Source organism: Lactuca virosa, chromosome 7 (assembly GCF_052849685.1).
Source record: "Lactuca virosa cultivar CGN04683 chromosome 7, Lactuca_virosa_CGN04683_v6, whole genome shotgun sequence".
In the NCBI taxonomy this organism is placed as follows: Eukaryota; Viridiplantae; Streptophyta; class Magnoliopsida; order Asterales; family Asteraceae; genus Lactuca; species Lactuca virosa.
The window spans coordinates 291603462-291675550 of NC_136432.1; the positions used below are offsets into that span (position 1 = coordinate 291603462).

Consider the following 72089-nt stretch of genomic DNA (forward strand, 5'->3'; position numbering starts at 1 on the left):
CTACTACTAGGTCAAGTTCATGATGTGTGTATATGACTCATGAAAAGGTGTTCGAGTCAAAGAGCAACCCGAATATGGATAGTCACTACAGTTAAGTAGTTGTAGAATTCACATACCAATGTGAAATCCAAGTACATTATCCTTCGATTCTACTTGTATCCAAGTTTATAGTAGGTTATAACTTAGCTTCTAGTTACTAAGTCTAGTATGTGTCGTGCCTATACGTGCAACTAAGTTTAGTCAAATCTAGAATCGACTCGAATTTTGACGGTTGTCACAATTTTATACATTTAAAATACTAGGTGGTTTAATCAATTAATAAATTAGACTTTTAATTTAATTAAGTTTAAACCATATTATTATGGATTTATTAATTCTCTCTTTTAATTAATCACTTAATTAATTTAATAAAATCCATAAGGGTGTAATTTGAACTATTCAAAATATCAAGGTTCTAAATTTAAGATTTCAAATTTGAAGTTATTTAATTAAATTTGAAGTTACAAAAACCAAGAGGTGCACTTTTGAACCTTTTCAAATTACTAGGGTTTTAGAATTTAATATTTCACAATTAAAACTTTTAATCAAATTTTAAATTCCAAAACTTGAGGGCAAGTTTTGAAACTCTTCAAAACCTTTTGGATTCCAAAACTTGATGGCAAGTTTTGTAACTCTTCAAGACTCTTGGATTTTAGAGCTTAATGTCTCATAAATGAGACTTTTCAAGTTTCATAACTTGAGGGCAAGTTATGAAGCTCTTCAAAGCCATTTAGATCAAATTTTAAACTAATAAAATAATCATATAATTTTATCTTTTATAAATTTGACCTAATTCAACTCATATGGCAAGATAATTTCAAATTCTACAAATAATTAGATTTTTTCGCAAAATCAAATTATCTTAAAATTTGACAATCATCATTTTATTGGATGGGGATAATCATTACCATATCTAAAAAATCAAATTTTATGAGCCAAAACAGTTTGTGGTAATGATCCTAATCCAAAACAGGCCAAAAATCCGAAAATTTTGCCAACAGATGATCCAACTCGTCGAGTTGGATAATGGACTTGTCGAGTTCGTCATCATGCGACTCAACTCGTTGAGTCCACTCATGGGACTCGTCGAGTCCAGCAGACAGAATGCAGAATTGCAGTTTTTTCAATTTTGAACAATTAACTAATGCATCTATATAACAGAAAACACCCATGGCTCTGATACCACTGTTGGGTTTTGACTACTATAACACTCCTATGGTGCACATACAACCCTAAATCTTTTGATCTATGTTTTCTCTATTTATGCATGCATTTCATTTTATCCAAAGCATATAGCCTAACTAGCATACAACATTGATATTTGAAACATAAAAACTAGTTAGATGATTACCTCTTTGTTGTAGCTTGTAGAACTTGGGCTTTCAAGAGCTTAGCACCCCATGTGTGATGCCTCAAACAAGTGACAAACACCAAGAACAATTAGATGACAATGAGAGTGTGACATCCCCATTTTCTCGGCCAGAAAAGACCGATTTTGTTTATGCTTTTTAAAATAAAACCAGAGTAATCTTTCAAAAGGTGTTGCAGAATTTGTCCCCAAAACAAAATATGATAAAAATTTATCAAAGCATTTCTTACAGAAATGAATTTTCATTGTATTATAAAACATCGGGATGTTATGTTCCGATACAGACCAAAAGCATAAACAGTACCATATACGCCTTACAACATTTATTTATATCTATTGGCTTATAATCCAAAATCCCTCGTCATCGTCCAACTATGCTCTTGTTCTACTACCTGTAATATAGAAAACTGAGTGGGTCAGGCTTGGGAGCCTGGTGAGCATATAGGGTTTTCAACACACAATAAATAAATTTATTAATTTCATCAATCAGCCATAAATTTATTAATTTCATCAACCAACAATAACCCTGATTACCCGTTCCCGTTATCCTCACTTTACGTCCCTAAACACCTATCATAAGGGACCTAGCCGAAGGATTTTCATCGGGGTAACAACACTGCTTAAGGAATACTTATGCAGTTTCTTAAGGTTCCATCCTAAGAATCCTCTATCATTCACTCATTTATTCCAAATGATTGTCCTAAGGTATAGGCACAAAGTCCATTGTTGCCAATAGCAGAACGGCCAATGTTCTCTATTAGGCACAACTCCCAATATTATCCTTTAGGCGCAGCTGCCAGGATTGTGTTATTCTCAACCAGGCGCAATTGCCATGTAACACCCCGTTTATTTATTAAATAAATAAATAAATTTATGAAAGAGTAGTAGCCCTAAAATCCATAATATTCAGTGAGATGTTGGTTTTGGGAGTTAAATGTTATAATTTTAGAAGGCGGGAGTTAACGTGTAAAATTCGGACTTAATTTGTAAGTAATATTGAAGGCGGGGGCTGCTGGGTAACAATTAGGACTCAATATGAAAGAAATTATGGGAGCAAGGGATAAAATGTAAATTCTGGATTTATATTGTAAAGATTTATGGAATCAGGGGTGAAAAAGGTAAATCTCAGATTTATTTTGGAAAAGATAAGGGATGGAGGGACCAATCTTGTCAAATAGGAAAAAGGTTTGAATGGGGCGGTACATAAACACGACGCCTTCTATTCTCCTGTTACATTACCAAACCCTAACCCTAATGATATGTCCAGCCGCCACCTTCACCTCTCATTTCCTTCACCGTCACCTTATCGCCACCGTCACTTCAGGTCGACGACGAAGACGGGAGCCACCAAGTGAAGACCTCCGTTGTTGTTTCGACGTTGTGGGGGGGGGTCGAGGACCAGCCTTATGACGTCGCTCAGCCGGGTATATCACCGTTCGTGTTGCTGCCACCGACTGTAGGCGCGAAGATGGTCGTCGTTCGCTGCCGCCATCTGTTTTCTTCTCCCTTCCGTTCTGCCGCCGCCGCTGTTGGAGCCTTAAGACCACCAAGGCGTCGTCGTTGCCATCTTACGGCCGACCAAGACAAAAGCGTCGTCACTTGTTGTGTATCAGTCGCGAGCAGTGGCGGATGTAGCTAGTAAGAAGTGGGGTCCATGCACCCCACTTGGAAGTGGGTCCCACCTATTATATTACCAAAAAGACCTTTAAACAATTCGTTTTTTACTACGAAATCCCCTCCATGGCACCCACTCTTACAAGAAAAGTCCCTCTTTAACTTTTTTTTTTGCTGAAAAAAACTAAAAATATCCTAAAATTTCTTAATATGATATTTTTATATGTTTTTTATATATAATGGACCCCCGTTAACTTCGTTCCTGCATCCGCCACTGGTCGCGGGGAAACCGGAAGGCCGACGATTTTAAGGAGTTGTGGTGGTTCGGGGGTGGACCACTGCCTCCCTTCTCCATGTTTCGTTGCTGACACGCAACTCTTAGATGAAGAAGAAGCTCCTGCCGCCGCTAACGCAGATCCAAGCATCGTTGTTGGCGGCTGTTGCGCCACTGCCGTCGTCGCTCACCTCAGGTGGGTGGCTGGGTTCGTTTTGCTAGAAGAAAACATGAGTTTGTGTGCTCCCGGTCGCGTGTGTGTTGTGTGTGGTTTATCTTGGCCGGAAAATGGAAAAAATACCCACCATGGCCGCCAGCCATGGTGGCTGCCGCCGTGTACCACCACCGGCCACCACAAGGGTGGCTGTGTGTGTGCGTGTGTGTTATTATTATTAGTATGTGTGTGTGTGTGTTATCGAGTTGTACATTGTAATGGTGCCAAAAATAGTAATAAAAATCTCAAACCACCACCGTAGGGTGGTGGCTGCCGCCACCGGCCGCCGTGTCGGGTGGCGGTGTGCTTTGCCTCGTTGTGTTGATTCGTTTGGGGTGCTTGAAACCCTAATGGGCCCAAAGAAGCCCTAATAGGCCCATTGAGGCTTAATGGGCCCAATGAAACTTAATGGACCTAAAAGCCCAATCATGTGACTAATGGGCTTAATACCCCTAATGGATCTAAGGATTTAGCTATTGGGCCTATTGGGCTAAGATGGGTTGGAAACCCTAATTAGGGTTTGGAAAACCCTAATGTCATGAAACCCTAATTTGGGATTTATCGGGACCGCAACGGAATCGTTTAATGAACTTAAAATATTATTTAATAATCATTGCAAATTAACCTAAGGCCATGTGGGACTTAATGGATTAAGTCCTTAATGGGTTAAGTGAGAAACACTTAACCCCAATTGTCATTTTATATGAAACCCTAATTTCACTTGGGCCTTATTTTGGGCCTTCCTATTGGGCTTTGGTAATTGGATTATTAATGGGTCATCCCAAGAATGATCATATGGACTAGAATGTGTTGGTGGGCTTTAGGGTAAGGCCCATATGAGGGCTTGGGCCTAATTTGGAAAATTGGGCCATAGATAGGCCATAGTTTGGGCCTTTACGGTTATGTGTTATTGGGCCATCAAAATGTCGAATGTTGGACTGGACTAAATGGTTGGGTCTTTGAATAAGACCATGTAAAGATTTGGGCCCAATTTGGAAAATTGGGCCATATGTGAGCTTTGATTCCTGGTTTGACTTTTTGGGCCTATAGATTGGGCCTTGGGCTTGAATAAAGCCAAGCTTGCGGTAATGTAGTAATTACCTAAAGTATGTACTTATGGTTATGTAGTGGAACCCAATTATTAATTGGGTGTTATTTTTGATGTTGACAGATCGGTAGGGGTGCAAACGAGCCAAGCTACTCGCGAGCTACTCGGGATCGGATCGTTAAAAGCTCGACTCGAAATCGATTTTAAACGAGCCCGAGACGAGCTCGAGCTTAATATTAAGCTCGTTTCTTAAACGAGCTCGAGCTCGAGCCTATGTCATTAAGCTCGATTAGGCTCGCGAGCCTAAACGAGCCTTTATATAATATAATTTATTATTATTTATATATATTAAAATAAAAACATATTATGAGAATTATGGATTTAGGGTAATAGTAAACGAGCTCGAGCCGAGCTTAAGCTTATTTAGGCACGTCAGATAAAAAGCGAGTCGAGCCCGAGCCCGAGCCGAGCTTGTATAATTCTTTACGAGCTCGAGTCGAGCTCAGTACAAGAAAGCTCGAATCGAGCCGAGCTCGAGCTCGAGCCTCAAATAACTTAAACGAGCCCGAGCTGAGCCTGGCCAGGCTCGGGCTCGACTCGGCTCGTTTGCACCCCTACAGATCGGGAATCTGTCATCCAGCAACTGGGGTTCTGTCTGCGGGAATTCAGCAGTGTGAGGTGGGTTGCCTTCCAATAGGGGTGAGTCTAAGGCCACAATGTCGGCCCACCAACAAGAGTAATTTGTAGACTTTGTGATAATTATCTTGATATGCTTATGAGATATGCTTATGAGATATGCTTATGAGATATGCTTATGTGTTATGCTATGTATGTTAGTGGTAGTAGCAGGGAATAGCTTTTCCCTGACTCGGTCGTTAGGACCGAAGGGTAGGTCAGTATCCCAGATATGCCTGACTGTATGATTATATTTTGTTATTGCATGATAGAGGTAGGGGTGAAATAGTCTCCGTTGCTGGTTGAGATAGACCAGAGGGTAGTCGGCACCCCAGATCGGCCTGACATGGGTAGGTCAGCACCCCAGAATGGCTTGACATGGGTAGCTCAGCACCCCAGAATGGTTTGACATGGGTAGGTCGGGCACCCCATAATTTCCTGGAAGTACGTATGTTGTTTGGTATGTGGTATGATGGGGGAACTCACTAAGCTTCGTGCTTACGGTTTACAGTTTTGGTTTCAGGTACTTTGTTTCCAAAGGAAAGGAGTCGGCTCGATCGCAGCGCATCACACTATGGTTTCCGCACATGAGATCTTTGGGATTACACTCTGATATTGTTTTATATTAACATGTTTTGATTATTTACTCTTTGGTTTTGATATGAGATGTTAGCATGAATGTTTCTATACTAATTGGTTTTATAATAACGTAATCAAAAACGAAATTTTTGGTCTCGAATTTTGGGATGTTACAAGTTGGTATCAGAGCCTTGGTTTGAGGGATTCAGGCACACTCTCGGGTGTGTCTGGACTCAAACTAAGGAATTAGTATGAAAAGTCAAAAGAAAATCATTTTTATAAAAAGAATTTGAAAAAGAATTTGGAAGGAGAAAAAAACTTTGAAAAGAACAAGGTGTGTGATGCGTGCAATCAGCCGAGCTCAAGTAAGTTTTCCCCAAGATACCCATACATGTTATGATATGATATGATTATGAGAAGTGCATGCTAGATTAGGGCTAAGGATCTAGGAAGATGCCTTATATGCCTGCTGTATGTGCTTGTTGAGCTGCATGATAGTACTGATCAGTTAGTGATGGGATAGCCTGTTTAGGTTATGCCTAATTGTGTGAGCGTTAGTTACGCATGCCAGAATAGATCCCTGACAAGAGGATAGACTGATTTGATTGGAATATGTTGGTTAGATTTTCTATTGTCTGAATGCTGCTTGCTTTGTGCTTTGAGGGACTCTTAGTAATGTGAGCTAGCTACTAAGTGAATCTGCTAAGTCGCGAGTGGCTATATTCATGAGGTATCTAGTTGACATTAGTGGGAGGTCCTTCGGCAGCTGAGGACTGGGTGGGTACGGGAACCTAAGGAAGCCTAGGATATGTTTCAGTGGGTTGATAGTGAGGCTCAGTGAGACTTGGGTGTACCAGTTGAGGAAGTGACTTGGGGGATCCGGGAGGATTGCTGAGGAAAGTATGGATAGGTGTGGAAGGTAGTATTGGGCCCGTACTACTGAAAGCATAGGATCCATACTCGAATTGGTGAGAGTCTTGGAGAATCTGAGAATCTTCGGGGGGAAGTTTGTAACCCGGTTTGGGGGACATAGGATGTTCCAGATGTTGCAGCTCATCCATTGGCAAGTGAGCTAGTGAGCATGACAGGGTGTCAGACCCTGAAGGATATGATTTCCAAGAGGTTTCAGATGTGAGATCAATCCAGAGTCCCGGAAAGAGAGGGTTGTGCCAGGTGCGTATAGTAGAGGGTCCCGGGAAGTGTCCCATGACTTCTGATCATCGGGTGAAAGGCCAGTAGGGCCGGAGTCAGTGCAGCACGTACAGGAAGGTGCACGAGGGGGGTTTGTCACTCCAGGGGCTTAGGCTGCTACAAGGTAGCGAGGTTAGTCATGCCAGCAGAAGGTGGTAAGGACTCTTGGGTATATTCGAATCCTTGGAATGTCAGTTCAGTATGGTGTTAAGCACCCAAGAGTGAGGTTCAGATTCGGATTTCGGCTCAGGAGCAGAGCCTGAACCAGTCGATGCGTGATCGCAGAAGTTCATCTCATCGGAGATTGCTTGTGGAGTTTTGGGAATGGACCTTGGTGGTCTTTCGTTTAGTCAAGGGAGGACTTTAGAAGCTCTCGGTAGTTGTCTCGGGGCCTTTTGGGCCAGATTTGTTGCGGGGAAGTTAGGGGTTCATTTGAAACCCAAGGTCTGTGAACCCTTAGAATCCTTTGGGAAGGAAGATTCTATGGTTGGTTCCTGTCATCAAGACCAGGATTTCGTCAGATGTTCGCGAGTATGTCATCTTATGCCACTTCAAGGTGGTTATTGGGAATCTGTATCGCTTCAGAATTGTGAGAGAGTTGGATAAGTCAGATCTCGAGTAGGTTCCTTGCTATTGCTCGGGTTTATCAAGGATTGTTATATGCCATCCTGCATGCCGAAAGGTCCTTGATGAACCTACAGAGGAACATATCTTGCGGAGTGGGCTCCACGTGTACCATTGTCATTCCGGATCTTTTTCAGGATCTGTGCAGGAGTAGTGTTTGGAGGATATCAAGTCAGGGATTAGAGCGATAGTTCTTCAGTGAAGTTAGCGTCTAGTTGCTATATCATGGTTCAGTTATGGCTGACAATTGTCTATGGATGAACCTTGGAGTTCAAGGCACTACCGTTGCTAGGACAGGACTGGTAACATGAGGAGGGTAGTGCCAGTTGCGAGTGTTAGATGCATAAGTGGTTAGTAGTTGGATGTTCAAGAGAATTGTATTTTCGCATGGGTTGTGTTCGGTTAGAGTTCTGCGGTGCTGCGAGATTGGAAATGGGAACGAGGACTCGTCAGCCAGAGTGAAGATTAAGGCCTCTAGTTGTTAGAATGGGAAGTGGATCGAGGTGTCAAACTGGACCAGATTTCAAGAGTACTCATCAAGACTTCCGAGGATGGGCGATCTCAAGGTGTAACCGGTGATTAATCGCTAACTTTGGTAAGCACAGGTTGTCATCAGTGAGATACTAGGAAGCGAGAAGGATTGGGAGTCCTTCAATTCTCACGAGCCGTGAAGATTTAGCCGAAGCTAAGTGGGGGAGAATCGAGCAGGTGTCCAGGAGCAGAAATAGGTGTGAAGCTAGGATGAGTTTCGCATCCCCGTCAGGGGGAAAAGGCGGTCGAGTGGCCGTCTAGGTTGAGGATTGGGTGAGTTGGAAGTTTAGAAAACGTTCCAACGTTTGGTTCATGCTTTACTTGGCCTCAGATAGCAGGTTATGGGAATCAGGTTAGAGCTCTAGTTAGGACTCAGGTTTAGTTGAGTGTCAGGTCGAGTGCGTGTTCGACCCGGTATGGAGGGTTTTGTAAGTCTGCGGGTGTAGCCATAGCATTCAGCAGATAGGCAGATAGTTTTAGGGTGTTGTAAGTCTGCGGGTGTAGCCGTAGCATTCACCAGATGGGCAGATAGTTCTAGGGTGTTGTAAGTCTGCGGGTGTAGTCGTAGCATTCACCAGATGAGCAGATAGTTTTAGGGTGTTGTAAGTTTGCGGGTGTAACCGTAGCATTCACCAGATGGGTAGATAGTGCTAGAGTGTGGCGAGACTGCGAGTGTAGTCGTAGCATACACTAGGGAGGTAGATAACGTGCGCGCGTTGTTAGATCGCGAAAGGAACACTAGTACCCACCAGTTCGGGTGTAGTAGTGAGGATATGGAAATCCACGGATTAGATTTCGGAATTACCCAGAAGGATTAGATCAGGTTGAGCCAGTGATAAGACTGTAGGAGTGCCACTACAGTTATGGGATCAGGAAAGCAATGGACCGTATAAGATTGCTTGTGATATAAGGCTACCATCGGTTAGGTAGCAATCACTTTTAGCCTGGATTTGGTGACGTCAGGATTCGACGCATGGACCCGATCGGTTTGATCAGGAGGTTGTTAGAGTCTCAGTAACATGATAACTAGTTGCAACTAGTTCCACAGAAGGATTTTGTTCAGAAATCGTGTGAAACGACTAGATGGGAGCCCTTTTAGCTTAGCAGTCGGACAGAAACCCGATATTTCAGATTACTGACAAATGAATTGAGACCAGGAAGGTCTCGATAGATTTTGGGAAGCAGCTATGTAGCAGCATACTGCTTTAGGCAGTTCAGTGTTCAAACAGTTTCAGCGTTTGGGCAGTGTTAGCAATTGTGCTTCAGGTTGCGAGTATGGACGGAATAGCTAGATGACTTGGGGAGTGACAAGTCACTCACATCAGGAGTATCTGAGCCTTGGCCAAGTACTAGTGGTCTGCAAGGATAATTAGGTCTATGACCCTGTTTTATAGTGGGAACCTCGAGTTATCTGAAGTTGAGTAGTCAGTTGAGGGATAAGCAGGCTAGTCTCATCGATAATGATTCAGTATGAGTGGGCTATCAAGGATCCAGATAATCTCAAAACAACAGATTCAGACGGAGTAGATGTGATCTTGTTGCGAGGAATTCGTTCACCTGCGAACTTTAGGGTTTGCGAAGATTGGACACGGCTACCCTGGGAAGGCTAGAGTGTACCCAGGATGGTGACCATATTACTAGAGTGGTTTGGCGTGTATGTAATGGTAAGGAATGATTTCGAGGACGAAATCTAATTTAAGTGGGGGAGAGTTGTAACACCCCGTTTATTTATTAAATAAATAAATAAATTTATGAAAGAGTAGTAGCCCTAAAATCCATAATATTTAGTGAGATGTTGGTTTTGGGAGCTAAATGTTATAATTTTAGAAGGCGGGAGTTAACGTGTAAAATTCGGACTTAATTTGTAAGTAATATTGAAGGTCGGGGCTGCTGGGTAACAATTAGGACTCAATATGAAAGAAATTATGGGAGCAAGGGATAAAATGTAAATTCTGGATTTATATTGTAAAGATTTATGGAATCAGGGGTGAAAAAGGTAAATCTCAGATTTATTTTGGAAAAGATAAGGGATGGAGGGACCAATCTTGTCAAATCGGAAAAAGGTTTGAATGGGGCGGTACATAAACACGACGCCTTCTATTCTCCTGTTACATTACCAAACCCTAACCCTAATGATATGTCCAGCCACCACCTTCACCTCTCATTTCCTTCACCGTCACCCTATCGCCACCGTCACTTCCAGTCGACGACGAAGACGGGAGCCACCAAGTGAAGACCTCCGTTGTTGTTTCGACGTTGTGGGGGGGGGGGGGGGGGTCGAGGACCAGCCTTATGATGTCGCTCAGCCGGGTATATCACCATTCGTGTTGCTGCCACCGGCTGTAGGCGCGAAGATGGTCGTCGTTCGTTGCCGCCATCCGTTTTCTTCTCCCTTCCGTTCTGCCGCCGCCGCTGTTGGAGCCGTAAGACCACCAAGGCGTCGTCGTTGCCATCTCACGGCCGGCCAAGACAAAAGCGTCGACACTTGTTGTGTATCAGTCGCGGGGAAACCGGAAGGCCGACGATTTTAAGGAGCTGTGGTGGTTTGGGGGTGGACCGTTGCCTCCCTTCTCCATGTTTCGCTGCTGACGCCCCACTCTTAGATGACGAAGAAGCTCCTGCCGCCGCTAACACAGATCCAAGCGTCGTTGTTGGCGGATGTTGCGCCACTGTCGTCGCCGCTCACCTCAGGTGGGTGGTTGGGTTCGTTTTGCTAGAAGAAAACATGAGTGTGTGTGCTCCCGGTCGCGTGTGTGTTGTGTGTGGTTTATTTTTTCCGGAAAATGGAGAAACAAATACCCACCATGGCCGCCAACCATGGTGGCCGCCGTCGTGTACAACCACCGGCCACCACAAGGGTGGCTGTGTGTGTGCGTGTTTGTTATTATTATTAATGTGTGTGTATTAACGAGTTGTACATTGTAATGGTGCCAAAAATAATAATAAAAATCTAAAACCACCAACGTAGGGTGGTGGCTGCTGCCGTGTCGGGTGGCGGTGTGCTTTGTCTCATTGTTTTGATTCGTTTGGGGTGCTTGAAACCCTAATGGGCCCAAAGAAGCCCTAATGGGCCCAATGAGGCTTAATGGGCCCAATGAAGCTTAAAGCACCTAAAAGCCCAATCATGTGACTAAATGGCATAATGAACCCTAATGGATCTAAGGATTTAGCAATTGGGCCTATTGGGCTAAGATGTGTTTGAAACCCTAATTAGGGTTTGGAAAACCCTAATGTCATGAAACCCTAATTTGGGATTTATCGGGACCGCATCAGAATCGTTTAATGAACTTACAATATTATTTAATAATCATTGCAAATTCACCTACGACCATGTGGGACTTAATGGATTAAGTCCTTAATGTGTTAAGTGAGAAACACTTAACCCTAATTGTCATTTTATATGAAACCCTAATTTCACTTGGGCCTTCCTATTGGTCTTTGGTAATTGGATTATTAATGGGCCATCCCAAGAATGATCATATGGACTAGAATGTGTTGGTGGGCTTTAGGGTAAGGCCCATATGAGGGCTTGTGCCCAATTTGGAAAATTAGGTCATAGATGGGCCATAGCTTGGGCCTTTATGATTATGTGTTATTAGGCCATCAGAATGTCAAATGTTGGACTGGACTAAATGGTTGGGTCTTTAAATAAGACCATGTAAAGGTTTGGGCCCAATTTGGAAGATTGGGCCATATGTGGGCTTTGATTCCTGGTTTGACTTTTTGGGCGTATGGATTGGGCCTTGGGCTTGAATAAAGCCAAGCTTGGGGTAATGTAGTAATTACCCAAAGTATGTACTTATGGTTATGTAGTGGAACCCAATTATTAATTGGGTGTTATTTTTTATGTTGATAGATCGGGAATCTGTCATCCAGCAACTGGGGTTGTGTCTGTCGGACTTCAGCAGTGTGAGGTGAGTTGCCTTCCAGTAGGGGTGGGTCTAAGGCCGCAATGCCGGCCCTCCAACAAGAGTAATTGGTAGACTTTGTGATAATTATCTTGATATGCTTATGTGATATGCTTATGAGATATGCTTATGTGTTATGCTATGTGTGTTAGTGGTAGCAGCAGGGAATAGCTTTTCCCTGACTCGGTCGTTAGGACCGAAGGGTAGGTCAGTACCCCAGATATGCCTGACTGTATGATTATATTTTGTTATTGCATGATAAAGGTAGGGGTGAAATAGTCTCCGTTGCCGGTTGAGATAGACCGGAGGGTAGTCGGCACCCCAGAACGGCCTGACATGGGTAGGTCAGCACCCCATAATGGCTTGACATGGGTAAGTCGGGCACCCCAGAATTGCCTGGTAGTACGTATGTTGTTTAGTATGTGATATGATGGGGGAACTCACTAAGCTTCGTGCTTACGGTTTACAATTTTAGTTTCAGGTACTTTGTTTCCAAAGGAAAGGAGTCGGCTCGATCGCAGCGCATCACACTATGGTTTCTGCACATGAGATCTTTGGGATTACACTCTGATATTGTTTTATATTAACATGTTTTGATTATTTACACTTTGGTTTTGATATGAGATGTTAGCATGGATGTTTCTATACTAAGTGGTTTTATAATAACGTAATCAAAAACGAAATTTTTTGTCTCGAATTTTGGGATGTTACATGCCAATATTTACTATTAGGCGCAGCTGCCAATGTTATCTTTTAGGCGCGACTGCCAATATTATCATCTATTAGGCACAGCTGCCAATATTATCTATTAGGCGCAGCTGCCAGGATTATGACGTTCTCTGTTAGACTCAGCTGCCAATATTATCCTTTAGGCGCAGCTGCCAGGATTGTATTGTATCTATTAGGCACAACTGTCAATATTATCCTTTAGGCGCAGCTGCCAGGATATTTGATTACAACTGGTGAATACTTAAATCAAAATACCTGGTGAACACTCTGTTCAAAAATACTTAATGAACACCTAGTTGAGAAACACCTAGTGAACACTCAGTTCAAAATCACCTACATGTTACGAGCCTGTTAATGTTCCACTGGACTGTCAAGAAAAGTCCATGGTCGACATCTATATTTTGCCAGATAACTGGAACATTGTCAACATCGAGACCTCTCATCATTTTATTTCACCACACATCAGCTATTTCATCTACCCATGTTTTTCCCAACATATTTGTAGATAAAAATACATATACAGTTTAAAACTTGTATAAAATATCTATTCAACACCCATCTCAAATAAACAAACAAAATATATACACATAGCACGTATTTTATAGAAAATACTTCATATCTATGTGTAAGATGAAAGTGACTATACACACACACATGATAAGACGATGATTGTACAACACTTCGTCTCATAAAAATAATCTTTTTTGATGAAACCGGGATGTTTTCTCAAAAATCGGGCTTCACGCGGGCAGAGTTTCGTCTCGAAAAACTCTTTCTTGGGATCTTCGGGCTCTCCGAGACTTGCTTACGATGCAAGGATGATATAATAGGGTTAGGGGTATTTATTGTAACAAAAAGGAAAGTAGAGGGTGAGAGGAGTGAATATTTGTAACATAAATACGGTTGGCTTCGATCACTTTTTATAGGGGCTGAACACTCGAGTTACGCTAGGCGTAACTCTATGGTACGCGGGGCGTACTACTTCTTCAATGAGTACGCTGGGCGTACTAAGGGATCATTTCGGACGCGTCAAGGCTATGACACGTGTCTCTCATGTGAAAGGGTAGGGAGGGTGACGGACTCCGGAACACTTACACGAGTACGCTGGGCGTACTTCGGTACGTTGGGCGTACTCCGAATTTTCAAACTTAAAAAATTCGTAAGTTTCTCATACGAGCTCCGTTTTTGATGCTCTTTATATCCATGCGTAGGTGAAATTATGTTCTACAACTTTCGTTTAGACTCCGTCGGCTAATTTTGAATTTTATTTTAAAGTTATATTTTTAACAAGCCGGGACAGGAAAAGTCCGTTAAAAATTCATAAATTCTTCATCCGACGTCCGTTTTTGTCTGTCTTTTTACCATTGAACTACTATCAACAAGTTCTTAAATTCTCATTTAGCCTCTAGGATTGTTGGTAACCATCGGGCGTGCTATTAGCCAACTGAGACTATTGATAGTCTCTAGGGTTGCTGATAACCCATAGTTGTTTATATTGTGTAGTACTATATGTGATAGTTTGGTCAAGCCTCGTGCTTACATTTTTTAATTAAATGCTTTTTAGGTACTTCAGATGATTGCGTGAAGGCGAAGGCTTGATTGTACACATTCGCCTGCAGTTTTGTGTTTCCGCATATTTTGATACTCCGATATTTTGGGATGATTTTATTTTACACTTATTTTTACTTAATTTTGATTTTATAAACAATGTTTTTTCTAAACTAAAAATAAAAATTTTGGTTCGAAAAATGGGATGTTACAGAAGACCTACATGCAGGTATTCTCCTACAACTAATTACTTTCTGTTGATTAAGAATGGTGAACCCGAGTCTTATATAGAAGCCTTGAGGATAAAAGAATTGATACAATGGAATAAGGATATGGAAGATGAGTTGAGTTTGCGTGACAAGAACCATGCTTGGTCCTTAGTCAAGCTCCCAGCAGGGAAGAAAGCACTACAGAACAAATAGGTGTTTCGGGTCAAATATGAGATCGATGACATCAAATGATACAAGGCAAGGTTAGTGGTCAAGAGGTTTCAACAGAAGAAAGGGATTGATTACAATAAGATATTCTCTTTAGTTCTGAAGATGACAACAATCAAAATGGTCTTGGTATTATAGCCTCCGATGATCTCCATCTAGAGCAGCTAGATGTGTAGACAGCTTTGCTCCATGGTGACCTGAAAGAAGAAATATATGTGGCACAACTAGAAGGTTTTCCCACATTTGGTAAGGAAAAATATGATGTGAAAATTAGAGAAAATTTTGTATGGATTGAAGCAATCGCCAAGACAGTGGTACTTGAAGTTCGATAGATTCATTCAAATGAGTGGGTATCACAGATGTGAGATGGATCACTGTTGTTACTTGAAGAAATTCATCTCATCATATATCATCCTATTATTGTACGTCGATGACATGTTGATCGTCAGATCCACGATGCATGAAATCAACAAGCTTAAGTAGTTGTCTAGAGAGTTCAAGATGAAGGACCTAGGGGCTGCTAAGCAGATTTTGGGCACGAGCATAGCCAGGAACAGAGTTACCGCTATACTACATTTTTCACAAGCTAAGTACATCAAGAAAGTTTTAGAAAATTTCGGCATGGTGGATACTAAAGCTAGAAGTACACCTTTAGGTAGTCAGTTGAGACTCTCACAGAATCAATCCCCAAAAATAGTAGCTTGACATATATTTTGGTATCCACCAGACTAGATATTGCTCCTACAGTGGGATTTATGAGTAGGTTCATGTCAAATCAAGGAAGATATCATTGGGAGGGAGTAAAGTGGTTGGTATGCTACTTGAAAAGAACAACTGAGGTTACCCTACGATTCAAAAGAAAAGGGGTGGTCTTAGAAGGGTTTGTCAATGCAAATTTGGGCGGATGTGTGGATTCAGGTAAAAGCACAACAGGTTATGCATTCATAATCAGAGATACACCAATCAGTTAGATGTCTAGGTTACAGAAGAGTGTTGCTCTCTCAACTACAGAAGCAGAGTATATGGTTATTAAATAAGTAACCAAAGAGCTTATATGGTTGAAGAACTTTCTATTAGAACTTAGAATGCAACATGATGATTGTGTACTGCATTGTGACAACCAAGATGCAGTTTAGTTGGAATAGAATTAGGTGTTTCATAGTAGAACGAAAAAAATTCGGATGAGGTATGATGTGTGTGAAATGCACTAGTTTTAATCCTACTAATTTAAACACAAAATAAACACACGAAAGGCAGTGTACCTTGTTGGATTAGGTGTCTAAGTCCATAACTATAATTGGTATGTACTTGACCCGATAGTAGCATGGTCCATTTTGGGTTGCCTTCACCAAAGCAATTTGATAGGATGGATATTTGAGAAAGAGGTTATTTGTGATTTATTAATATATTATAAGAATGATATATTAATTTAGAAATCATATTATTTAATTGCTATTGATCAAGAATTAATTTGGAATTAATTTAGTGATCAAAAGAGACTAATTAAATTTGCATGGACTGATTATGTAAATCAATGATACATATGGTTTGGGCTAATGATCCATGATTGATTTGTGTTGGACTAAGCTTATGTGAAAGTCCATGAAGTGTTAGTCCAGATGAGTTGTTGGATCATAAGCCTATGTGTAAGAATTAGGTTTTATAAGTGACTCTTAGAATTCTACACTATATATGTAACCCTTTCAACCCTAAAATCGGGATTAGTGATTCTAAGAAGAGCCTAGCCGTTTTTGGTGCTCCATAACCTCTCTCTCTTTGTAACGCCCGTGTTTCTAGGCTAGGCATTAATGATGATGTAATAGTCTAGGCCAACCTTTGTAACTTGTTTTGAAATAATAAGATGTATTATTTGATTATTATGTGTTTTATGCTTAATTAATATAATTTAATAAGTTAAGGATAAAAATAAGCGTCGAAAATAAATATTATATGAACCCGATATTTATGAAGAAAGTTGTAGTGGTTGAATCAAGGATTCCGGAGATATAAAGAATACCGAAATCCGAGTTATAACGAAGAAGTTATGACCTGTCGAAGTTTCACGACAAAACCGGCACGACGTTGTGTGACGTAAAAAGTGAATTTACGATAAAGTGTTTTTTAGCATTAATGATCTAAACGAAAGTCATAGTGTTCGTTAAACCGAGAGAGTGCATAAAAAGAACGCCCAAATCTGACTTCGTATGAGAAAGTTATGATTTTTTAAGTTTCAGCTTAGCTGTATGCAGCCCGAAACTCGAATTTTAGATCGAGTGATTTTTAGCTGAAACAACCTAAACGAGAATTTAAGATCATGTTGATAGTAGTTCAACGGTAAAAAGACAGACAAAAACGGACGTCGGATGAAGAATTTATGAATTTTTAACGGACTTTTCCTGTCCCGGCTTGTTAAAAATATAACTTTAAAATTAAAGTCAAAATTAGCCGACGGAGTCTAAAAGAAAGTTGTAGAGCATAAATTCACCTACACATGGATATAAAGAACATCAAAAAACGGAGCTCATATGCGAAAGTTACGAATTTTTGAAGTTTGAAAATTCGGAGTACGCCCAACGTACCGAAGTACGCCAAGCGTACTCGTGTAAGTGTTCCGGAGTCCGTCACCCTCCCTACCCTTTCGCATGAGAGACACGTGTCATAGCCTTGACGCGTCCGATATGATCCCTTAGTACGCCCAGCGTACTCATTGAAGAAGCAGTACGCCCCGCGTACCATAGAGTTACGCCCAACATAACTCGAGTGTTCAGCCCCTATAAATAGTGATCGAAGCCAACCGTATTTAAGTTACAAATATTCAATCCTCTCACCCTCTACTTTCCTTTTTGTTACACTAAATACCCCTAACCCTATTATATCATCCAAGCATCGTAAGCAAGTCCCGGAGAGCCCGAAGATCCCGAGAAAAGAGTTTTTCGAGACGAAACTCTGCCCGCGTGAAGCCCGGTTTTTGAGAAAACATCCCGGTTTCATCAAAAAAGATTATTTTATGAGACGAAGTGTTGTCCAATCATCGTCTTATCATGTGGGTGTATAGTCACTTTCATCTTACACATAGATATGAAGTATTTTCTATAAAATACGTGCTATGTGTATATATTTTGTTTGTTTATTTGAGATGGGTGTTGAATAGATATTTTATACAAGTTTTAAACTGTATATGTATTTTTATCTACAAATATGTTGGGAAAAACATGGGTATGTGAAATAGCTGATGTGTGGTGAAATAAAATGATGAGAGGTCTCGATGTTGACGATGTTCCAGTTATCTGACAGAATATAGATGTCGACCATGGACTTTACTTGACAGTCCAGTGGAACATTAACAGGCTCGTAACCTGTAGGTGATTTTGAACTGAGTGTTCACTAGGTGTTTCTCAACTAGGTGTTCATTAAGTATTTTTGAACGGAGTGTCACCATGTATTTTGATTTAAGTATTCACCAGTTGTAATCTAAATATCCTGGCAGCTGCGCCTAAAGGATAATATTGACAGATGTGCCTAATAGATACAATACAATCCTGGCAGCTGCGCCTAAAGGATAATATTGGCAGCTGAGTCTAATAGAGAACGTCATAATCCTGGCAGCTGCGCCTAATAGATAATATTGGCAGCTGTGCCTAATAGATGATAATATTGGCAGTCGCGCCTAAAAGATAACATTGGTAGCTGCGCCTAATAGTAAATATTGGCATGTAACATCCCAAAATTCGAGACCAAAAATTTCGTTTTTGATTATGTTATTATAAAACCAATTAGTATAGAAACATCCATGCTAACATCTCAATTTGTGACAAGCAAATCCGTGGGTTCCCCCACACTTGCCACACACCTCCTGACTTCCAGTACTTAGGTTAGTTGTCTCCAATTCTTCATCCTCTACTGAAAAGTTCCTCCTCCTCTTTCCTAGTTGTGACCCCACCACCGGCACTCCCCCAGTAGTCATCCCGGTAGCAACATCTCTCACAGATTGCAACGCTGCAACTTGCTCCTCAAACTTGGCGGTGACCCGGTCCACGACACCGAACAATTCTTCTCGCAAAATTTGAGAAACCTCCATGGAAATCATCGCTCGCATGTGATCGACAGACAATACCGGCCTATCCTGGCCACTCGCTCCCGATCCTGATCCAGATCCCGCCTCAAATCGATTCGCCATCACCATACTGAACATATACCAGGAAGATATCAGATAATCTGCATACACGACGGGGAACCTACTCCTAACCAAACCCTAGGGGTTGTGACTTCCTTGATACGTGTATGGGTCCTGTGCTTTCAGTAGTACGGGCCCATACTACATTCCACACCTATCCATATTTGTCTCAAGTATCACCACAACACCCTACAATATACATATACATAGGGAGCAATAAATCCTCACTCCAAGAGGGATGCTAAATATCTCATAACTGGCCTCCCGGCCTCTCACTACCCTCCCATCCACCAACCGCCACACGACCCTCCATTGGTGCCAGTTAACTATTGCATGAATACAATCACATACCGCACGGCTTAAACAATCTTAGACTAAAAGATTTAATCCCACAACGGTTGGTCTCAGACAAGAGCTGCACAGCACGACCAAATCCCGTACCCTAAGACCGTTTAACCCATGTAGCATGTGACTTACAATATTCACCCAATAGTTAGTTCACATGCGAAAGAGTCACAAACAATCAATTGAGGTACTCTACGTAAGATAAGGCATCAAAGATTAGGCAATTCTATCATACGATTCCTGAGGATCCCTATCTTATTACAAGCATGCTGTTCTAATATCTCACATAATATCAAATAACTTGTATGGTATATTGGGGTTGTAACATACACGTTTTGAGATCGTGTTTTATATAAATAATATTATGAAATATTATGTGATATTGAGTATTGAGTTCTAACAGATAGTTTTTACTAGAAATAAAGTAAAACTATGTTTAGAATCACTCATAAATTATTGGAAGTCTTATGAGATTCCAATTAAAAGCTAAATAGTGAAATTTAGCGAAAATATAAAAATTGAAATAAGTAAAATTTTATTGTTGAAAGTTGTAGATAATCTCGTTAGAAACACGTAGGCGAAAACCTCGTCGAAATCCGAGTTATAACAAAGAAGTTATGACCAATCGAAGATCCGCGATAAAACCGGCACGGTGCCGAATGACGTAAAAAGTGAGTTTTTGATAAACTACTTTTTGGCCTTAGAGATCTAAATGAAAGTCGTAGTATTCGTTAAACCGAGAAGTTCGATAAAAATAACGTCAAAATCTGACTTCGTATGAGGAAGTTATGATTTTTACAAGTTTCAGCTTAACAGTAGACAGCTAAAAACTCGAATTTTAGATCGAGTGATTTTTAGCCGACACAACCTAAACGAGAATTGAAGGTCTCGTCATTAGCAGTACAACGGTAAAAAGTCTGACGAAAACGGACGTCGGATGAAGAAGTTATGAATTTTTAACGGATTTACCAGTCCCGGTCTGTTAAAAATAATAATATAAAAATAAAATCAAACTTTTCCGACGAAGTCTAAACGAAAGTTGTAGAGCATAATTTTCTCTACGCTTGCATATAAAGAACGTCAAAAACGGAGCCCGTATGAGAAAGTTATGGATTTTACAAGATTGGGCACATTTTCATTTAATTTTCGCATGAATAGTGTTGATCCACGTGGCATCTTCTGATTGGACCGCAGCCTCGCGTGGCACCCTCTGATTGGTCCGATGTCGTGTCCGCCTCGTTTCCGACGTCGTGACTCACCCTTGCCCAGATCCGACGCGTGTCGCGATGAGTCGTCCGTAGCAGCTTAGTCACCCGGTGACTCCTCGCATCTGAAGACGCCTGTCGCGTCCGAACCGAGCCACCTGGAGCCCTCGCATGCGCGCCGTCTGGTCCTCTCGCGAGCTGCCAGCTGCCCCTCCTCCCTTCGGCCGAAGACCTTCGCCTCCTATAAATAGGAGGGTGCGAACCCTCCCGGCTAATGTTAGAAATTTCACACTTTTTCACCCTTTTCAACATTTTCTTACCTTCCGACTTCCCCCGAAGCCCCGGTACTTATTCCAAAGCCCGAAACGCGCCCTGAGATTCCCGAGAAGCCCGAAAAATTTATCTTTTCGGTTTCGAAGCTCTACCTTCTCAGAGCCCGGTTTTCAACGAAGAAAGTCATATTTAGAGCCGAAGTGCTGCCCGAATTACTATTTTGACCCCCGGTTATTTCTCGGTGAGTTTAATATATAGGAACAATTGTATGTTATGTGTTATATGTGCTATGTGCTTTTCAGTGTTATTATTCTGGTTTATTTTCCTGTGTTAATTTTATTCGCTATGTTTAATAGCAAAGTAATACCTTTGACCATGTGATCAGTGAAAGGACTTAGATTCATATTGGTACTGGTACGTAGCCTCTGGCCATGTAGAACATGTCTCCGTAAGAGAATGATTTCTATTCTATGGTATTGGCAGATGGTTAGACAGGGCGTGAAAACCTGAAATCTACCAAAAGGTTAAACCAAAGTTGTATGTCTTCTGTGCCAATTGGGCCAAAGCTTTATTGATGTATATCAAGTATGGTAATTGTTACGTCTCATTGATTGTATATTTTTTAATCAAATCAATGATTGATATGGAAAGTTTGTCACATGATTCTCATATGCCTTTGTTGTTCCTTGATCCTCCTTGCCTCTGCCATAGTGATGTATATATATGGCATAACGTTATATTGTATCTATTATTGAACTCACTAAGCGTCACTGCTTACCCGTCTCAATGTTTAACTAAATTGCAGGAGATAAGCTTCCAGTATAGTTATATATACTGATGGAAGATTTTTGAATAGTTTGAAACTATTGTTTTGATAGAAGATTTTTGAATAGTTTGAAACTATTGTTTTGATAGAAGATTTTCGAATAGTTTAAGACTATTGTATTTTGCACTCCCATATGTATAAATCTATAGAATCCTGGGAAGTTATGTAATATAAAACACTATGAAATAGTGGGTTTGTATCCAATAGTTTGTAACCACTTTATCAATATAAAATATTGTTTTATGAATATGCATGTAGCATGTTTCGGAGTAACAATTGTTATATATATATATATATATATATATATATATATATATATATATATATATATATATATATATATATGAAAGTGTGGGTCCTTCCAATCATGGTATCAGAGCAGTGGTTTAAGTGAACTAAATTCCACGGATTGGTATTTGGACTTAAACTATTGGAATTTCAATATATGAACTTAATCATTGTAAGTATAGGGATACAAACCACAGGAAATATATATATAAAAGTATTAGGTAATAGTAAACCCTAATATTCTAAAAATACAATATTACTCCCTATTGCAGAGCAATGGCTGAACAGGTTAGTAGCCATACCCCCGAGGTCGGTGGAGGTCCTCAACCTGAGGAAGTGAACACTCCAGTATCTCCTCGTGAGGAGCGACTCTTGGGTAGACTTACTGGTGTTATTCGACAGACTCTCGAAGAACACAAAAAGAATGGTGATAAAGGAAAAGAGAAAGCCACTGGAGAATCTTCAAAAGGAGAGGTGAAACGTCCCTCGTTCAAGGATTTCAAAAGTAGCGGTGCTACAAAGTTTTCTGGTGTTCTTAATCCAATTGTTGTTCTTACCTGGATCCAGAACACAGAGAAAGTGTTTCGTATCTCTCATGTGGATAATGAAGACAAAGTTAACTATGCTTCTGCAATGCTCATTGGAGAAGCATTGGTCTGGTGGGAAGCAACATATGAAGCTCTAAACGGGTTTGACCAGGAGAATTTAGCCTGGGAAATGTTCAAAACTCGTGTGTTAGAGAAGTATTGTCCTCTAGATATGAGGAGGAGATTGGAGAAGGAATTCCTCGAGCTTAAACAAGGAGGGATGACTGTGAATGAGTATGAAACTCAGTTTAATCAAAGAGCAAGGTTTGCTACAAAGTATATCCCAACTGAAGATGAGAAAATTCAGTTGTTCATGGAGGGACAACGGCACGAAATTCACGATTTCGTTGCCAATCGGGAAGTACTGTCGTTTGATAAAGCTGTTGAGTATGCTCGAAAGCGTGAGCATGACTTGGAGATACGTGGTGCCACTCTTACTGCTCCGAAGCATCTACGTACTGAAAGAACTGTTCCTGTTCCTTCTTTTCTACCAGCTCAAACCGTTCGGACTGAGCCTGGTAATCAAGTGCAAACTCAAAATGCCTCCTGTGGACGCAGTAGATCACAATCTTTTTCTATTCAATCGCCTTCATGTCGTGTTTGTGGTAGGAATCATCCGGGCCCATGCAAAATAGACAAGGAATCTATTGTCTGTTTTGGATGTGGATAAAAGGGTCATATTAAGCCAGCTTGCCCAAGAAAGGATGTTACTTGTTTTGCATGTGGTATTACTGGCCACAAGAAGCAATTTTGCCCCACTCTTACTAGTCAGATGACGGGAAGTCAAGCTTCTGTTCAACAACCGGCGAAAAGTCGAGCTCCTGTTCAACAATCAATGGGTACTCCAACTAAAAAGGAGGAGGTTCCAAAAGCTAAGGGTCGTGCATTCCAGATCACCACAGAAGAGGCACGCGAGGACCCGAATGTTGTGACGGGTACATTTCTTGTTAACTCTAGACCTGCTCACATCTTATTTGATTCTGGTGCCTCAGATTCTTTTGTGTCTTATGAATTTGTGCATTCTTTTCAAATTGCTTGCTATGCACTCGCGCAACCCTTTCACGTAGAGACTGCTGGAAGTATATCATTACTTGCCGATAAAGTCTATAGGAATTGTGTTATAGAAATTAAAGGCTACACTTTTCTTGCTAATCTAATTCCTATCTCCTTGCCCAACTTTGACATTATTCTTGGCATGGATTGGTTGTCAAAGAACCACGCAGACCTCTTGTGTTATGAAAAGATAGTGCGTATTCCCATTGAAGGGGAGAATCCTATCTATGTCTATGGTGAACAAGGAACCTTAAAAATAATATCTTTCCTTAAAGCCCATAAATTCATATCGAAAGGGTATTCTATCTATCTGGCCTACACAGTCGATGTCTCGAAAGAAGATAAGAAAACGGTGAATGATGTTCCCATTGCTAAGGAATATCCAGATGTTTTTCCCGAAGAATTGCCTGGACTTCCTCCGTACAGGCAAGTAGAATTCCGAATTGACCTTATGCCTGGTGCTGCTCCGATTGCTAAGACTCCTTATCGTCTTGCGCCAGCTGAGATGAAAGAAATGATGATCCAACTGCAGGAATTACTTGACAAAGGCTTTATCCGACCAAGTACCTCTCCCTGGGGTGCTCCGGTATTGTTTTTCAAGAAGAAGGACGGATCGATGCGGATGTGCATTGATTATCGTGAGCTGAATAAGGTGACTATCAAGAACAAATACCCACTACCTCGCATTGACGATTTATTTGATCAACTTCAGGGTGTTAGCTATTTCTCCAAGATTGATCTAAGATCTGGCTATCATCAGTTGAAAGTTCACGAGCAGGATGTACCGAAGACTGCTTTTCGTACTCGATATGGGCATTACGAATTCCTTGTTATGCCGTTTGGTTTAACGAATGCTCCTGCTGTATTCATGGATATGATGAATCGGGTATGCCGCCCAATGCTCGATAAATCTGTCATCGTATTCATAGACGATATTCTAATCTATTCCAAGTCTGAAGCTGATCATGCCATTCATATTCGTGCGGTGTTAGAACTTCTTCGAAAGGAGAAGCTTTATGCTAAATTCTCGAAATGTGAATTTTGGCTTCGCCAAGTTTAATTTCTCGGCCATGTTATTTCTGGTGACGGTGTATCCGTAGATCCTACTAAAGTTGAAGCTATTCAAAATTAGGAAGTGCCTCTTAATGCTTCCGAAATTCGTAGTTTCTTGGGTCTCGCGGGATATTACCGGAGATTTATTAAAGACTTTTCTCGTATAGCCGTACCTCTCACGAGTCTTACACGAAAGGAAGTGAAGTTCGAATGGGGTGAAGCCCAAGAAAAAGCTTTCTCGACTTTAAAAGATCTTTTGACTCATGCTCCAATCTTATCACTTCCAGAAGGTGATGATGATTTCTCTGTATATAGCGATGCTTCAAGATTAGGACTCGGTTGTGTGTTGATGCAACGTGGTAAAGTGTAGCCTATGCCTCAAGACAACTGAAAGATTATGAAAAGAATTATCCCACTCATGATCTCGAACTCGCTGCAGTGATATTTGCCCTAAAACTTTGGAGACATTACCTCTTTGGTACAAAATGTCAATTGTATACCGACCACAAGAGTCTCAAGTATATATTCAGTCAGCAAACTCTGAATATGAGACAACAACGAGCCATGGAGCTGATCAAAGACTATGACTGTGAAATCCTATATCATCCTGGAAAGGCTAATGTAGTTGCCGATGCACTTAGCAGAAAGGTTTATCGTAATAGTATGTGTTATGCTATTACTCACACCACAGTAAAGTTCACTATCCTAGATGAACTAGAGAAATGGCAAGTAGAAGCCAGAAAATATGAAGAAAGAAGGGATGGTACATTACACCGATGTTTTACTTGATGATCCCCAAGGACTGAAGGTATTCAAGAATCGGCTGTGGATTCCGAAGATTGGTGGATTAAGAAAGAAGATTTTAGATGAAGCCCATAAGTCTAAACTGTCAATACATCCTGGTACAAGTAAAATGTACTACGATGTAAGAGCTGATTATTGGTGGCCTGGATTAAAGAGAGACATTGGAAGATATGTACAGGAATGCTTGGTATGCTTACAAGTCAAAACAGAGCACCAAAAGCCTTACGGAACCCCAGAAAGTCTTAGTGTACCTGTATGGAAATGGGAAGAACTGTCCATGGATTTTATTACCAAATTGCCAAAGACTGCTAGACAGCATGATAGCATTTGGGTAATCGTCGACCGCCTGACTAAAAGCGCTCATTTTCTTGCCATGCGTGAAACGGCTCCAATGGAGAAATACGCACAAGTATACTTGGATGAAATTATTACAAGACATGGTGTGCCACTAAAGATCGTTTCCGATCGTGATACTCGCTTTACTTCTCACTTTTGGGCGAGTATGCAACGTGAATTGGGATCTCGAGTTGCTCTCAGCACAGCCTATCATCCCCAGACAGATGGTCAGACGGAGAGAACAATCCAAACTGTAGAAGATATGCTTCGTGCATGTGTCTTGGAGTTCGATGGTAACTGGGATAAATACTTACCTCTTATCGAATTCTCGTATAATAACAGTTATCACGCTTCAATTAAAATGCCACCATATGAGGCATTATATGGTCGCAAGTGTCGTACTCCATTATGTTGGCGTGAAATAGGACAGAAAATCCTTGGAGGCCCTGAAATGATTCAAGACACCACCGACAAGATTCAAATTGTACGAGAAAGAATGAAAGCCGCCCAGGATCGACAAAAGTCCTATACGGAAAAGAGGAGGCGACCAATAGAATTCTAGGTGGGGGATTTCGTAATGTTGAAGGTATCCCCATGGAAAGGTCTTATGCGATTTGGAAAGAAAGGAAAACTAAGTCCTAGATTTGTTGGTCCTTTCAAAATCCTCCAGAGGATTGGTAAACAAGCATATCGCTTGGAATTGCCTGAAGATTTGGCAGGTATTCATGATGTCTTCCATGTGAGTTATCTGCGCAAATGCTTAAGCATCTATGATGAAGCAGTTCCATTATCCGAGGTGAAACTGGATAATAAGTTAACTTATGTAGAAGAGCCTTAAGAGATTGTAAACGAAAGAACGACTAAGCTACGTAATAAAGAAGTAGAGTTGGTGCTTGTCAACTGGAAACACCATCGAGGCCCGAACTATACTTGGGAGAATAAGAATGAGATAAGAGCGAAATATCCCCATTTATTTTAATCTATGCAATTTCGGGGACGAAATTCTCAAAAGGAGGAGATATTTGTAACATACACATTTTGAGATCGTGTTTTATATAAATAATATTATGAAATATTATGTGATATTGAGTATTGAGTTATAACAGATAGTTTTTACTAGAAATAAAGTAAAACTATGTTTAGAATCACTCATAAATTATTGGAAGTCTTATGAGATTCCAATTAAAAGCTAAATAGTGAAATTTAGCGAAAATATAAAAATTGAAATAAGTACAATTTTATTGTTGAAAGTTGTAGATAATCTCGTTAGAAACACGTAGGCGAAAACCTCGTCGAAATCCGAGTTATAACAAAGAAGTTATGACCAATCGAAGATCCGCCATAAACCGGCACGGTGCTGAATGACGTAAAAAGTGAAAGGACTTAGATTCATATTGGTACTGGTACGTAGCCTCTGGCCATGTAGAACATGTCTCCGTAAGAGAATGATTTCTATTCTATGGTATTGGCAGATGGTTAGACATGGCGTGAAAACCTGAAATCTACCAAAAGGTTAAACCAAAGTTGTATGTCTTTTGTGCCAATTGGGCCAAAGCTTTATTGATGTATATCAAGTATGGTAATTGTTACGTCTCATTGATTGTATATTTTTTAATCAAATCAATGATTGATATGGAAAGTTTGTCACATGATTCTCATATGCCTTTGTTGTTCCTTGATCCTCCTTGCCTCTGCCATAGTGAAGTATATATATGGCATAACGTTATATTGTATCTATTATTGAACTCACTAAGCGTCACCGCTTATCCCTCTCAATGTTTAACTAAATTGCAGGAGATAAGCTTCCAGTATAGTTATATATACTGATGGAAGATTTTTGAATAGTTTGAAACTATTGTTTTGATAGAAGATTTTCGAATAGTTTGAGACTATTGTATTTTGCACTCCCATATGTATAAATCTATAAAATCCTGGGAAGTTATGTAATATAAAACACTATGAAATAGTGGGTTTGTATCCAATAGTTTGTAACCACTTTATCAATATAAAATATTGTTTTATGAATATGCATGTAGCATGTTTCGGAGTAACAATTGTTATATATATATATATATATATATATATATATATATATATATATATATATATATATATATATGAAAGTGTGGGTCCTTCCAGGGGTCTACTTACTGGCTCCGGCTGATCGTACACCTCACATCCTATTTTACTTATTTTGAAAACCATTTAAAAATCGTTTTGAAAATCTTTCCTTGATTTGAGACTGGATTCACACGAGTGTTCCTCCAATTCACTCAAATCAAGGCTCTGATACCAACTTGTAACACCCATGAATTTCAAGCTAATATAAAACATTTAAAACATTTCCAAAACCATTAACCATTACAAAACTTGTTTTCAAAATGTATCATATCAGAGTATCCCAGAAATAAAGTCATAAAAAGTGAGGAGTTGTACGATCATGACTTTGCCTTGCCACGATCCCCTGATTCACCTGAAACAATAAACTGAAACTGTAAGCCCGAAAGCTTAGTGAGTTCCCCCAAAATACTCATACCCACAACAATACACATATAATCATAACCAACATACTATGGGTCCAATCAACCATCGGGTTGGAATACCCCAGGCCCTCAACCAACAGGTTGGAATGCCAACACACTATGGGTCCAATTAACCATCCGGTTGGAATACCCCAGGCCCACAACCAACAGGTTGGAATGTCCACATACTATGAGTCCAATCATCATCGGGATGGAATACTCACGGCCGATAACCAACAGGTTGGAATGCCCACATACTATGGGTCCAATCATCCCCGGGATGGAGTACTCACGGCCCACAACCAACAGGTTGGAATGCCCACATATTATGGGTCCAATCAACCATCAGGTTGGAATACCCCAGGCCCACAACCAACAGGTTGGAATGCCAACACACTGTGAGTCCAATCATCCTCGGGATGGAATACTCACGGCCCACAACCTACAGGTTGGAATGCCCAGGTCTTTTGGCCTCCGCACAAAGCAGATAAACCTCAACCGCTAAACGAACATGTGCACATATAACAGATAATCACATAATAGTCTATAGACAACAACTGATCTAACGGATCATACCACATACCACATAATATTATCCTACCCTATAGGATACCAAACTAACAGGTCATACCACATGTCACATAATATCATCCTACCCTCTAGGATACCGATCTAACAGATTATACTAGCATAACATAACCAATAACATTTCAAAGGGCCGACCTTGTTGCCTTAGACCCTGGAGTATAGTGAGGATAACTCACCTTGCAAATGCCGGACTGAATCACAAAATCACGCTCCCGAAACACTGCCCCAAACTCCAACACCTATAACCATCAATGATCCAATTCATAAATACCCGCTTACCAATTATCCTCAAAAGTCAAAACGGTCAACCCTTGGTCAAAGTCAAAGTCAACTATCAAGGTCAACAGTCCATGTTGACCTCAACTCGTCGAGTACCCTCAGCTACTCGCCGATTTCCTTGCATAACTTGCCAACTCGCCGAGTCACCATGCCACTCGTCGAGCCCAAGGCAATCTTCACCAGACTCGCCAAGTTGTTCATCCAACCCGTCGAGTTCATGACCATCTTCATAACTCTCGCCGAGTCTACCATGCGACTCGCCGAGTCCCTTCAGTCCTTCATCCATACAGATGCTTTTTAAGCCATGCTAAGGCTCCATACTGCAGATCCAACTTCCCAAGGCATGCTTATCACGTAAAGTTGAAAACTTTACGTGCATGCAAGGCTCTAATGACTCATAATGCCAAATCCAAGCTTGAAATGGGGTTTTACACTTAAGGAGGGGTTCATACTTGCCAAAGCTGCTAGCTTTATGGACTTACAATTCAAAGAGAGTTCAGATCTGAAGTTACAACTTCAGATCTGAGCTCATACCCAAGAATAGCTTCATAACCAAGACAAGAAGCCCTAAACTTCATCCAAAGAGATCTAGAAAGGAATGAGACCAAGATCATGAATTGATACCTCAAATGAAGCTAGCTGAGATAGACTTCAGACCCACAAACGTTCTTGCCTCCAACTTCTTGATCTTCAAGCTTCTTGCATCAAGATCTTCTTTCCAAGCTTGAAATTTACACTAATATGGAGCGCACACACGAATTAGGGTTTCTAGACTCTCAAGAGGCGGCAAAGGGACTAAGGGAGGCTAATGATCCCTTAAATAGGGTGCTAAACCCCGGAAATTAGGGTTTCACCCTCTAGCTCCAACTCGTCGAGTCATTCTTCCGACTCGGCGAGTTGGTTACTTAAACACGTGGCCCAAACGCGCTGCTACTCGACGAGTCAGGCAACCAACTCGTCGAGTAGATCTTGAATTCATGAGAATTTATAACCATAAATTGGTATTCGAGAATCGGGGCGTTACACCTTGTCTGGTTGTGGACCTGGGGCAGAGCCACCCATCCGACCGTCTTATCAATCTTTAGGGTTTAGGGTTTAGGGTTTAGGGTTTAGGGTTTTTTTTGGATAAAAGGGCTTACCCTTGGCAAATTTTATTAAGAAAAAAGAAATTACAAAAAAGAGGACAAACGCCCAAGAAAAATAAAAATAAGGCCGAGCTAAGGGACATGCCCCAAAGCAAGGAAAAACAAAGCAAACTAAGATCTAGCTAAACAAGACCTAAAAACATCAACCCTGATCAACTGGAATAGAGATATGGCCTCCGTGAGAGGAGCTCGGATGTGAATCGGAAGTTGGGAGGATATCTCTGGGATGGATGACAGGAGGAATGCTAGAATCGTCTTGCGTGTCGCCAATTCTTTGGTGCGAGAGAGCATCAAACATGTTGGACGACACAATCTTTTTCTTCGGATCACAAGAGATTGTCTTGTAAACTTGAGCGATCTTTAGTGCGGGCCCTTTATCTTTGCGATTGTCAACTTGAACCTTCTTTTTTGGGAGAGGAAATGCTCTAGTTCTTTTTTTAACCATTTGGAAACCTTGTTTGTCAACTTCTTTCGGAATGGACGTGGACGACTTTTGGACGGGGGTGCTAGTCGTGTGAGTGGGGCAAGTGGCATGGATATGACCAAAAATTTTGCAATGGTCACATCTTTTAGGGTTCCAAGAATACTCCACTCGAAGGGAAGTAGAGGTAGCTCCTTTAGCCGTCAACGCTTTGATTTTTATTTCTTTTGCCCAAGGATCTTTAGCCGACATCTCAATGAGAATACGAGCATAAACCGCTCTACCCGTAGCCCGCTCACACATGGTTGTAGTGTAAGAATCAACCTCCAATGGCTTTCCAAGTTTGCTTGCGATGAGACTAAGACCGTCTTTATTAAAAAGTTGGAGAGGTATGCCAAAGATATTAACCCAAACGGGGACCCGATCATGAGAAGGTTTTTCAATAAATACTTCCGCATCCCATTTGCGGAGAAAGATCGGGATGCCGTTAATCTTCCAAATGCCCTTTTGAAGAACATAATTCATACCTTCATCATTTTCAAATTTAAAGAAGAACACATCATCATCATTAATAAAAATGTCACAAAGTCCATGTTCCTTCCATAAATCTTGAGTTCGACTTTTAACCAAATTGAAACCAAGTCTATCTCCCACGAAATATCCATATAATGTTCGTTCGTAGGGAATACTACCAATTTCCATGATATTCGAGGGAATTAAGATATGATCATCTTCTAAAGTTGAAAAGTCGAGTCACTCTTCCAACTCGGCGAGTTGGTCACTTAAACACGTGGCCCAAACCCGCTGCTACTCGACGAGTCAGGCAACCAACTCGTCGAGTAGATCTTGAATTCATGAGAATTTATAACCATAAATTGGTATTCGAGAATTGGGGCGTTACACCTTGTCTGGTTGTGGACCTGGGGCAGAGCCACCCATCCGACCGTCTTATCAATCTTTAGGGTTTAGGGTTTTTTTTTTGGGAAAGAGGCCACAGCCCCGGCAAAGATTTTATAACATAAAAAAAGAGAATACAAGAGTTTAAATCACTTTTGGACAAGCCCCAAAAGTGATACAAAGCCAAATATCAAGAAGGTACCAAAACCAAAGACTAGGTCGAAAAACAATAAAAGCAAAGAAACAACATATTATTTTCATCCAACTCCACAATCCGGAGTGGTCTTCACCTTTCCAAAAATCCAAGCAACCCATTTGTCTTCTAATCTTCATGCATCCTCCAAGTTTGGTATCCTCTTGCTTCAATCCAATCCAAGTGATCAAAAAATCTCTATAAACCTCAAAAAATATTAACATCTTCAATCTCTTATAACAAAACTTCAAACCCAAAATAGTATCCAAAATAGCAACCAACTTTGTACACCTTATACTTTTATTCTCATTCTTCGTATAGCCCAAAAAAAGTAAGCCATTGTAATCTTCTATAAAGTCATTTTTCCACTTTCCCAATATCTTAATAATCCAAACTATGAAGAGATCAATCCATATCCCAATATCAACAAGAAAATCTTCAATGTAACCAATCTTCATCCCAAAAAAATCATTATCTTTCAAAATCTTCAAACCAATCAAATCTTCAAGCAACCATCTTTGAAAATACATCTTCTTCAAATTAGCCATCCAATTTCCTGGGCACCTCTAGTAATAATTTCCTGATCTATCTCATCCAAATAAGACATATCCTTTAATATCATTTCATCATTCAACACATCAAAAAGATTTTTTTGATAAAATCTCATCTTGATCATCTTTTCCTGAAGTGGATCCCAAATTGTCAAAATTAGAGCTAACTTTGACATTCACCGACTTTTTTGGAACATAAACTTTCTTCTTTACTTCTTCTCTTTTCCCTTGCATTTCTTCTTTCTTGGCATTGAAATTATCTATTACATTCTTTACATTTTTCCCTAATTTTTCCTTTGGAATAAATACCCCAGTTCCACTTGATTTCCCATTCTTTCCATCAAAAGACTGAAATGCCCCTGCTTCCTTCCCATCTTTTTTGAGTTTCCCAACAGCAAATTTCGAATAACTTTCCCCATTATTTTTTCTTCCTTTTCCTTTGCTACTTTGCGGATCTTTTTGGCTACTTTCTTGACCTTCTGGTTGCTTTTCAGTTTGCATTCCTTGCTTGCCCTCATTTTCCTCAATTTTTCCTTGCTTTTCAAAACTAACATTTTCTTTCATTGGAACAGTGCTTTTTTCCAAAGATTTGATCAGGTCTATTTTCCCATTCTCTTGAAATACAACATTACTACTAGTCTGCTTCCCTTTATTATTCTTTTTAGTTACCATAACAAACCCATCATCATCAACTTTTCCTTTCTTATTATTCGCTTCAGTAACTGCCTTATCATCTTCTTTAGTAGCAACTTCCAAACTACTCAAAATACCACAGTTGCTGTTTTTATGGCCATACACTTTGCAATGAGTGCATACATCTGGCCTCCAAGCATACTCAACCCTGCATTTTGACTCAACTTTTTCCCCTGTCCCAAAATCAATTGAAACAACACTTATCTCTTTCAGCCAATCAGATTCTGCAGACATTTCCACAAGAAATCTCATGAAAGCAGGCCTGCCCCAGTGTTCATTGCACATCTTTTGAGTGATCTTATCCATAGCCATCGGTTTTCCAATTTCATTAGCAATCAGCGTAATTCCCTTGCTATTCCAATATTCCAAAGGCACATTAAAAACTTTAACCCACACAGGAACAAAATTAATCTGTGGTTTACTCAATACCAGCCCAGGTCTCCATCTTTGAATAAATAATGGAACATTGTTAATAAACCAAGGTCCTCCTTCAATCACATTCATCATACCTTCTTTAGAATCAAATTTCAAGAAGAAGAACCCTTCATCATTAACCATGATATCCTTCAATCCAAATATTTTCCACATCTTGAAAGAAAAATGATTCACAGTTGGGAATGCAAGCTTCTTCCCCACAAAGAATCCATAAAGGGTAGCATGGTAAGGAGCTCCTCCTAGCATTAAATCCGCATAAGGTAATTCAACCTTACCAGTAGGTTTCCCATCAGCTTTAGGGATCACTTTAATGTTAAATTTATTAGTGAATTTCCGAATGTTTTTGCGAATTTTCAGCCATACAGAAATTCGGATCATAGCCCGATGGTCATCAAATTCCCTGTCAAAAAGAAATTCAGAGTTCGGCCATTTAAGTTTGTTAATTCTCTTACGTTGCTTGATAAATTCCTTCCTGTTGTGGCTGATATTTGGAAGGAAGAAATTGAAGGATTTGGTATGTTTCGGCTTTGTCAGAAGCTGAAATTATTGAAGAATCCTCTTAGAAAGTTGTTGGGTGCTCATGGAGATTTAGCAGAAAAAGTTGCTAAATGCAGGGAGGAGCTTTGTCGGGTCCAGGTTGAGCTTGATAAAGAGCCTTTTAATGAAGATTTGAGATTTGAAGAGGGCTGTTATTTACAATCTTTCCTGAATGCGAGTTCTGAAGAGGAATGTTTTTTAAAGCAAAGAGCTAAGGTGCAGTGGCTTAAGGAGGGTGATTCTAATACTGCTTATTTTCATAAAGTGGTAAAAGGGAAAATTAACAGAAACAGAGTTGAAACCATTTCTGATGATAATGGTATTTGGAAGGAAGGGGATGAAGCTTTTAAAGTTATTGTTGATTACTTTAGCAAGTTTCTTGGGGTTGAACATGAGGTGAAGGCTATTGAGTCCCCGAATAATCTTTTCTCTAAAAAACTTGATAATCAGCAGGCTCTTGATATGGTCAAGGATGTGACTGTTGAAGAGATTAAGTTTGCTCTTTTTGATATAGATGATGACAAAGCTCCGGGTCCTGATGGATATTCTTCTAAGTTTTTCAAGAAAGCTTGGATGATAGTGGGCGATGATTTTTGTAGTGCTGTGAAGGAATTTTTTGTCTCTAAAAAAATTCTGAAAGAGATTAATGCCACTGTCATAGCTCTGGTTCCTAAGGTTCTTACTCCGGGAAAGGTTGGAGATTATAGACCTATATCCTGTTGCAATGTTGTTTATAAGTGCATTAGTAAAATCATTGTGAATAGAATTCGGGAGCATCTTGGAATTTTAGTTTCGGATAATCAATCGGTTTTTATTCCGGGAGCATCTTGGGTGTAGCTCTTAAACCTCCACATTCCAGAAACCGAAACTAATCATCATTGATAACAGATTCCATGTTGGTATCCAAACCCGTGATACCATCGGCAACTTCCACTTGATTCATATAATTCTCATAAGCAGACTTATCCAATCCAAATTCTGCATACAAAGCTTCCATATTTTCTTCATTACCAAAATCTTGAAGAACTCCAAACGAATTGCTTATATTTGAATTAATCGGAGCCGCACCCTTAACATTTTGATGGTGCTTATCAAAATTGGTGCTAACTTTAACATCCCCTCCTGTTTTTGGAACATAAACCTGCTTGGAATCTGTTTTACTGCCCAATTCCCCCTTTTTCAAATTTTCCATCTTAATTCCTTTCTCACTAGAACTTCCCAAATTATCCCCATTTGAAACAAAAACCCCAGTACCACTTCCTTTCTGATCAATGCCTTTAGAATTGCTGCTTTGCCCTTTTTCAAACAAATAAATTCCTTTATTACCATTCAATCCATTATTCTTCCCAATATACCCCTGCCCATTTTTACTACCTGCTTTCCCACCTTGATCAGCACCGAAATCCGACATTTTTAAATTATTCCCATTATGCCCCTGGTAGCGATTTCCAAAATTAGCACCAGATTTTCCATTATTTGAATTATTCCCATTTTGCCCCTGCATGCGATTTCCAGCACCAGCCCCTGATCTGCCATTTTTCGAGGAATTCCCATACTGCCCCTGGATCGAAAATAGATTTTTCCTCCCTGTACCTTCATTTTGACTGATTTTCGGATTATACCCTTTATTCTTCTTCACCACAGTAATAAACCCATCATTATTTTCCTTAACCTCTTTTGTGCTAGCTAAAAGAACTTCCATAAGATCAATTGTAACACCATCTTTTCCTTTATCAATTTTCCTTTTCTCCTCTTCTTCAATCTTTTCTTTAGCCAATAAAACCCCACAGTTAGAATCCTTATGCCCATAAACTTTACAATGGGAACACATTGAAGGATTCCAAGCATACTCAATTCTACTCTTGGAAATAATTCTTTCTCCTGTGGTCAAGTCAGAGGAATACACTTGAATTTCTTTTAACCATTCCTTAGCAGCAGACATCTCTATCAAAATTCGCATAAAAGCTGGCCTACCCCAATGATTCTGACACATATTAGCCGTATGAGAGTCAACATCCAAAGGTTTCCCTATTTCCCAAACTATATGACTTAAACCAGTGCCATTCCAGTATTCTAAAGGGACATTATAAATTTTGACCCAAACTGGAACAGTATCATGCTGCCCCTTAACAGAACTCAACCCAGTAGTCCATCTTCTAACAACAAGAGGACTTTCAAAAATCATCCACGGGCCCCCTTCCAAAACAGCAATCATTCCCTGCTCTGTACTAAATCTGAAAAAATAAATTCCTTCATCATTAACCATCACCTCCTCAAGACCGTGCTTCTTCCAGACATTTTGAGCAAATTTATTGACATTAAAAAAATTCACATGCTTATCAATAAAATACCCATACAAAGTCGTCTTAAAAGGGCTGCATCCTTTGAGAATATCACTTAAGGGCATTTCCACAACCCCAGCAGGAAGCTTAGAATCCTTTTTAACAACCGAAATGAGATTAGCAGCATTAAGTTTTTTCCCACTAACTTTATCTGCATAAGAACCCTGGACAGAAGGTTTAAAGACATTGTTCTCAAACCCAGGAACAGAAGATTCAACTTTAGGCTTAACAACTCCAACATTAGCTTGTTCAATCATAATATCAGAAATCAAAAGACCACCATTACAGTTCTTAAAATTCTTCTTATCTTTTTCCTCTCCATCCAAAAACATTTTATCCTCAGAATCATCATCTTCCAAATCCACATACTTAAAAGAAAACTTACCATCATTAATTAAATCCAAATGGCTGAACTTACTTGGGAATTTATTCACAATTTAATTACACACTTCCTCCAACTGTTTGCTAACAGCAGCATCAATTTCAAACTTGACATTATTCTTCTTCCCCTGAACTTGATGTTGCATCTTACAAATTTTCTGAAGATCAACAATAACAGGTTCATTATCTGATGGAAGAGGAACTCCATCAGGTAATAAGTTCACCAAAGTTTCCCCAACTTTCTTCAAACCAGCAGAAGGCTCCCAATCAGAAAAAAATTTCATGCCAATCGAATCAGGGAACAAAGACTGAGAAATCTTAATAGGAATACGATTCTTACCAAAATGGGCTTCAACCTGCTTCTTAATTTTGCTTGTACATAGCTTATGGAACACCTTCTTTTTCTTCTCTTTACTAAGCTCCTTCCAGTTCATCAACAACTCATTCCTTTGATTAACAATAGAAATCTTTTTAATATTATCAATAGGATCATCAGCAAGAGAACTAGCATCGATCCCATTGTTATACTTCTTCTTAGTGAATCTCAACCCATGAACAAAACCTTCTTTCTCCTTAAAGGAAAGGTTATTCCAGAAAACCATCATAGATTCCTTCTCTCCTGCATTGCAAAATTGAGCAATACCTCTTTCAAACTCAATCACAGGGGAGCTTACCATTTCAGACATATCATCCTCCAATTTAGGAATCAATTGAGATAGAACAGGAACCTCCTTCATCGGATTATCAATCACATCAGAAACCTGAGCTATTCCATTTTTATCATCCATCATAGAACTATTCGTAACCTTCAAATCAGAACAAGCGGATTTCGAAATGCCCACATCACTCGAACCATTGGAATCAGAGGAATTAGCATCCAAATCAAACTTGCGAACAAGAAGAGTAACTGATTTTGATTGCAAAGGATCAACAATCAGCTTAGACGCATCACCTGAATCAGACTTCGATTTATTTCTAGAATTTCTAGAATTCGAACTTTTCCCCTTTTTTTCATAATGATATCTGGTTCCAGATCTAGAGGATCTCCGTCCATGAGACCAAATCACTACTATCCACAGAACGAGAATGAAAAGGCGAACAGACAAACCTACGTTTCAAAACTATGTAACATTTGTACTTCTTTTTAAAATAATAAAGAGAAATTTTAGCATACGGTATATATTTACATAATTGACCCTCAAAAATAAATTATTAAATAATCTCGATTGGGATGAACCAAGTGGTAGAGATTTTAACAAGATTTCCAAAAATATAAAGAACACTAAAATTCGAGTTATAACGAAGAAGTTATGACCAATCGAAGATCCGCGAAAAAACCGACAAAACACTGTTCAGTGTGAAAACTGAATTTTCAATAAATGGCTTTTTAGCCTTAACAATCTAAATGAAAGCTGTAATTTATGTTAAACCGAGAACTTTCATAAAAAGAACGCCAAAATCTGACTTCGTATGAGAAAGTTATGATTTTTCTAAGTTTTAGTATAGCAGTATACAGCTAAAAACTCGAAATAAAGATCGAGTGGTTTTTAGCCGACACAACCTAAACGAGAATTGAAGGTCTCGTCATTAGTAGTACAACGGTAAAAAGACAGACAAAAACGGACGTCGGATGAAGAAGTTATGAAATTTTAACGAATTTTTCCTGTCCCGGTCTGTTAAAAATAATAATATTAAAAATAAATTCAAAATTAGCCAACAAAGTCTAAACAAAAGTCGTAGAGTATAATTTTACCTACGCGTGCATATAAAGAACGTCAAAAACGGAGTTCGTATGCAAAAGTTATGAATTTTACAAGTTTTTGTCTAAAAATCCGAGAAAATCTAGAAAACCGGGAAATTTCGCATGAACAGTACCCGGCCACATCACCCTCGCATGCGAGCCTCCACGTGTCGCCTGCTGATTGGACCGAAGCCTTGCGTGGCACCTTCTGATTCGACCAACTCCGCGGTCCACTCATCTTCGGACAACCTCGCATGAGACACACCGGAGACACTCCTCGGACACCCCTTCGCACGTGCCCTTCTCCTATTGGACCGAAGTCCGGTCCGGTCCGAACCTGCCACCTGCGAGCCTCCGAACCGAAGCTCCTTCCCTCACTACCTGTCAGACACGCGGCAGCCTCGCACAGCCTCGCATAGCCTCAGATCCGAGGCTTCGGCCTATATAAGGCATGCGAGGGTTCCGAATTATTTTACATTTTTCACCCTAAATTTCACCCTCTTTCATATTTTCCACTCCCATAAGCTTATATACAACCCCTAAAGCCCCGGTATCAAGTCTCAAACCCTAAGCAAGCCTCGAAGCCCCGAGATTCCCGAGAAGTTAACCTCTCTCCAGTCAGAACTCTGCCCGGTTTGAGCCGGTTCTCGGCAAATAAACTCCATTCTGGGAAACGAAACCCTGTCCGATTCACCACCTATCAAGTGAGTTCATACCCCCGTATTTTCATAATTTCTACTGTTTTAAGGGGGGAAATACAAGTATAACACAAGAACTTTGTGTTACAAATAAATGATTTCAAATCACGATAAAACGATTTTAAAGCATCAAAAATACTCCAAATATTGAACTCTTTTATAAACTTATATTTTTCCCAAGAATTCATATTTGTATATATATATATATATATATATATATATATATATATATATATATATATATTAATATAAATAAGATTTAAAAGACTTAGGACTAATAACTCATTCTAGGTCATTTTCCTTGTTTGGATGTGGACTTATAGTACCGGTTATTTGTCCGAATGTCGTTTAAATTTTACTTATATATAAAATTGTATATATATATATATAAATATAAAAGTTATTTCATCAATTTAAATTCCTTTGTAACATGTTGAGCAAGGGATTACATGCAAGCATAGTTAAATACCGATTCAGAAAATACATATAAATTATAATAGGTATAATTTATGATACATCATTCATGATTCAAGTATACTAGAATACACAGTTTTACAAGAAACAAGAGTTTTGATTCAAAACAAATCAAGGGTTTACAAATGTCAAATACATGTTCGGAATACTAATTCAAGAACATACTGTCAATCATTTATTTCAGAATGATTGGGTTTTCATGATTAATATACATGTAACGTTTATATGCTTTTTATGAGACATTCAATTTAGGTTGTTTAATTCATTTTAGACAACCAAGGTAAAGCCCTGACATTATAACCAGAATCTCCAGCCCGGGGATCGAAACAAGTTGTGTGTAGATCTATATCGGGATTGACAACCCTGCACTCAGGCTGCTAGCTACAGTCAGGCATACACGCCAATGAGTGTCAATTGTTATCAACAGTTTAAACGCCCACAAAGCGTTTGTTTCAGGCGATCATGTCTTAGTATGGTTATAATAACTCATTAAAAAGATATTAACAACACGTTAGTGTATAAACAACTAAACGTAAGTACATCTTCAAAGTACCAGTTTACAAAATACAAGGTACAATGGTATACTACAGTTTTCAATAACAGCTGGTGAAGCCAGGCACACTCTCGGTTACAAGTTTTACAAATACAGAACATTGGTTTACAAAATAGAACGGTTTTATGGGAATAAAACTACTTTTCATATACAACAGAAAATATGGGATTTTCTGGAACAGTTTTCATATTCAAGATACAAAGACACCCTTTCAAACATAAAGACTTATGTACTCACTCAACTTATTGTTGATACTCTCTTTTCAAATTACTTGTATTCTCAGGGAAATAATAACAGGTACTCCCCGAGTTTTTTGAGAAGATGGAGTCATTATGAGTCATATCTTCTTCTTTTGTATAACTATTTTGGTTTCAATATACAATGATTGAATACATGTAAATACTTATACTTTTAAATACAATGGTTGTTTGTACTTTGATTACTATGATGCACGTGTTGTGATACTACAAATGAAGTCCTCCACCCCCGGACGTTTCCGCCGTCTGGTTTGGGGGTGTGACAGATTGGTATCAGAGCATTGTTTATAGTGAACTCAGTATATCAATCCATAAAGGATATACAAACTATAAATACATTGGGGCTAAGAGCTCTGACTACAAGTATACTTTTTAAGAATTCTAAGTATTTTTACAAGAAGTATACTAACACTTATACCTACAAGTACATAGCCATAAGAACTTAAAAGTATTTGGATGTTGAACATTACAGTCAAACCCGGGCAGTTATGTAATCATATCTAGAATTAATATAGCCTTATCAACTATATTGATTTCAGATATGACCAACATGTGTTTGGGAGTGATAGTAGTGTTGTGACATGTCTAAAACTTACCAACTACAGAAGAAACTCTAGAACAGAACATAAAGTACTACAAGAATATTTTAAACATCGATATGCTTTAGTTTTTCATGTATTTCTCATAACCTTATTCTCGTACAAACACAATGGCAGGACATCATCTACCAGGGGACCCTTATTTTCCAAATCATGGCAATGAAGGATGGGTAGCTGTAACACCCGTCAAAATTAGGTCAATAACAATTACATGTGATTATGCCAATCATGTAATGTGATTTTGTTAAACTAGTAATGTGATAAACTTACTATGTAATTCATGTTAAAGTATGAACTTTCATGATACAACTCAAAGTATACGTTCATACGATTACAAAAATATAGAGAACATCTAAATCTGACTTCGCGTGAAGAAGTTATGATAAATTCTAACGCTATAATGCCTTATAACAAGAGGGATTTAAAATAGACATAGAATTAGCTATTGGAGTCTAAAAGAAAGTCGTAGTACTCGGAATTACCTACGCGTGCATATAAAGAACGCTAAAAACGGAGTTCGTATGCAAAAGTTATGGCGTTCCGAATATGCAGCTGTCAGAAACCCTAATTTGACTGAATTCACGACGTGAGCATCAAAAATTCACGACGTGAGGAGTCAACAGACACTAATCGGAGCTAGAAAACACGCGTTAAGGCTATGGTGTGACTCATGGAAGTTCACGACGTGAACCTATCATGTTCACGACGTGAATGGCCCCAGAACACCCTATAAATAGCGATCAAAGCTCATTCAATCCTTACACCTTCTCGTTTCATTCTCTCTCGTTTCCGAAGGCCGTTTTCCCTTCTCGAGCCTGACAACGACGAGCCTCTGACCGTTTAGATTCTATAATCACGCTACTAAGGTGAGTTTCACGGCCCCACTTTCTAATATTTTCGGGGGAAAACGCATGCTAAATATTATATATACGTTATTATTATATGATAATATATTAGTATCAACGTAGATAGTTATAATAACCGGGATATAGTTATTTCGTATCTGAAAATATACAACTATCGTAAAGTTGTTAGTATGTTATTGTTATAGTAGTGTACTAATGTAGATCTTGAGTTATACTTAGGATTCTATATATATTATGTGTGCGATATAGTTCCAGAGTTATACTCGGAAGTTCTATATGTTAATTGATAAATATGTTGTTATTGTTGGTTTTATGTCAAGATAAAACCATGTATATTATATGTTGTTGTTGTTATTGGTTTTATGTCAAGATAAAACTGGATATGTTATATGTTGTTATTGTTAGTTTTATGTTAAGATAAAACTTAGTATTGCTATTGATAGTTTTATGTCAAGATAAAACTAGGAACGTTATATGTTGTTATTATTGGTTTTAGGTCAATATAAAACCTGGTTTTACTCCAAGATATAGCTGTTATACTGCCTAAATGTTATGAAGTTAGGAGTAATGTTTAAAAGCATAGTCTAGTGACTTAGGGTTTTAGACATGAAAATGCTTTTGTTGTTAGAGCTATAGGAAGCCGTCAAAGTCTACATGAGCTACCTCATTCATCAACTAAGATCGGGGATCTTAGTGGAAGTCCTCTGACCTGTAACCGTTAATCCCGTGTGAGCGAGGAAGTCGTGTATGAATAAGATACGGGTTGACGACCCCACTCGTGGTTGTTAATTACAACCCAAGACAAGCGAGTGACGATTCGTTCCTTTTATTTTTATTCCGGCGTCGATGAAGCGCGCGGTGTTGTTTCTCATGGTAAATCATGAGTGTATTGTTTCTCATGGTAAATCATGAGTGTATTTTTTTGTCAGAGGTTTTGTTGTCAAGCAGCGGTTACGGACTCATGGTAGCAAATTGTTAGAAGCATTATACTTTGTCGTTATACAAGTATTAATGTTAAGTATAAGTTTCCCCCTACTTATACCCTAGGTACTACTTGTATATTAAGTAGATAAGTATACCTAACACACATACTCGTATAGAATTGAAATAGATTTATACGTAGCGGTTTTACTCGTATAGAATTGAAATAAGATTTATACGTAGCAACTTTCATTTGTATGGAATTACAAACACTTATATTCATAGTATATGAGACTTATAGGTAAACTACTTATTTGGTAAGTAAACTTTTATACCTAGGATATATATACTAAACGTTGGAGAGTCAAAATGATACTTTCAAAACTATACTTTTGAACATGGAAAATGTATTATTTTATGGAGTCAAAACCTGTGAACTCACCAACTTTATGTTGACGTATTTTTAAATTGCATGTGTTTTCAGGAAGTTGATAACTATGATACGAGAAATGACGTTACACTGCCCGGTGTTTCCGCCGACGGCCGGGGTGTGACAGTAGCGGAGGATCCGGTAGAGGATCCAGAAGAAGACTCAGATGAAGAACCATTTGAGGACAACGAATCAAGTGGTACGGATACAGAGCCACAAGTCTGCAACCCGGGGTTACGTCCCCTGAGACAAGAAGAAGCAGAACCCATACCCGAGTGGGGCCAATATATCAACCATTGGAGTCGGCAAGACGGCCAACGCCCTCCCTACGGAATGGCTCGAGGGTTCTGTTGGATTAATGTCTAAGTCCATAACTATATTTGGTATGTACTTGACCCGACCCGGCATGGTCCATTTGGGTTGCACTTCACCGACACAATTTATATGGATAGTCTTTTGAGAATAGTATATTTATGATTTATATTAATATATTATAAGTTCTAATATATTAATATGGAATCATATTATTTAATTAGTATTGATCAAGAATTAATTTAGAATTAATTAAGTGATCAAAAAGAACTAATTAAATATGGACTCTTATATATATATGGAATGGGCCAAGTTCATTTAGGTTGGGCTAAGCTTTCATGGATGGTCCATGGAGCTTTAAACCCATGGATCCTATGTAAATGAAAGGTCATGGGTATTAGGGTTTACATGGATGTAACCCTAATCCTCCATAATATATAAAGGGGTCATTGGCTCACAAAATTGGCGCAAGTGTGTGAAAATAAGAGTGGGCCGATTTTAGTGTGCATACATATTCTCTCAAGTTCTTCCAAGGTGTTTTAGTGATTTGTGATTCCATTTGAGGCTTCCACACTATTGGGGCTAAGCTCTTAAAGCTTGAAGACATCAAGCTACATCAAAAGGTATGTCATCTAACTAGAACTTTGTAGTATAGGTGCTTCATAATATGCTAGTTAGGATGAAACCTTGGAATAGTTAATATTTGCATGTATAATAGAGAAAACATAGATCCAAGGTTTATAGGGTTGCATGTACACCATAGGAGTGTTAGAATGCTCAAAACCCAACACGTTCTATAACGTCTCTAGAGGAGGAACAGCCGATAGAGCTCTTCCAGTTATAGTCAACCGAATAGCCCGACAATTCGATCAATCAAGGATTTCGATCAATCGAATCCTACAAGTGAACACGATTGCGCAGGCTAACACTGCAGATATCCTTCGTCTTGATGAAATGCAGGACGACACCCAACATCATACTGAAGCCCTTCAAAGGCAACTTAATGCTGCTCAATCTGAGATAAGGGAGTTGAGAGAGCATCAAGATGCACAAGAAAGGCGCTGGAAGACGCAGGATGAGGCAGAACCCAGCAACCGTCGCAAGTAGTGTTTACACTACTTCTACTTTCTAGTTTAATATACTGAATGTATAGACTACTTTCATGATATGTACAAAACCAAGTATCAATAAAATAATAAGCACTTTACTTCAACAAGAGTTATTACAATTTTCATAAACATTCCATTCCAAAGTTTTGAATTACGGATATGTTCCAGTGTTATTTTTCATACTTTTCAATATGACCACGAAAAATTTTATTTTCGGTAGGTCGATTTCATGTCGATGCTTTCGTAGTATTGTGGTATATTATAGACCGCTTTAAGGTCAAGCATCCAGATTACATATACTTAATATACCAACACAATTGAAATGTATTTTCATACTCTTTGAAAAATAACCACTCCATTTTATATTATCCTGTTGCAAGTTGTACTTGCAGTGGACATCTATTTCCAATTCTTTACAAGATTCTTGTTGAATTAAGTGTTTAAGTTAAGAGATATCAAATTCATATTCATTCTTGATATCTCACTATCTTTTTATCTATTGACTTTTATAGAAAAAGATGCCTCCTCGTAGAAATCCAAGACGTAACAATGAAAATGAAGCACCGACGCCACCTCCACCACCACCTCCTCAATTCGATTCTGCTATGTTTCAAGCAGCAGTCACGGCAGCTGTAGCGGCTGGCATGTCTCATATCAATACTCCTGGTGCTAGTGGGTCGGGAGCTGGGTCACATCCTTCCAACCATGGCGAAAGTCATGGGCATTCGCGAGAATGCACTTATACAGATTTTTCCAATGCCAAACCCAGGACCTTTAATGGAACCGGGGGAGTTATGGCACTAAGACAATGGATTGAGAAGACGGAAGCAATCTTTGAAATTTGCTCCTGTCCTGAGGGTAGCAAAGTAAAATTTGTTGCATGTACTTTTTCTGATAGGGCTCTAACGTGGTGGAATGGCCACCTTAAGTCACTTACTCTAGTAGTGGCTAACTCCATCAGCTGGGAGAGTCTAAAAGCCATGTTAATACGGGAATACTATCCGCGAGGGGAGATACAGAAACTGGAGCAAGAACTATGGGCTCTTACAATGGTTGGTTCTGACATATCAACCTATACCAGTAGGTTCTGTGATCTGGCAATTCTTTGTCCGGATATGGTTCCTATGGAGAGCAAAAAGATTGAGAGATATATTTGGGGTATGTCGCCCCAAATTCAGTCAAGTGTTTTAGCTTCAAAGCCTATTACTTTTGACAGTGCCAAAGAACTGGCACAATCTCTTATCGACCACGGAGCCCGTCAAAACTCTGTGGTTATTGCTCCAGAACAACCTAAGGAGAACAACAATAGCAAGAAGAAGGGTTGGAACAAAAGGAAGGGAAAATCTCCCCTGGAACCTTCAAAGAAGCAACAAATAGTGGCAGTCCATGTCGCTACTGTACCTGCTACCATACCTGCCGATGTGCCTGCTGTTGCCCCTAACAACCTAGCACCAACTAAACCCTATGCTGGTAGCCTCCCTAAATGCAACAAGTGTAATTTTCACCATACCGGAAATTGCCAAGAAATGCAGTGTCGTAACTGCAACAGGAAAGGGCATACTGCCCGATTCTGTAGAACACCACCTCAACCCCTTAACCAAGTACCTGCCGCTGGAGTAGTTCGAGCATGCTACCAATGCGGTGATGTGGGGCATTTCAAGAGAGATTGTCCAAAAGCTGGAAATGCCGGTGGGGTTGGGAGAATTTTAGCACTGGGTCACGAAGAAGCGGTGGCAGACCCTGCAGTGGTCACGGGTACGTTCCTTCTCAATAATACTTATGCATGTATTCTTTTTGATTGTGGTGCTGAGAGGAGCTTTGTGAGCCATAACTTTAAACATCTACTAAATCAAAACTCCCGACCACTAAATGAAACTTTCACAGTAGAAATGGCTAACGGGAAATCCGAATCCACCAACGATATATACATAGGATGTACCCTTACCTTAAATGACTTGTCTTTCCCAATAGACCTTATGCCGGTCTCTATCAAAAGTTTTGACATCATAATAGGTATGTATTGGTTGTGCCCCAACCATGCCGACATCCTATGCTATGAAAGAGCTATTCGCTTGAACTTACCAACTAATGAAACTCTTGTTATTTACGATGACAAACCCGGAACGAACCTTCACATCATTTCTTGCGTCAAGGCACAGAAATATCTTCGCAAGGAGTACTGTGCATTCTTAGCTCACGTGGTAGACAAAAAGCAAGAAGTGAAAGACATCGCGAGCATTCCCGAGGTCTGCAACTTTCCCGATGTATTTCCCGATGATCTTCCAGGGGTGCCTCCCGAACGACAAGTCGAATTCCGAATTGACTTAATCCCTGGAGCTACCCCTGTAGCCAAATCTCCCTATCGTCTTGCACCTTCTGAAATGCAGGAATTATCTAGCCAGCTTAACGAACTCCTAAGCAAAGGTTTCATAAGACCAAGCTTCTCACCCTGGGGAGCACCGGTTTTGTTCGTAAAGAAGAAGGATGGATCATTCCGCATGTGTATAGACTACCGCGAGCTGAATAAACTTACCATCAAGAATCGATACCCTCTGCCTCGCATTGACGATCTGTTCGACCAACTTCAAGGTGCGAACTACTTCTCGAAGATAGACTTAAGATCCGGGTATCACCAGTTACGAATTTTGGAGGAAGACGTTCCCAAAACCGCGTTCAGAAATCGTTATGGTCATTACGAGTTTATTGTGATGCCATTCGGATTGACGAATGCACCTGCAGTGTTCATGGACCTAATGAACAGAGTGTGTCGTCCATTCCTGGACAAATTCGTTATAGTCTTCATTGACGACATCCTTATCTACTCAAAAAGCAAAGAGGAACATGGCCAACATCTTCGTCAAATATTACAAACTCTTAGATCATAGAAGCTCTATGCGAAGTTTTCAAAGTGTGAATTTTGGATCAGGAAGGTAGACTTCCTAGGTCACGTGGTTAGTTCAGAAGGAATACACGTCGACCCTTCCAAAATAAAGGCAATTGAAAACTGGTCAGCACCCAAAACACCTACAGAAATCCGTCAATTCTTAGGTCTTGCTGGTTATTATCGCAAATTCATTCAAAATTTCTCTCGAATAGCTAAGCCTCTTACTACCCTGACCCAAAAGGGTGTAAACTTTAGCTAGGGAGAAAAGCAAGAAACAACGTTCCAAACGCTGAAGGGAGCTTTGTGTAGTGCACCGATCCTGTCTCTCCCTGAAGGGACAGAGGATTTCGTAGTGTACTGTGATGCTTCTAATCAAGGGCTTGGATGTGTTCTTATGCAAAGAGGAAAGGTTATATTCTATGCCTCAAGAAGGCTAAAGACACATGAAGTCAACTATACAACACATGACCTTGAACTAGGAGCAGTGGTGTTTGCTCTGAAGATCTAGAGACATTACTTATATGGCACGAAATGCACAATATTCACAGACCATAAAAGTCTCCAGCACATCTTCGATCAGAAAGAGCTGAACATGAGACAACGACGATGGGTGGAGCTACTTAACGACTACGAATGTGAAATTCTTTATCACCCTGGTAAAGCAAACGTAGTAGCTGACGCCCTTAGTAGAAAAGAATACTCGGGACGCCGGGTAAAGTCGTTGACCATGACAATCCATTCGCATATGTCCACGCAGATCAAGGAAGCTCAACTTGAAGCCTTGAAACCCGAAAACGTGGCAGGTGAAACCCTGAGAGGAATGGATAAGAACTTTGAAGTCAGGGATGATGGAGTCTATTATTTCATGAACCGGATCTGGACACCAAAGTTCGGTGGTTACAAAGATGTGGTTATGAATAAAGCACACAAAACCCGATACTCCATCCACCTAGGTTCAGACAAGATTTATCTGGACCTTAAGAAACTATACTGGTGGCCTAACATGAAGGCCGAAATCGCTACCTTTGTGGGCAAGTGCCTTACCTGCGCCAAAGTTAAGGTAGAGTACCAGAAACCTTCAGGTTTATTACAACAACCTGAAATCCCTGAATGGAAGTGGGAGTAGATTACAATGGATTTCATAACCAAGTTACCCAAGACATCGAGTGGTTATGATACTATTTGGGTAATTGGCGATAGATTAACCAAATCCACACACTTCTTACCAATCAAGGAGACCGACAAGATGGAGAAGTTAACAAGAACATACCTCAAGGAGATTGTTAGACTGCATGGTGTGCCAATATCTATTATTTCGGACCGATATAGTAGATTCACCTCTCGTTTTTGGCAGTCTTTACAAAACTCTCTGGGAACTAGGCTGGACATGAGTACAGCCTACCATCCACAAACCGACGGACAAAGTGAGAAGACGATTCAAACATTATAAGATATGTTACGAGCTTGCGTGATAGACTTTGGAAAGGCATGGGATATTTATTTACCCCTTGTTGAGTTCTCTTATAACAACAGTTATCACACTAGCATAAAGGTTGCTCCATTCGAAGCCCTCTATGGCCGCAAGTGCAGATCCCCTCTGTGCTGGGCTGAATTGGGTGACACGCAGCTAGCTAGAGGTCAAACTCCTGACAGTGCTCTCACTGGTCCGAAATTATTCGAGAAACTACCGAGAAGATCGTACAAATTCGGGAGCGACTTAAAGCTTCCAGAGATAGACAGAAAAGCTACGCTGACAAAAGGAGAAAACCCTTGGACTTCCAGGTTGGTGACCGCGTCTTGTTAAAGGTCTCACCCTGGAAGAGCATGATACGCTTTGGAAAGCGAGACAAATTAAATCCAAGGTACATAGGACCATTCAAGATTCTTGCCCGAATCGGTCTTGTAGCTTATAAACTTCGATTACCTCAAGAACTAAGTAACATTCATCATACCTTCCACGTTTCGAACTTGAAAAAGTGTCTATCCGACGAGACTCTTGTGATTCCACTCGCACTACAAATAAAATGACATTTAGTGGCATAGAAAAAGTGTCACTAAAAACCAAAAAAAGTGCCACTAAAAGCCCCCTGGACAATCAGCGGCACAAAAAAAAAGTGCAACTAAAGACATTTAGTGGCACTTTCCAGTTGTGTCGCTGCAGCCTTATTGGGTTTTAGTGGCACTTTTCGATTATGCCACTAAATCACTTGTAGGTTTTAGTGGCACTATTTTTATGACACTATTTAATTGACAAATTAAATGTTATTTCATACTTTAGTGCACTTTTCCACATTAAAAAATTATATCATAAATTAGGCTTGATTTTATATTAATTTTAAAAGAAATATATAATAATAATAAGACAATTAAGATTAACAAATGGAAGCAAAATATTATTACTTAACATAAACGTTCACTTGTCTAACAAAAGCCACTCCCTATATCACTATTGCTTCACAATCTATTACATACGACTATACTATATTTCAATACATAGTATTACAATACCCACATACTCAATTTCAAAACTATTCCTAAACACCCAAGTGTAGTCATCCATTCTTCGGTGTCCCTTCTTTTGACCCTCTATTCTTTTAGTCTTGAAGTTGTAGATTGGAGGTACGTCTTCGCGATTCAACTACTAAAATATTCAACTACTCAAAAGCATATCAAATCCTAAGATAAACTTTGAAAGTACAAAAAGAAGGAAAATTTTGTACCTGCGTATTGCCAAAAAGCAAACAAAATATAACTAAGTCTCCAAATCATACTCCACACCCAAAAAGAGTTTCCCCATGCTTGTACTCGTCTCCAAAATTTGCCCATATGAACTACACACCATCAAATGGTTTAAATGTTTTTATCACAAACTAAACCTTCTGCAAAAAAAAGTAATAATAATAATATTATTATTATTTATTTTAAAACATAAAAGTTGTTCATCCACAAACCAAGTGTATTATTCAATAATTAAAACATAAAAGTTGTTCACCAAAATAAACATATTTACCCATATTCGTATAAAAGAGTAAGGGGAATTGAAGAACCAATGTTTTAAATGTTTAAGCATACTTAAGTAAGGAATATGAAGGTCACCTAAAAACAATACAACCATATTCTCTTATCATTGGCCATCAATGGAGCTAAACTTGAAATGTGAATAAAACCATATTGTTTCAAATTCGTCGTACCTACACTGTAGGAGTCTTGTTCTTCTTGTTTCGGGAAGCTCCAAACTTTTTGTTATCTAGCTGCGACCATAAACAATATTTTAGAAATAAAAATTAGTGTTGTAAAATACGACGGATCCAAATTGACTTAAATAATATTAGCTCAATGCGGAATGGGATCAAAAATTATCAAAGCGTAATAATCACAACGAAATACGAATAAAATAAATAGAATAGAGACACAGGAATTTACGTGGAAACCTAAATCGGGAAAAAACCACGGGCGGAGGAAGCCGAGAAACAATTCACTATAATTTGCTGTGTTTACAGGGATTATGAAAGAGATTACAAATAGAGTGAGAGGGCTAAAATATATGGTGGTGTATCAGTATATATATGTAATACTTTTCTATATATACTTGGATAATTTTTGGTTGTTATGAAACTTCTCTGGCTCAGGCTATTTATAGCCAAAGAGAATACCAATTGCAAAATAAAATGCCGTCCAAATTGTAGGCGTCCAATTGTAGGCGCCTATTAATTATATCTGCGCCTTCAAATTATTCAATTTCACATATACTATTCATAGTCAAATTTTGAATGCGCCTAACAAAAGAGTTCACCGTCCATTCTTTCATTCACATATATATTATTATTCATAGTCAAACTATGAATAGTAAATGATAAGTTACTGAAATAACCCCTGAACTATTTGCCACTTGCTAATTTTGGAGGCAACTTTTCCACAATCTCCACCTTGACATCAAAATTAAGCAAGTCATGCTTTACGGTTAGTCAAAACCTATAGCTCATCAAACTCTAAAACTTCCATAAGAACCTGCAAATTTTATATAGAGAAAAAATTGTTTCCGAAAAATAAATAATACTTCCTCCACCACGAGCCTTCAGGCTCAACTGCGATCAGAAACATCCACCATGTCCAAACATAATTTAAACTTGGCTATAGGAAGACTTTTAGTGAACATATCAGCAGGATTATAATCTGTATGAATCTTGTCCATAACACAATCACCTTTTTCAATGATATCCCGCACAAAATGATAACGAATATCAATATGCTTTGTTCGGTCATGAAACATTTGATCTTTACTCAAGAAAATAGCACTCTGGTTGTCACAGAAAACTGTGGTCACCTTTATTCTATCATCGAGTTCTCCGAATAACCCCTTCAACCAGATATCTTCCTTAACTGCTTCTGTAATCGCCATGTACTCTGCCTCGGTAGAAGACATGGCAACTGTAGACTGTAACTGGGCTTTCCAACTAACATCACAACCATTTAGTGTAAACACATACCCTGTAATTGATCTTCGTTTATCCAAATCTTTTCCATAATCTGAATCAACATATCCGAACACCCCAGTGTTAGATTTGCCAAAACGTAAACACATGGAAGACGTACCTCGTAAATAACGAAAAATCCACTGTACTGCTTTCTAGTGTTCTTTCCCCGGGTTCGCCATGTATCTACTAACCATGCTAACAGCATAAGCCAAATCAGGGCGTGTGCAGATCATAGCATACATTAAAGATCCAATAGCACTAGAGTATGGAACACGTGCCATGTAAGCCATATCAGTCTCATTAGTAGGACTCAAAGCGGATGATAGCTTGAAATGAGCTGCAAAAGGTGTGTTGACAGACTTTGCTTCGTGCATATTGAAGCGTCTTAGGACTTTCTCAATATAACTTTTCTGAGAAAGATGCAAGATCCTAGACTTCCTGTCACGAATAATTTCCATACCTAAAATCTTTTTGGCAGCTCCTAAGTCCTTCATTTCAAATTCAGCTTTCAACTGGTCTTTTAACTTCTGAATCTCCTTCATATCTTTTGCTGCAATCAACATGTCATCCACGTACAAGAGTAAGTAGATCTTTGAACCATTGTCACCTTTCTTAAAATAAACGCAGCTATCATAGGTGCACCTGCTGAATTTGTGACTGGTCATGAAAGAATCGAACCTCTTGTACCATTGTCTAGGAGACTGCTTGAGGCCATAAAGAGATTTGTTCAACTTGCATACGTAGTTCTCCTTTCCAGGAACTACAAAACCTTCAGGTTGTTGCATGAAAATCTCTTCCTCAAGCTCACCATTTAGGAAAGCTGTAGTGACATCAAGTTGTTCTAACTCAAAATCGTTAGAAGCAACCAACCCCAACAATACACAAATGGAAGTATGTTTGACAACTGGGGAATAAATGTCAGTGTAATCAATACCAGGAATCTGACTGTAGCCTTTAGCTACTAACCGAGCTTTGTATCTTGGTTTATCATTTGGGTTGACAGGTTCCTTGAGCTTATAGACCCACTTGCATTTAACTGGTCTCTTCCTTTTCGGAATAGGAACTAAATTCCAAGTACTGTTTTGCTGCAAGGATTCCATCTCATTTTGCATAGCGAGCATCCAATCATTTGAGTCTTCAGATTTGATAGCCTCGTCATAATTCGCAGGCTCCGTTGCGTACTCAATATTATCAGCAACAATAAAAGCATAGGCAACCAAATCAGATTCAGCATACCTCTTCGGAGGAATAATCTGTCTTCTCGGTCTATCTCTTGCAATGCTTGGAGTAGTAGCTTGTGGTTGTGAAGGTGTTGAATCTTCACCAACAACATGCTCATCCGACGAAAAAGAATCTTGATGCTGATTTGTACTCTGATTAGTGGTAGGTGAAGTAGGAAGCTCCACCTCCATTTGAGCATACTCTTTATTTGGTTCGGATGATACATCTGATGCATCTGTTCTTTTAGAAAAGTCAGCAACTGGTTGAATCATAGCAGACTCATCAAAAGTAACATCTCTTGAGATGATAATTTTCTTCAAATCAAAGCTCCATAACTTGTAACCCTTTACACCTTGATTGTACCCAAGAAAAACGCATTTGATTGCTCTTGGTTCTAGCTTCCCATTGTCAACTCGTGCATACGCTGGATATCCGAATGGTTTTAAATCTGAATAATTGGCAGGTTTACCGGACCATAACTCAAACGGAGTTTTCTTCTCGATTGCTCGTGACGGTGATCGGTTGATAACATAGCAAGCAGTCGAAGCAGCCTCCGCCCAAAAAGACTTTGGCAATTTGGAATTAGAAAGCATACACCGGACCTTCTCCATAATGGTGCGATTCATCCTTTCAGCTACACCATTTTGTTGAGGTGAATGGACTACTGTGCGATGTCGAGTAATGCCTTCCTTTTGACAATAGACATTAAACTCTTCTGAGCAAAACTCAAGTCCATTATCCGTACGAAGATACTTTACCACCAGACCTGATTGCTTTTCAACCTGAACTTTCCAATTTCTGAAGGTATAGAAAACGTCTCCTTTATGTTTTAAGAAGAAAGACCACACCTTCCTGGAGAAATCATCAATAATAGTGAGCATATAAATAGCTCCACCTTTTGAAGCAACTCGAGCCGGTCCCCACAAATCCGAGTGAACATAATCAAGTGGTCCTTTCGTTGTATGGATGCCACTTGCAAACCTCACTCGTTTTGCCTTGCCATATACACAGTCTTCACAGAAATCCAAATCAACAATCTTTTGTTGACCAAGTAAACCTCTTCGACTCAATTCTGACATGCCTTGAAAACTCATATGGCCGAGTCGAAGGTGCCAAAGACGGGACTGATCTGGATCAGAAAGAGACTTTGAAACAACAGCAGCATCACTCGAAATTGTTTGCCCGTCAAGAAAGTAAAGATCTGAGGTTTTTCGTTTGGCTCTCAGTTTGTCGGAGCCGTCTTTGAATACCCTGAGAACTCCACCTTTACCAGCAAACTCGTATCCCCTTTTGTCAAAGGAACTGAGAGATAACAAGTTTCTTCTAAGGTCAGGAACATATCTAACATCCCCCATGGTTCGAATAACTCCGTCAAACATACGGATCCTGACTGAACCATGTCCAAGAACTGGACATGTAGTATTGTTACTCATCAACACATAGCCCTGGTTAACCTTTTCAAATGTGTAAAACCAACTTTTGTTGTGACACATATGAAAAGTACAACCAGAGTCGAGTATCCAATCACCAGTGGAATCCAGTTTATCTGAATAAACTGTCAAAAGTTCTCCAATACCTTCCACCTCAGCTACATCGGCTTCACCCGAAGTGCTAGCTTGTTTACCATTTGCTGCCGTCTTCTCTTTTTCTTTATTCTTCAACTTGAAGCATTCTTCAAGCACATGTCCCTTCTTGTGACAATAGTTGCAAAACTTTCGTTTGCCTTTTGATTTGGATCTGGTTCTGTTGGAAGATTGAGAAGTTCTACTTCTTTCTGTTGTTCTTCCTCTGGCATTCAAACCTTCGGCTTTAGCATCACTTGAACCACCACCAGTAATATGCTTCATCTTCTCTTTGGAATCCAAAGCTGTATAGACTTCATCTAAAACTAGAGTTTCACGGCTATAGATAATAGTATCACGAAAATGGCTATAGGATTCTGGCAACGACGATAGTAAGAATAGAGCCAAGTCTTCATCTTCATACTGAACATCCATATTCTCTAAGTTATTTACTAACTCTTTAAATGTGGATATATGTTCAGCTAAAGAGCCTCCTTCAATCATCTTGAGATTGAACAACCGTTGCTTCAAATGCAACTTGTTTGGTAAGCTCTTGGTCATCAACAGTTGCTCCAACTTTAGCCATAAAGAAGCCGCTGACGTTTCTTTTAGAACATCTTGCAAAACATCGTTTGACAAGTGCAAACGAATCTGAGATAAAGCCTTCAGATCTTTCATCTCCTTTTCTTCTTCGGTCCATGTATCGGGCATCTTATTGAAACCCAAAAGCACCTTGTGTAAATCCATCTGAATGAGAATGTCTCTCATCTTTACTTGCCACAACGGAAATCGTGTGTTACAATCCAGTAGTGGAATATCGTATTTTACCGAAGACATGATTAATTACTTGATAAAATGATCCCAATGAGCTAATATTACAACCTGGATGCTCTGATACCAATTGTTGTAAAATACGACGGATCCAAATTGACTTAAATAATATTAGCTCAATGCGGAATGGGATCAAAAATTATCAAAGCGTAATAATCACAACGAAATACGAATAAAATAAATAGAATAGAGACACAGGAATTTACGTGGAAACCCAAATCGGGAAAAAACCACGGGCGGAGGAAGCCGAGAAACAATTCACTATAATTTGCAGTGTTTACAGGGATTATGAAAGAGATTACAAATAGAGTGAGAGGGCTAAAATATATGGTGGTGTATCAGTATATATATGTAATACTTTTCTATATATACTTGGATAATTTTTGGTTGTTATGAAACTTCTCTGGCTCAGGCTATTTATAGCCAAAGAGAATACCAATTGCAAAATAAAATGCAGTCCAAATTGTAGGCGCCTATTAATTATATCTGCGCCTTCAAATTATTCAATTTCACATATACTATTCATAGTCAAATTTTGAATGCGCCTAACAAAAGAGTTCACCGTCCATTCTTTCATTCACATATATATTATTATTCATAGTCAAACTATGAATAGTAAATGATAAGTTACTGAAATAACCCCTGAACTATTTGCCACTTGCTAATTTTGGAGGCAACTTTTCCACAATTAGTTTAGAAAATAATAATGAAAATAAATTTTGACAAAATTTTATCACAATGGTTAGCTTTCAACCACAATAAGCATTAATTCTCAAAGCTATTCTCTATTTTATGGGAAACATTAATCAATTAGAAAGTAACATCCATATCACATCTTAAAGAATTTTAAATATGTTGATTCACATCCAATTATAGTATATAATATTATAGTCTATAATAATAAAGATATAAATAAATACAACAAATGTTTCCAGGAAAACACATAGCTTGATTTCGCTATTAAAATTTGAAAAGGTCAAGTAAGCAGAACAATTTATTCCATAATGTACCGAATTTAGTTCTGTGGAACAAAATGAAATTAGGAGACATTTCGCGAATATTGTTCTTTCTCGGCTTCCATCTAAATCGTAAGATGATTGATAAGAAACAGAATCTTTACATAAGGTAATATAAACCTTAGATGATGAATTGATCACAAAGAATAAGAACTCACCAGGCTTAAGAAATCAGAAGATCAGGAGAGTGGAATCAGGGAGACAAACAACGAGGCAGATGACCGGCGATGGCGAATACATGACGACATGAGTCATCGAGGTATGTGAACGATTGAGTGGGAAAGGGAGATGAGAAGAGGATCGATGTATGTCTAATGTTTTCAATGTGCGGCTGAGGCTTCTGATTTGAATAAGCTTGTGTTTTCTAATGGACAATACGCCAAACACCTAGTGTGCCTAATACAAACACACATAAACAGCAATAATAGTAAATTTGAATAAGCTTGTGTTGCTTTAAAAACATAAATACATACCTATTGAAAGAGGCATATCGATTCCAAAACATATAGATGTAGAGAGATTCGACACCCCTACACATAACATCTAAGATATTGATCAATTCCCATTTAGAAAATGGTTATTTTCCACAATAAGAACCAAAAAAGAAGTTGCACCATGTAATCATAGATGAAAGAAAGGAAAATAGAAAATTTTAGTAAATAGAGAAAGAAGGTGTTACATTTTTCTTTTTTTGAAGAGGTCGACGATGGCTGGTCGTGCCACTTGGAACTGGAAAGCCTTGAATCGGTAGCTCGATGGTGGAATCAATCCCTCATATATATTGGGTTTGGTGATGGATGTTTGAGGTACATTTTCGTGCCTGATTTCAAAAAGGGAAGACGGGTTTTCTACCTGATTCGGAGATGTACGGGCAGAGCGCGGCCGACAAGCAGTGTTAGGGAAATGGAGGCGAGTTTCCGAAGACAGAGAAACAACACCTTGGAGCTTGGAGTCAGGTCGATGGCTATGGAGATGGCGATTGGGGATTTAGGGCAGGAGTGGGAAACGGTGGGAGTATGTGAGGTAATTAGTCTAGTGCAATTGAAAATTTTAGTTATCTATGTAGAAATCAAAAGGGGGAAAATTTTTGATGGGAGGAAATCAAAGTATAAGCGGGGTTTTGTAAATTTTGGGGAAAACATTTTCCCGCTCCAACGAAGAAAGAGGGATTTTTTAATTTTTGATGATGATTCTTATAGACACATGCTCATTAATTTTTTAATTCATGTTTTCCTACTAAATTGATTTAATTTAATTTTTTATTTTATTAACATTAAAATAAAATATAATATATGATATATAAAACTTTTAGTGGCACTTTTTCTACCACTAATAATTATAAAAACAGTTTCATAAAATAATTAATGTCAAGGGTATCATTGTCATAGAAAAAAAAGTGTCATTGTATCTCTAAAAACTTATAGTGGCACAAAAAAAGTGTCACTAAAAATAGGCTATAGTGGCACAAAATCAAAGTGTCACTAAAACTTTGTGCCACTAAATGTAATTTTATTTGTAGTGTCGAGGAAATCGAGTTAAACGAGTGCCTCAATTTTGTGAAAGAAGCCGTAGAGATACTAGACAGGGAAGTTAAGAAAACCAAACAAAGCCGTATCCCGATAGTGAAGGTTCGCTGGAATGCAAAACGGGGACTTGAATTCACTTGGGAGCGGGAGGATCAAATGCAACAAAAATATCCACATCTTTTTCCCTAGTCTATCTGTAATGTAAATTTCGGGACGAAATTCTCTCTAACGGGGGGATAATGTAACAAACCGTTATTTCAAATCTATGTAATAGTGTAGGTCAATTTGTACTTCTTTTTAAAATAATAAAGAGAAATTTTAGCATACTGTGTATATTTACATAATTGACCCTCAAAAATAAATTATTAAATAATCTCGATTGGGATGAACCAAGTGGTAGAGATTTTAACAAGATTTCCAAAAATATAAAGAACACTAAAATCCGAGTTATAACGAAGAAGTTATGACCAATCGAAGATCCGCGACAAAACCGACAAAACACTGTTCAGTATGAAAACTGAATTATCAATAAAAGGCTTTTTAGCCTTAACAATCTATATGAAAGTTGTAATTTATGTTAAACCGAGAACTTTCATAAAAAGAACGCCAAAATCTGACTTCGTATGAGGAAGTTATGATTTTTCTAAGTTTTAGTATAGCAGTATACAGCTAAAAACTCGAAATAAAGATCAAGTGGTTTTTAGCCGACACAACCTAAACGAGAATTGAAGGTCTCATCATTAGTAGTACAACGGTAAAAAGACAGACAAAAACGGACGTCAGATGAAGAAGTTATGAAATTTTAACGGATTTTTCCTGTCCCGGTCTGTTAAAAATAATAATATTAAAAATAAATTCAAAATTAGCCAACAAAGTCTAAACAAAAGTCGTAGAGTATAACTTTACCTACGCGTGCATATAAAGAACGTCAAAAACGGAGTTTGTATGCAAAAGTTATGAATTTTACAAGTTTTTGGCTAAAAAACCGAGAAAATCTAGAAAATCGGGAAATTTCGCATGAACAGTACCTGGCCACATCACCCTCGCACGCGAGCCTCCACGTGTTGCCTGCTGATTGGACCGAAGCCTTGCGTGGCACCTTCTGATTCTACCAACTCCGCGGTCCACTCATCTTCGGACAACCTCGCATAAGACACACCGGAGACACTCCTCGGACACCCCTTCGCACGTGCCCTTCTCCTATTGGACCGAAGTTCGGTCCGGTCCGAACCTGCCACCTGCGAGCCTCCGAACCGAAGCTCCTTCCCTTGCTACCTGTCAGACACGCGGCAGCCTCGCATAGCCTCGGATCCGAGGCTTCGGCCTATATAAGGCATGCGAGGGTTCCGAATTATTTTACATTTTTCACCCTAAATTTCACCCTCTTTCATATTTTCCACTTCCATAAGCTTATATACAACCCCTAAAGCCCCGGTATCAAGTCTCAAACCCTAAGCAAGCCTCGAAGCCCCGAGATTCCCGAGAAGTTAACCTCTCTCCAGTCAGAACTCTGCCCGGTTTGAGCCGGTTCTCGGCAAATAAACTCCATTCTGGGAAACGAAACCCTGTCCGATTCACCACCTATCAAGTGAGTTCATACTCCCGTATTTTCATAATTTCTACTATTTTAAGGGGGGAAATACAAGTATAACACAAGAACTTTGTGTTACAAATAAATGATCTCAAATCACGATAAAACGATTTTAAAGCATCAAAAATACTCCAAATATTGAACTCTTTTATAAACTTATATTTTTCCCAAGAATTCATATTTGTATATATATATATATATATATATATATATATATATATATATATATATATAAATAAGATTTAAAAGGCTTAGGACTAATAACTCATTCTAGGTCCTTTTCCTTGTTTGGATGTGGACTTATAGTACCGGTTATTTGTCCGAATGTCGTTTAAATTTTACTTATATATAAAATTGTATATGTATATAAATATAAAAGTTATTTCATCAATTCAAATTCCTTTGTAACATGTTGAGCAAGGGATTACATGCAAACATAGTTAAATACCGATTCAGAAAATACATATAAATTATAATAGGTATAATTTATGATACATCATTCATGATTCAAGTATACTAGAATACACAGTTTTACAAGAAACAAGAGTTTTGATTCAAAAAAAATCAAGGGTTTACAAATGTCAAATACATGTTCGGAATACTAATTCAAGAACATACTGTCAATCATTTATTTCAGAATGATTGGGTTTTCATGATTAATATACATGTAACGTTTATATGCTTTTTATGAGACAATCAATTTAGGTTGTTTAATTCATTTTAGACAACCAAGGTAAAGCCCTGACATTATAACCAGAATCTCCAGCCCGGGGATCGAAACAAGTTGTGTGTAGATCTATATCGGGATTGGCAACCCCGCACTCAGGCTGCTAGCTACAGTCAGGCATACACGCCAATGAGTGGCAATTGTTATCAACAGTTTAAACGCCCACAAAGCGTTTGTTTCAGGCGATCATGTCTTAGTATGGTTATAATAACTCATTAAAAAGATATTAACAACACGTTAGTGTATAAACAACTAAACGTAAGTACATCTTCAAAGTACCAGTTTACAAAATACAATGTACAATGGTATACTACAGTTTTCAATAACAGCTGGTGAAGCCAGGCATACTCTCAGTTACAAGTTTTACAAATACAGAACATTGGTTTACAAAATAGAACGGTTTTATGGGAATAAAACTACTTTTCATATACAACAGAAAATATGGGATTTTCTGGAACAGTTTTCATATTCAAGATACAAAGACACCCTTTCAAACATAAAGACTTATGTACTCACTCAACTTATTGTTGATACTCTCTTTTCAAATTACTTGTATTCTCAGGGAAATAATAACAGGTACTCCCCGAGCTTTTTGAGAAGATGGAGCCATTATGAGTCATATCTTCTTCTTTTGTATAACTATTTTGGTTTCAATATACAATGATTGAACACATGTAAATACTTATACTTTTAAATATAATGGTTGTTTGTACTTTGATTACTATGATGCATGTGTTGTGATACTACAAATGAAGTCCTCCACCCCCGGACATTTCCACCGTCTGGTTTGGGGGTGTGACAGAATAAGACCAACCTCAGGCTATTCCGCCGCCGGAACTGCAAACGGTGCCGGAAAAACGGAAGAAAAACGGGAAATCGCCAGAGAAGAGAGAGGGGTTTAGGGTTTAGGGTTTGGGGTTTAGGGTTTTGGGTTTTGGGTTTTGGGTTTTGGGTTTTGGGTTTTGGGTTTTAGGGTTTAGGATTTAGGGTTTAGGGTTTAGGGTTTTTTTTTTGGGAAAGAGGCCAAAGCCCCGGCAAAGATTTTATAACCTCAAAAAAGAAATACAAAAGTTATGTCATTTTTGGAAAACCCCAAAAATGAACAAAATCCAAACATCAAGTAAATACCAAAACCAAAGGCTAAACCTAACAACAATATAAACATAGAAAAAACATTTTATTCTATTCCAACTCCACAAACCAGAGTGGTCTTCAATCCTCCACTTCAACAAGTATTGAAATCGCCAACTTTTCTCACAATCTTCAAAAATGTAATCACTTTGTATGCACCACATCCATTTGTCCAAATTGGCACAAGACCCATAAAGAGGATTATCCCAAAAAGTCAACAAAAAAATGCATTTAGTATCCAAATTCCAACTCCAAATGATATCCACAATATCAATCTTCTTTCTTCTATCCACACTTCTTCCTTTATTCTTCTTTATGCTCTTCAAAAGTAAAATGCTAAAAATAGCCAAATCATCAACCCCTCTCATTCCTTTATCTTCAATCTTCCAAATCTCAAAATCCTTTTTTCTTTTTAAACTAATAAAAAAATCAACTTCCAAGCTCCATACAATCTTAGCCAAAATCGCTATATTTTTTGAACACTTGTCATCTATACACCTTTTATGCACTTCTATATTCTCCAAAAAAAATCTTCAATAAAGCCTTCCAAATATCATCAATTCCAAAGAACCTCAAAAAAATCTTCAATAAATCCTCATCTCTTGAGATTTTACAGAAAAAATAACCGTCAATTCTTTGAATGTACACACCTTGTTTCCAAGGCGGAGATTCACTTTTAAGGGAAAAAGTGATAAAAAATCCCAAATCCGTCAATTCCATGAATATACACACCTTGTTTCCAAGGCAGAGATTCACTTTTAAGGGAAAAAGTGATAAAAATCCCAAATCCGTCAATTCCATGGATATACACACCTTGTTTCCAAGGCAGAGATTCACTTTTAAGGGAAAAAGTGATAAAAATCTCAAATCCGTCAATTCCTTAGATATACACACCTTGTTTCCAAGGTGGAGATTCACTTTTAAGGGAAAAAGTGATAAAAATCCCAAATCCGTCAATTCCTTGGATATACACACCTTGTTTCCAAGGCGGAGATTCACTTTTAAGGGAAAAAGTGATAAAAATCCCAAATCCGTCAATTCCATGGATATACACACCTTGTTTCCAAGGCGGAAATTCACTTTTAAGGGAAAAAGCGATAAAAATCTCAAATCCTTCAATTCCTTGGATATACACACCTTGTTTCCAAGGCGGAAATTCATAATAATTGGGAATAAAACCCAAATGTAAATGAATTAAATCCACATCATAAGGTATAAACCAAATGAAACTCGGGATCAAACCGAGATGCAATTCACTTTTAAGGGAAAAAGTGATAAAAATCCCAAATCCGTCAATTCCTTGAATATACACACCTTGTTTCCAAGGCGGAAATTCACAACAAATGGGAATAAAACCCATATGTAAATGAATTAAATCCACATCATAAGGCGTAAACCAAATGACACTCGGGATCAAACCGAGATGCAATTCACTTTTAAGGGAAAAAGTGATAAAAATCTCATGTCCATCAATTCCTTGCATATACACACCTTGTTTCCAAGGCGGAGAATCACAATAAATGGGAATAAAACCCATAAGTAAATGAATAAAATCCACGTCATAAGGCGTAAATCAAATGAAACTCGGGATCAAACCGAGATGCAAATCACTTTTAAGGGAAAAAGTGATAAAAATCCCATATCCGTCAATTCCTTTATAAAAATAATGAACATGAACTCCATGAATAGCAATAGAATCATCCATATCCAATAATTCCAATTTTGCCCTTTCACCATAACAGAAACCAAATTCCATTTACACTTGCTTTGTTTGATCATCACTTTATCTCCTCCCCAAAAAATACCTCCAGAATATACGAGAATGAATAAAAGCATTGCAGATTGACCAAAATGCCACTGCCTCCAGGAATTAATTAATAAAATAATAAAAAAGAACTTCTTTTAAGGGATGACACATAAACAGCGCTTCAACCCAACCACCTCTCTGATCGAACCAGGGGCAGAAATCATCAAAAAAAATATGTATTCCAAAAATGCCCTCGCTATTTATCCCTCATGTACAAATAAAAAAACCTTTAACCCTCGTGAACCCACCCATCTTCTTGATTTTGTGTCGGCTAATCTGAGTCAACAGGGACCAACCCCTTCAACCGCCATATCATTCTTAACCATATTAATTTCACAATAATCACCAGGTCTATTAATTTCATCATGCAACTCCCAATTATCCCACCACATCCCAGCGCATAAGCAAAAAAAATGAAGAAACTTGTCACCTTCAATTTCACTATCGGACAGCATGATCAGGAAACAGAAATTCCAATCGCACTTTTTCATCTTATTCCAACGACTGGGATCCAAAAAAATCTTGACAATAAAGACGTAATTGACTTTATCTCCTCCATTTATAAAATCTAAATTCCTTATTTTCCGAACTTGACAAAAATACCCTTAACACTTCTCGTTCTCAACAACTTTGCCTGAAAAGAATATAACCATATCATTCTTATTATCTCCTTCCTTTCCACCATCCAATTCATCATCAAAAACATGGAATTTTTAGTGATGAAGAAAAAGAAACAAAAAATATATTATTTTCCCCATAGCAGCTACCCTGCCACAATTTCTCTCTAACCAAACCATAAATGAAATCACTCCCCATTAACATCAACAACATTTTTGACAGGAATCTTCCATTTTTTGCATATCTCGATATTCATACCCAAATAACCCAGTTTGAGCCCAAATAATTTCATTCTAATATCTTCCATAATTCTTTGAATAACAGAATCAATAGAATTAGTCTCTCTCTCAAAAAGTCTTTTGTTCCTCTCACACCAGATATGATAAACTGTAGCAGCCAGAGCACATTTCATGATAAAATTCTCAATAGTATTTTTCTTGAGGGTGAATTGGAACTCTTGAATGATCTCAAACCAGTTTCCAGGTTTATGACTGATGTTTAACTGCTCCTTAACCATCTTCCAAACTTCCAAAGGGAAATTACACTCAAAAAATAAGTGACAATGGGAATCAGCTTGACCATTACAGAAAGCACAGCTGAAATCATTAGAAACCTTCCATCTCTTCATTCTGTCTTGAGTTCTAAGTCTTCCAAGAATAGCCAACCAGAGAATAAAACAATGATTGGGAATTCTATTTTGAAACCACACAAGATCATGCCAGTCAACTTTAGTATCTTGAATAATTGACAAAGAAGAAACTTGATTAACAGCAAAAGGAACAAGGTCATTCTTCCTATTTATCCAAAGCACCACATCCTTTTTCTCTCTCACAAGTCTAGGAATCGGATACTCTTCCAGTTGAGGAATCATTCTCAACCAATCCACAGGCCAATTCCAATCTTCATGACTTATCACATCACTAACTTTATCCCGTATATTAAATCCGGCATTAGCTATTTCCCTATGAGATAGAACATAACTCAAAGGTCCTAACTGATGCCAATTATCAAACCACATGAATGTTCCTTCACCATTTCCAATCTGAGAATAAAAAGAATCCCGAAGAAAAGGTCTAATCTTCAAAAAATTCCTCCAACTCCAGCTCATTTTATCTTTCAACCCCACATCCCAGAAACTCCTTCCTTCAAGAATATACGAATTAATCCATTTGACCCACAATGAATTATGACCACTTAAGAGTTTCCAGATTCTGCTAGAAAGAAGAGCAACATTCCAATCATTAAGATTTTTTAGCCCAAGACCACCATAAATCTTTGGTTTACAAATCTCATTCCAAGCAACTTTAGCCACTCCCTTCCTATTCTCACCACTATTCCAAAGGAAATTTCTCATGATTTTCTCAATCTTAAAAGTAATGGCTTTAGGTAACAGCAACACAGAAGCCCAATACATAGGAAAGGAAGCAAGAACATAACTAATTAGCTGGAGCCTTCCAGCATAAGACAAGGATTTATTCTTCCAGTCATTGACCTTAAGCTTCACTTTTTCAATAAGATTCTTGCAGTCCCTGTTGAACAATCTGGTAGATATTAACGGAATGCCCAAGTATTTCATTGGAATTTTTCCTTCAATAAAAGGAAGAATATCGAATATAGCACTTTTGAATGGCTCCTTAACATTACCAAAAAATATGTGACTCTTAGACAAATTAGGAATAAGCCCAGCAGTTCCAGCAAACTCATCCATGGCTTTTTTAATAATTCTAACAGAGCTAGAATTACCATGACAAAACAACATCAAATCATCAGCAAAGCAAAGATGGGTAATTTCCTGAGCTCTACAACGCCAATGATACTTAAATCCTTCATTCTCCCTGATACATCTTTTAAGCATGAGATTAAAAACTTCCATCACAAGAGTGAAAAGATAAGGCGATAAAGGGCAACCTTGTCTCAAACCTCTCTTCCCTTTAAAAAAACCATTAAAATTTCCATTAATATTAATCATGAAAGAAGAGGTGGTCACACAATTCATGATCCAAGCAATCATAGTGTCATGAAACCCAAAAGCTTCTAGAATAGCACGAAGAAAATTCCAATTCACAGTATCATAAGCTTTTTGAATATCAACCTTCAAAGCGCAACGAGCATACCCTCTTTTTATATGATAACCACACACAAGCTCTTGGGATAAAGGGATATTATCAAGAATAGACCTCCCAGGAATAAAAGCAGATTGGTTATCAGAAACCAACAACCCAAGAATGTCACAAATTCGATTCACAGTTATTTTACTGATACATTTATAGACCACATTACAGCAGGAAATTGGCCTATAGTCTCCAACTTTGCCCGGAGTTTGCACTTTAGGAACGAGAGCTATCACCGTAGCATTAATCTCCTTTAGAATAATCTTTTTGCTGAAAAACTCCTTCACAGCTTTGCAAAAATCTTCACCCACAATATTCCAAGCAACTTTGAAAAACTTAGAAGAGTACCCATCTGGACCTGGAGCTTTATCATCTCCAATATCGAACAGAGCAGCTCCAATTTCTTCACACGAAACCTCTTTAATCATATCCAAAGCTTGAAAATGATCGACTTTATTCATAAAAAGACTACGAGGATCTCTAATAGAATTAACAGAATGTTCAATCCCAAGAAAATCACTAAAATAATCCACTATCTGTCACACCCCAAAACCGAGAACGGCGGAATAAGTTCTGGGGTGGAGGACGTCATGTACAGTATCATAACAAAGCATAACAGTAAAGACAAGCAACAACATCCATTGCATTAATATAATAATTGTAATACAAGCGTGTTCTGTACAGTTTGTTAGACATCAAAAGTATAATCAAAATAAAGAGGAGTCTTGTATGTGCTCCATCTTCTCAAAAGCTGCATCTGTACCTGTCTACTGATGACCTGAGAATACAAGTTATTTTGAAAGCGAGTATCAACATAAAGCTGGTGAGTTCATGAGTATTTAGTGTCATTGCTTGTATAAAAATGATTACAACCATGTAGTATAATAATTGATCTCAATGTTGGAAAATAGTATGCTCCCTAGGAAAACCCTATGTTTTCCAGAAAAAGTGGTCTTCTACCAAGACCCGGTTGTATGTATGTTTGATCCTTTGAAAATGTAAAAGTTTTCCCAGAGAAACTATTAGTAGGACAATATAGTTTTAGACTTCATTCATGTAAAGTAATTGGGAAAATAGTGTTTTACCCCAGCAGTATCACTGCCAGCTAATGAAATGACAATGCAGACTCCAGGTAGTATTAAATGTTCAATACACCTCGGGGAGTCTGTTTTGCCTTTAATTCTTAATGTATTAATTAAAGGTCGAAATGTGAACTTGTATGTAACCATGCTGATTGACGATCGAATCCCTGATGACCTCCGAGTCATCTGTAGAAATGTGACATTTTGTCACCCCTGGGCCTAGTTGGCTCGGACTGTAGCTAGCAGCCGGGATGTGGGAGTGTCTGTCCCGTATAGATCTATACACATAATGCCCGCTCTCCCTCCAGGAGACTCTGGTTACACGGTGATAGCACAGTGAAGTGTCGTATCGAGAGATAGTAGGTCACATTCTGTTGTAGTATGTTCTCTTTGTATAATGTATAATGTACTTTATGGTATAGTGTATAGAGTGTTCTCTTGTATAGTATATAGTATTCTCTTTTTATAGTGTTTAACATGTATTGACTCATAACTGTTCGGACTCTGGTAGGTACCATTGTAATAGTATACACGAGTAGTAATCCTTAACTATACCTATTATAGTTAAATAGTAAGGTTGGTTGCATGCCTTTGATACACAAAGGTATTGAACTGAAGTGAAGACTTTAATATTCAACACGAATATATATAATATATAACTAAGAATTCAACGACAGTCGGACAGATAACAATATACCCTAAGTCCACAATTAAACAAGAACAGGAAGTAAGGTGAGCTATCAGTCCTAAGTCCTTCAAGTCTTACTTATATAAATATATTGGTGTAGATATGGTTTGGGAACAGAAGGAGTTTAAAAGAGTTCAGAAATACTTTTATAACAATTTAACCTGAAAATGAGTTTGATAAACACTTAAAGCAGTTTTGTTGGTAAAGCAGTTACAAGTATAAAAATCCTTTTGGTTGCAAGTTATAAATCACATGTGATTGATACTATAACTTGATTGATTCAACTTGTATTCCCCCCCCCCCCATAAAAGCATTTAAAAACATTTAAAAGGTTGATTAAGGGGTATGAACTCACCTGCAATGAGTGAAGTGGATAGAAGTGTCGGGTAGGATGCTAGGTGTCAAATGAGGACTTGAACACACACACGGATCCTATGTAACATGTAGTGATACATAAATGTATCTAATTAGTTATTTAATCACTAATTAGGTAAGTAAAGACACTCTAATGCATGAAGACACTTTGTTTCAAGTGCAAGGAGTGCTAAAGGTTGCATCTAAGGAGTGTATGGCCTCACTATGGAGTTTACACTTCAATTGGTTACACTTAAGTGTGTTTACGGTTTCTGGACCATTGTCCCCATGAGTTTACGGCCGTAAACTCATGGTAATGGTGCCATTGGGTGTTCAAAGGTCTTAAACTACTCAAGGAATTATGCTAGACTCGAATCCATGGCTTAGGAAGTGATTGGGGCTAGAAATGGACACTTCTTGGAGTTTACGGTCCTTGGACCACTCCCTTGGGAGTTTACGGCCGTAAACACATGAGTTTACGGTCGTAAACTCATGTTGGTTCATTTCTCTTGTGCTTTGGTGGTTCTAGGCTATGCATGCAAGGTTCTAGTCACTTATACAAGCATAGGAAGGTTTTTAAGGCACTTAAACACCCTTAGAAGGTGTTTACGGTTTTGGGAGGCCTTCCCAAACCGTAAACTCATGTTTGTCTCATCCTTACACATTTTTGGGGTTCCTAGTTCATGCATGTAAGTCCTTAGTGCATTACTCAAGCATTGGGAGGAGTTTGGGGCTTCAAAACCCTTCTTTGGGGTGTTTACGGTTTTGGAATGTTCCCAAACCGTAAACCCATGTTCTTGGGGTTTTTGAAGATTTGAAGATTCTTTGAAGATCTATGTAAAAATCGGAATCCTTTGGATGAGAAGGTGTAGAAACACTAGATTAAGTGTTGTTTAAAAGGATCTAGGAAGAAAACTTACATTTTTGGGCGGATTTGGAAGAAGAAGATGATGATACTTGAGAGAAAAACTTGTGTTCTTGAGTGGAAGGTGGTAAAAAGTGAGGACAAGGGGTAAACTCATGCTATATGCATGAGTTCTTGGAGAGAAGGGTGTTTACGGCCCAAACACCCCATGTTTGGCCGTGAACACCTAGCTAAGGTGTCGGGTTGTCCGGTTTATTACACGCCACTAATTACGTCACTTCCAATTAATAAATTGTTTGATGAAAAATAAAATAAAACACCAAACGGGTTTAAATCCGGCCAAAATGCATTTGAAATGTTTTTGAATATTATTTGACGTATTTAACTATGGAAATTATACAAAGAAAATTTCGGGTTGTCACATCATCCCCCCGTTAGAGGAAATTTCGTCCCGAAATTTAGGATTCAAGCAGCTAAGTTATTACAGCACAACTAAGCAAAGAGATGAGGATATTTAAGGTTTAGGGTTTAGGGTTTAGGGTTTAGGGTTTAGGGTTTAGGGTTTAGGGTTTAGGGTTTCGGGTTTAGGGTTTAGGGTTTAGGGTTTAGGGTTTAGGGTTTTGGGTTTAGGGGTTAGGGTTTAGGGTTTAGGGTTTAGGGTTTAGGGTTTCGGGTTTAGGGTTTAGGGTTTAGGGTTTAGGGTTTAGGGTTTAGGGTTTAGGGTTTAGGGTTTAGGGTTTAGGGTTTAGGGTTTAGGGTTTAGGGTTAGGGTTTAGGGTTTAGGGTTTAGGGTTTAGGGTTTAGGGTTTAGGGGTTTAGGGTTTAGGGTTTAGGGTTTAGGGTTAGGGTTTAGGGTTTAGGGTTTAGGGTTTAGGATTGGGAATTCTATTTTGAAACCACACAAGATCATGCCAGTCGACTTTAGTATCTTGAATAATTGACAAAGAAGAAACTTGATTAACAGCAAAAGGAACAAGGTCATTCTTCCTATTTATCCAAAGCACCACATCCTTTTTCTCTCTCACAAGTCTAGGAATCGGATACTCTTCCAGTTGAGGAATCATTCTCAACCAATCCACATGCCAATTCCAATCTTCATGACTTATCACATCACTAACTTTATCCCGTATATTAAATCCGGCATTAGCTATTTCCCTATGAGATAGAACATAACTCAAAGGTCCTAACTGATGCCAATTATCAAACCACATGAATGTTCCTTCACCATTTCCAATCTGAGAATAAAAAGAATCCCGAAGAAAAGGTCTAATCTTCAATAAATTCCTCCAACTCCAGCTCATTTTATCTTTCAACCCCACATCCCAGAAACTCCTTCCTTCAAGAATATACGAATTAATCCATTTGACCCACAATGAATTATGACCACTTAAGAGTTTCCAGATTCTGCTAGAAAGAAGAGCAACATTCCAATCATTAAGATTTTTTAGCCTAAGACCACCATAAATCTTTGGTTTACAAATCTCATTCCAAGCAACTTTAGCCACTCCCTTCCTATTCTCACCACTATTCCAAAGGAAATTTCTCATGATTTTCTCAATCTTAAAAGTAATGGCTTTAGGTAACAGCAACATAGAAGCCCAATACACAGGAAAGGAAGCAAGAACAGAACTAATTAGCTGGAGCCTTCCAGCATAAGACAAGGATTTATTCTTCCAGTCATTGACCTTAAGCTTCACTTTTTCAATAAGATTCTTGCAGTCCCTGTTGAACAATCTGGTAGATATTAACGGAATGCCCAAGTATTTCATTGGAATTTTTCCTTCAATAAAAGGAAGAATATCGAATATAGCACTTTTGAATGGCTCCTTAACATTACCAAAAAATATGTGACTCTTAGACAAATTAGGAATAAGCCCAGCAGTTCCAGCAAACTCATCCATGGCTTTTTTTAATAATTCTAACAGAGCTAGAATTACCATGACAAAACAACATCAAATCATCAGCAAAGCAAAGATGGGTAATTTCCTGAGCTCTACAACGCCAATGATACTTAAATCCTTCATTCTCCCTTATACATCTTTTAAGCATGAGATTAAAAACTTCCATCACAAGAGTGAAAAGATAAGGCGATAAAGGGCAACCTTGTCTCAAACCTCTCTTCCCTTTAAAAAAACCATTAAAATTTCCATTAATATTAATCATGAAAGAAGAGGTGGTCACACAATTCATGATCCAAGCAATCATAGTGTCATGAAACCCAAAAGCTTCTAGAATAGCACGAAGAAAATTCCAATTCACAGTATCATAAGCTTTTTGAATATCAACCTTCAAAGCGCAACGAGCATACCCTCTTTTTATATGATAACCACACACAAGCTCTTGGGATAAAGGGATATTATCAAGAATAGACCTCCCAGGAATAAAAGCAGATTGGTTATCAGAAACCAACAACCCAAGAATGTCACAAATTCGATTCACAGTTATTTTACTGATACATTTATAGACCACATTACAGCAGGAAATTGGCCTATAGTCTCCAACTTTGCCCGGAGTTTGCACTTTAGGAACGAGAGCTATCACCGTAGCATTAATCTCCTTTAGAATAATCTTTTTGCTGAAAAACTCCTTCACAGCTTTGCAAAAATCTTCACCCACAATATTCCAAGCAACTTTGAAAAACTTAGAAGAGTACCCATCTGGACCTGGAGCTTTATCATCTCCAATATCGAACAGAGCAGCTCCAATTTCTTCACACGAAACCTCTTTAATCATATCCAAAGCTTGAAAATGATCGACTTTATTCATAAAAAGACTACGAGGATCTCTAATAGAATTAACAGAATGTTCAATCCCAAGAAAATCACTAAAATAATCCACTATCTGTCACACCCCAAAACCGAGAACGGCGGAATACGTTCTGGGGTGGAGGACGTCATGTACAGTATCATAACAAAGCATAACAGTAAAGACA

At 38.7% G+C, this 72089-nt stretch overlaps 1 long non-coding RNA gene across 2 annotated transcripts; it reads right to left on the bottom strand.

Moving 5' to 3' along the window:
• Positions 1-49969: 49969 nt before the first annotated feature.
• LOC145127844 (uncharacterized) lies at positions 49970-57187 on the bottom strand. Of its 2 annotated transcripts, XR_013716475.1 has the most exons (5): positions 57131-57187; positions 56816-57053; positions 50748-50803; positions 50273-50383; positions 49970-50190 (listed from the first exon to the last, which is right to left on the bottom strand). It is a non-coding gene; the product is annotated as an uncharacterized LOC145127844 (long non-coding RNA). The 2 variants fall into 2 exon arrangements; XR_013716474.1 differs by having other exon boundaries at positions 49970-50383.
• Positions 57188-72089: the final 14902 nt, after the last annotated feature.